Below are 72,089 nucleotides of genomic sequence, written 5' to 3'. Positions count from 1 at the left end.
CTTTGCAAAGCTGGCGGGAGGAAAGACATTCACGAAGATGGACTTGACCTCGGCATATATGACGCAGGAGCTGGAGAAATCATCGAAGGGTCTCACCTGCATCAAAACGCACAAAGTTCTCTTCATTTACAATAGATGCCCGTTTGTAATTCAATCAGCGGTGGCGATATTCCAGAGAAACATGGAAAGTTTACTGAAGTCGATCCCGTGCACCATGGTCTTCCAGGACGACATCTTGGTTACAGGTCGGGTCACAGTCGAGCATCTGCAGAACCTGGAGGAGGTTCTTAGTTGACTCAACCGCATGGGGCTCAGGTTAAAATGCTCGAAGTGTATTTTCCTGGTGCCTGAAGTGGAGTTCCTGGGGAGGAGGATCGTGGCAGATGGCATCACAACCACCAATTCAAAGACTGAGGCAATCAAGAACGCACCGCAGCCATAGAACATGATGGAGCTTCTCGGACTCATGAACTACTTCAGTAACTTCTTACCAGGTCTCAGCACACTGTTAGAACCACTGCACGCCTTACTACATAAGGGGCGAATGGGTATGGGGCAAAAGCCAAGAAAATGCCTTTGTAAAAGCTAGAAAATTGTTATGCTCAAACAAATTGCCTAATAAACCTAACCCTAACCCTAACCCTATATGATCCATGTAAGCATTTGGTACTAGCATGTGATGCGTCGTCATATGGCATCGGGTGTGTATTGCAACAAGCCAATGATTTTAGGAAATTGCAACTGGTTGCATATGCATTCAGGAGTCTGTCTAAGGCTGAGAGAGCCTACAGCATGATTGAAAAAGAAGCGTTAGCGTGTGTCTATGGGGTACAGAAAATGCATCAATACCTGTTCGGACTAAAATTTGAATTGGAAACTGACCATAAGCCACTGATATCCCTGTTTTCCGAGAGTAAGGGGATAAATAATAATTCATCGGCCCGCATCCAGAGATGGACACTCACGTTGTCCGCATACAACTACACCATCTGCCACAGGCGGATGTGCTTGCCTACATTATCTCACATTCAATCCATTTGGAGTACGCATCTGCAACCACAAGGAACATTTTACCAAAGAACGGGCCTGCATAATCGACATGGACCCGAGACCACGGTTTGGAGGGCCAAGACCATAAACTTAGTGGCGCCTCCCTGGGTGCATTACTTAATTGCGAGCATGTGTTACATCTGTGCACGCAGGACTCTAAGTTCGCATCGATACCGGACCACCACACGTGGGATCTGGCTATCGCTTTCATCATTACGATGCCTGGATGGGTACAGTGAAGGTCACGGATGAAGGTGTCTCTGGCCTTCTTGGGAACCACTACCCAATTTCCCCACAAAATGCAGTCTGCCTGTATAGACATTTCATCTTTGCGCTGCTGGAATGGCTTTATCTCTTCTTGCATTTCCACTGGGACACAATTTTTGACTAGGGACAGGAAGGGGTCCTGGCTCACCCAGGTTGTAATCTGTTGGGCTGTGATGGGTGATTGCTCACTCGCCTATCCCGAGTCCTGCTTAACTAGTGCACGAGATCCCACTCCCTCACTGCGATCCCACCTGCTGAACTGCTCATGAAAAGAGCACTTAAGACAATGCTCTCGTTAGTTCACCCTGATCTACATGAACAGGTAGAGAGCAGGTGGCTTCAACAAAGTCCATACCATGATAACGCAAATGTGTCACACGAGGTTAAAGTCAATGATCCTGTATTTGTATTGAATTATGGACAAGGTTCCAAGTGGCTTCCCGGCACTGTCGTGGCCAAAGAGGGAAGCAGGATGTTTCGGGTCAAACTTTCAAATGGACTCATTCACCGGAAACACTTGGACTAAATCAAACTCAGATTCACGGACTATCCTGAGCAACCCACTTTGGATCCTACCTTCTTTGACCCCTCAACATACACATCAGTGGCAACTGACACAGCGGTTGACCACGAAGCATAGCAGTCCAGCAGGACTCACCACACCAGGCAGCCCAGCAAGGCCAGCTGCACAGCAGCCCAGCGAGGGCCCAACAGACAATTCACCAAAGCAGCATTTGCCCCGTGACGATCAACCAGGGCAAGAAGGGCCTCAGATCGACTCACCTTGTAAATAGTTACACTGTTGTCTTTGCGGGGGAGTGTTATTATATATGTAAACTTGTATATACTCTGTACAACCACCAGAGGGATCCCATAATCCCTTGGGAACACAGGTATTAAAGAAGGCCTCACAGGTTGGAGAAGCACTCTGGAGACCTGCAATAAAAGACTGTCACACTTTACTTTGAGCTCACAGTATTCAGTCTGACTCTTTCTTCATACATAACAGGAAACTATGGCAAGTATGTCCTTCCTTAGATAAGGAGACCACAGTAATTATGGTGTGGTATCAGCAAGGCCTGAGATAATTGCAGTAAGACATCATTACTCTTATGCTCCAATCCTTTCGTAATAAAGTCTAATGTACTATTTGCTTTCCGAATTGCTTACTGTACCTGCATGTTAGTTTTCAGTGATTCATGTACAAGGACCCCTAGATCTTTCTGAATAACAACATTTCACAATCTTTCACCATTTAAAAATTATTCTGTTTTTTATTTTCCTACCTAAGTGGATAACTTCACATTTCTCCACATTATATTCCATCTGCTATGTTCTTGCCCACTCACTTAAACAGTGACTAACCTGCTGCTAGGGGGGCGGTACCTTCATTAAATGGGAGGAAAAGCAATGTCTGAGGAAGGAACAAAAAATCTGCAAAAGGACATAGACAGGCTAAGTAAGTGGGCAAAAATTTGGCAGATGGAGTATAATGTTGGAAAGTGTGAGGTCATGCACTTTGGCAGAAAAAAAACCAAAGAGCAAGTTATTATTTAAATGGAGAAAGATTGCAAAGTGCTGCAGTACAGCGGGACCTGGGGATACTTGTGCATGAAACACAAAAGGATAGTATGCAGGTACAGCAAGTGATCAGGGAGGCCAATGGAATCTTGGCCTTTATTGCAAAGGGGATAGTTTATAAAAGCAGGGAAGTCTTTCTACAGTTATATAGGGTATTGGTGAGGCCACACCTGGAATACTCCGTGTAGTTTTGTTTTCCATATTTAGGAAAAGTTATACTTGCTTTGAAGGCAGTTCAGAGAAGGTTCACAAGGTTGATTCCAGAGATGAGGGGGTTGACTTATGAGGAAAGGTTGAGCAGGTTGGGCCTCTAATCATTGGAATTCAGAAGAATGAGAGGTGATCTTATCAAAACGTATAAGATTATGAGGGAGCTTGACAAGGTGGATGCAGAGAGGATGTTTCCATTGATAGGGGAGAGTAGAACTAGTCATAATCTTAGAATAAGGGGCCGCCCATTTAAAACTAAGTTGAGGAGAAATTTCTTCTCTCAGAGGGTTGTAAATCTGTGGAATTCGCTGCCTCAGAGAGCTGTGGAAGCTGGGACATTGAAAAAATTTAAGACAGAAATAGATAGTTTCTGAAACATTAAGGGGATAAGGGGTTATGGGGAGCGGGCAGGGAAGTGGACCTGAGTCCATGATCGGATCAGCCATGATCATATTAAATGGCAGAGCAGTCTCGAGGGGCTGTATGGCCTACTCCTGTTTCTATTTCTTATGTCTTATAAATATTGTAATGAGGCTGGCAGCCTCTATTTTCACCTCTTATTTTGAATCGTCAAACTCAAGGCAGAAACTGTTGGATCCAGGAGATAAGTGGCTTTATACCTATCTCCTGGAAATAGGATCCCTGGCTAATCCACCCACTGCATGGGGAGATGATCAGTAGTGGATGGTGGGAGGTTGTGGTGAGGGTTGTGTGGGTGCCGGGTGTGATCCATGTGTTCGTGGCTGCACTCATCCATTTCCCCCCCTATACATAGACCATGTGGGTGTCACTGTTGGAGGATTCTGCAGTGGTGGAGCAAGTACATATTGTTATGGGTAAGGTACATACATTGTAGAATGGGTAGGTGGTGGCATTTAATGGTGGGCAGGGCCACATAGTGGCGTGGCCTCCTTGTCCTCCATTGGTGGTGGAAGTCTGGTCATCCATGGTTCCGCCGGGAAAGCTGGAGGGTACTGGTCTCTTGATCCCGGTGCTGGCCCTGGTGGCCAGGGGTTTTAGGGCCGATCTGGGGCAGGCAGCCAGTAGTGGTGACTGTGCTGCCCATTGACCGCTGTCCGTGCACCCTTCCTGGGGCATCACATTGGTCCCGGAAGCACAGGCTACATGATCAGGTAGCCCGCTGGACCTGGGTGTTTCCCACAGTGGGTTTCCTTTGGCACTGTCAGTATACATGTAGAACCCAGTATCATTTCTTATTCCATCATTAGCATACATGACACATTGGCTTCGATTGCAACTAGTCGATCCAACATTGTTATATCTCTTTACACGTTCACATTTGTCACTTACAACACTTTCTTGTGTGCTGTCAGTATCTCTGTACACGGTTACATTTAACACATTAGCATTACTGGCATCACTGTTCAACAGTACAAACTTGTCACTTACATCATTTTTTGAAGCATTCGTTACATTTCTCCCATTAGCATTGCTGGCATCACCATTTAACATTTGTATACTTGCATTCATTTATTACACTTTTATCTTAAATATCACTGGCATCGCTTTGCCTAGAGTGGAACTGTCCCTTTAACTGTTTTGGGTTGCTGGTCTCCTTTAAGAGGGCCTTGTAATCTTTATCCCAATCCGGTTCGCCACTCGGTGACACGTGTTGCTCCCCCAACGCTGACCCTCGTGTTCTGGTTGCGGCCATCTTGATTCCAGGTGCTTCGCATCGTGGCGCGGGCGCCATCTTCTCTCTCTCCATTAGGTAGGCTGCGGTGATCCTTTTCTCCCCAGGTTCTGCCACGGAAGCCGGGAATCTACCTTCTGTGCCGATCTTCTTCCCTCAGAGTCCTGCCACTGGAGCACTGAAGGTGAGGTCTGGCCGTTCAGGTTGGATCATCTCGCCATTGAGTTCTGCTGTCTGTTTTATCGCCACGCAGTCGAGTCGGATGGTAGGATTTTCAGGTGCTGCAATTGATCCAAGTTTGGGGCTATGTAGGATGTCGATCGCCGGGGCCTGGAGGCCTTCGTTGCTCCGACAGATTTAAACTTGCTTCATCCATCTTCTTCCCAGCAACTTGTGCATTGCGCCACCAAGGGACACCTGGACATCCACGCTGCCAACGACTGGGATGGTCCCTTATGTGATCGTGAGCAGCTTTGCCTGGATTGGGGATATTTTGGGTCATTTGGCGGGATTGTCCTAGAGTTTCTCAAAGGCCGTCTGATTCATCAACGACCGGTTCGCCCCTGTGTCGATCTCCATCAAGATTGGAAACCCATTGATTTCTACTTCCATTTTACACGGGGAACTCTTGATGGAGTCGGTATATATTCCGTACTCCTCTTCCAGGGGCTGAGTAGCTTCGTCTTCATCAGCCCCAGGTGATCGGCCAACTCTTCCGCGACTCGGTGAGTAAAACTTCTTCTACACATTCGCTGAAGGTGACCTTTGGTGTTGCAGCCTTTGCAGGTATAGTCTTTGTATTGGCACTGGTGGGCCCTGTGGTTTCCTCCACAGCGCCAGCACGGGGCTAGCCGGTTGGCCCCATGTGGCGGACTCAGGGTTGCGGGACTCGGGGCAGCAGTCTTGCCTCGGAAAGTCACCATTCGGTTCACTGTACTCATTGGGTTAGAGTCCTGGATGTCAGTCATCATCCGTTTGGAGTCGCAGACCGAAATCATGAAAGCCTGGCTCACTTTGATAGCCTTCTGCAGGGAGACTGTAGTGTCCACAGAGAGCAGTTTATGGAGGAGGCCCTCGTGGCCGATTCCACTAACAAAGATGTCCTTAGAGCTTCAGTGAGATGGTCGCCAAAATCACATGGTGCAGCCAATCTTCTCAGATCTGCAGTGTATTTCGCAATTTCTTGGCCTTCGGGCCGCCGGTGGGTTCTAGAACCTGTGTCTGGCTGTGAGAATGCTCTCTTTAGGTTTGAGTTGTTCTTGTATTAAAGTTACAAGCTCCGCATAGGTCTTGGTTGTCGTCTTCGCTGAGGCTAGCAGGTCCCTGACAAGGTCATGGCTGGTGGGCCCACAACTGCTGAGCAGGATAGCTCTGCGTTTGTTTGCCAGCGAGATCGGTGAGTCCCCAGCCAGGTCGCTCGTGATGAAAAAGTATTCAAGCCTTTCCACAAAGACATCCCAATCTTCGCCATCAGCGAATTGTTGGAAGTTGCTTAGGTTAGACATATGTGCGTGGAAATTTGTAACCTCGTCGCCAGTTGTAGTGTATGCAAGCACTCTAATAATGACTCCATGAGGGAAGGGTATAGTACTTGAACTGTAGTGACCTTAGTCCTTTATTGCAGCTCCTAGAGTGAGGATACCAGGAGGTGAGCTCCCTTTTATACTTGGTTACCTGCGATGTACAGGTTACCCTCAGATCTCCAGCAGCAGCACCCTATTGTAATGAGAGAGGATTAATTAGCAATCTCGTTGTGCGAGGCCCCTTGGGGAAGAGTGACCATAATATGGTGGAATTCGACATTAGGATGGAGAATGAAACAGTTAATTCATAGACCATGGTCCAGAACTTAAAGAAGGGTAACTTTGAAGGTATGAGGCGTGAATTGGCTAGGATAGATTGGCGAATGATACTTAAGGGGTTGACTGTGGATGGGCAATGGCAGACATTTGGAGACCGCATGGATGAACTCCAACAATTGTACATCCCTGTCTGGCGTAAAAATAAAAAAGGGAAGGTGGCTCAACCGTGACAATCAAGGGAAATCAGAGATAGTATTAAAGCCAAGGAAGTGGCATACAAATTGGCCAGAAATAGCAGTGAACCTGGGGACTGGGAGAAATTTAGAACTCAGCAGAGGAGGACAAAGGGTTTGATTAGGGCAGGGAAAATAGAGTACGAGAGGAAGCTTGCAGGGAACATTAAGACGGACTGCAAAAGTTTCTGTAGATATGTAAAGAGAAAAAGGTTAGTAAAGACAAACGTAGGTCCCCTGCAGTCAGAATCAGGGGAAGTCATAACGGGGAACAAAGAAATGGCAGACCAATTGAACAAGTACTTTGGTTCAGTATTCACTAAGGAGGACACAAACAACCTTCCGGATATAAAAGGGGTCAGAGGATCCAGTAAGAAGGAGGAACTGAGGGAAATCCTTATTAGTCAGGAAATTGTGTTGGGGAAATTGATGGGACTGAAGGCCGATAAATCCCCAGGGCCTGATGGTCTGCATCCCAGAGTACTTAAGGAGGTGGCCTTGGAAATAGCGGATGCATTGACAGTCATTTTCCAACATTCCATTGACTCTGGATCAGTTCCTATCGAATGGAGGGGAGCCAATGTAACCCCACTTTTTTAAAAAGGAGGGAGAGAGATAACAGGGAATTATAGAACGGTCAGCCTGACATCAGTAGTGGGTAAAATGTTAAGGATGTCATAGCAGCGCATTTGGAAAGAGGTGACATGATAGGTCCAAGTCAGCATGGATTTGTGAAAGGGAAATCATGCTTGACAAATTTTATGGAATTTTTTGAGGATGTTTCCAGTAGAGTGGACAAGGGAGTACCAGTTGATGTGGTATATTTGGACTTTCAGAAGGCTTTCGACAAGGTCCCACACAAGAGATTAATGTGCAAAGTTAAAGCACATGGGATTGGGGGTAGTGTACTGACATGGATTGAGAACTGGTTGTCAGACAGGAAGCAAAGAGTAGAAGTAAATGGGTACTTTTCAGAATGGCAGGCAGTGACTAGTGGGGTACCGCAAGGTTCTGTGCTGGGGCCCCAGCTGTTTACATTGTACATTAATGATTTAGACGAGGGGATTAAATGTAGTATCTCCAAATTTGCAGATGACACTAAGTTGGGTGGCAGTGTGAGCTGCGAGGAGGATGCTATGAGGCTGCAGAGTGATTTGGATAGGTTAGGTGAGTGGGCAAATGCATGGCAGATGAAGTATAAAGTGGACAAATGTGAGGTTATCCACTTTGGTGGTAAAAACAGAGAGACAGACTATTATCTGAATGGTGACAGATTAGGAAAAGGGGAGGTGCAACGAGACCTGGGTGTCATGGTACATCATTGAAGGTTGGCATGCAGGTACAGCAGGTGGTTAAGAAAGCAAATGGCATGTTGGCCTTCATAGCGAGGGGATTTGAGTACAGGGGCAGGGAGGTGTTGCTACAGTTGTACAGGGCCTTGGTGAGGCCACACCTGGAGTATTGTGTACAGTTTTGGTCTGCTAACTTGAGGAAGGACATTCTTGCTATTGAGGGAGTACAGCGAAGGTTCACCAGACTGATTCCCGGGATGGCAGGACTGACATATCAAGAAAGACTGGATCAACTGGGCTTGTATTGACTGGAGTTCAGAATAATGAGAAGGGATCTCATAGAAACGTTTAAAATTCTGACAGGTTGAGACAGGAAGAATGTTCCCAATATTGGGGAAGTCCAGAACCAGGGGTCACAGTCTAAGGATAAGGGGTAAGCCATTTAGGACCGAGATGAGGAGAAACTTCTTCACCCAGAGAGTGGTGAACCTGAAGAATTCTCTACCACAGGAAGTTGTTGAGGCCAATTCACTAAATATATTCAAAAAGGAGTTAGATGTAGTCCTTACTACGAGGGGGAATCAAGGGGTATGGCGAGAAAGCAGGAATGGGGTACTAAAGTTGCATGTTCAGCCATGAACTCATTGAATGGCGGTGTAGGGTTGAAGGGCCGAATGGCCTACTCCTGCACCTATTTTCTATGTTTCTATGTTTCTATGGTGTACAGGTATAGTGTATACAGAATGAAGGTACATTCAGTGGTCTAGTGTTACAGTACATACATGCATACATAACAATGCCGACCTCGCAATCACTCAACCCCATGATCCCGCCCCATCCCCCAATCCCCGAACATGCCAACCCTGGAATCCCTCCCCTCCTCCATGATCCCCGACCCATCCCCCGATCCCCAACCATGCCAAACTCTGACTCTCCCCCAGACTCCGACCATGCCGACCCTGCAATCCCTCCCTTCCTACGATCCCCGACTCTCCCTGATCCCTGGCCATGCTGACCCTCAACACCCTCCGATTCTCAACCATACTGAACCCACGATCCCGCCCTCGGACTGACCCGTTGCAACTGAGGCCTACGCGCCCGCAGCCAGCTAGCCTCTCAAGCTGACTGGCTGCAGGTGGGAATCCGAAGCCTTACATATAAATCAGGCCCCGCTGTTAAAGTCGGCAGGGCCTGTGGGAAACCCGGCATCCCGAGTTTCCCACCCACCTCAGAGGCCCCTCTCCACTAACCCCCCTCCCTTGAGAAATTCTGGCCTTTTTTCAGAGAATTAACTTCCTCCCAGGATTTGCAGAAAAGGCATAGAATGGAGAATGTCGATCTTAAAATCTAAATTAGTCAAAATTAATTTTAAAAAGCTATATTGGCATTTGGCCTGTGTTAATTAGCACACTGCTTGGACCAAAGAGCAAATTATTCCATCCATTCTATTCCAGATCTTTATAGTCAAAATGTTTATCGGTCACAGGCTGCACAGCAGGAACACAAGTGTATCAGTTACAGGAATGTTAACAATTTCTACTTGTACATTTGATTCTGTTTGACAATTAGTCCTCTGTAAAGGCAAAATCAATGAATCCAGTGGATATTGCTGACAATGAGAGACTTGTAGTGTTGTTTCTCCATCAGATAAAACACAAGTGCACTTCTGTCTATACATTTTATCCTTTGTCACTAAAAATGTCAACTTAGACCTGATCAGCAAAAGTCAGATCAAGGAATTGCTTTCAACAATGTTATTTGAAAACCAGATGTAACATTAAAGTAGTACTGCAGGATGTGGCTCTATAACAACTATACACTCAAGTATTCTTCATAAAATTCAGGCTCTCCTCATCTTTTATAACAAATTCTGACACTTAATTTTAGGTCTTGCAGCTTTTGTGGTTATCTTTTTTTCATGCCACCCCTCACAAATTACCAGTTTGTTGAATTTGTTTCATCGCATGCCATGGTGTGATTATGAACTCATGACCTTTGGGTTGCTCATCCAGTACCATAACCTTTAGGCAAGCATACATCTGTGGAATGCATTATCACAAGTGGCTATTGAGAAAGAGAATCCTGCTGATTCCCCGATCGGGCTCTCCTGCCAAGCAGATTTAAATTATGGACAGGAAATCAGGGGCTGGTGGCCACAATTTCCTGATTGGCACTCCATGCAAGTGCCACTCCTTGGCTGGAGCACCTGATTGGGAAATCAGCCATAATAAAATCTTTTAAAAGGCAATAGATTTTGAGGATGGAGAATATAAAAGGATACGGGGAAAGGACAGGAAATGGGATTAGAGTAGGCAGCAACAATTGAAGAGTTAGCATTGGCTCAAGAACAATGGGCAGAATAACCTTCTTTTGTGATATAAATCCTAAGATATAAAATATTCAGCAATGTTTTACAATGAATGTCAAGGATAAGACCACTTCTGTTGTAACAATTAATACCTGTACTATATGCTGTTAGATATAAGTAATTTCAGGAGTGCTGTGCATGGCTGTATATGATGTAAAATTACACCTGGCATAAAGTGTATGGATCTACATGAGTACTTTGCTGAGATTGTTAATGCCAACATATTTCCTGTTAAAATTTAGGTCATACCATTTCGCAAAGTTCTCAGTTAGCAAGCATAGTGCATTGAAAAATCTGATTTGAATTGCTTTAATCAGTGCGGATTAGTTAAAGAGACAAAAAGACGGCAATGGCATGTTGAAGTGAGAGAAAGAGTGAAGGGCTTTGAGTTACAACACCAGAATGGAGACAAGACATGAGCGACAAAACAATCAACAACATCAGAGGGATCAACAAAATTTCTACAAATGTGTTTATGTGAGGCTAGTGGTACACAATGTCTGTCATGTATTGCCCTGCATAGTCATAGTTGACATATTTACTGAGGCGTACGAAAGCATGGGCCTTATGCTAAACATCCATAAGACAAAGGTCCTCCAACAACCTGTCCTCGACGCACAGCACTGCCCCGCTATGGCACGGCCCTGGACAACATGGACCATTTCCTATACCTCGGGAGCCTTTTATCAACAAAAGCAAACATTGATGAAGAGATTCAACACCGCATCCAGTGCACCAGCGCAGCCTTCGGCTGCCTGAGGAAAAGAATGTTCGAAGACCAGGCCCTCAAATCTACCACCAAGCTCATGGTTTACAGGGCTGTAGTAATACCCGCCCACCTGTATGATTCAGAGACATGGACCATGTGCAGTAGACACGTCAAGTCACTGGAGAAATACCACCAATGATGCCTCCGCAAGATCCTACAAATCCCTTGGGAGGACAGATGCACCAACATCAGTGTCGTCGTCCAGGCCAACATCCCCAGCATTGAAGCACTGACCACACTTGATCATCTCCGCTGGGCAGGCCACATTGTCCACATGCCAGACACGAGACTCCCAAAACAAGCACTGTACTCAGAATTCCTTCATGGCAAATGAGCCAAAGGTGGACAGAGGAAATGTTACAAGGACACCCTCAAAGCTTCCCTGATAAAGTGCAAAATCCCCACTGACACCTGGGAGTCCCTGGCCAAAGGCCACCCTAAGTGGACGAAGTGCATCCAGGAGGGCGCTGAGCACCTCGAGTCTCATTGCCGACTGCATGCCGAAGACAAGTGCAGGCAGCGGAAACAACATGTAGCAAACCTGTCCCACCTTCCCTTACCCTCAACGGCTGTCTGTCACATCTGTGGCAGGGACTGCGGCTATCGTATTGATCTGTTCAGCCACCTAAGGACTCATTCTATGAGTGGAAGCAAGTCTTCCTCGATTCCGAGGGACTGCCTATGATGATGATGATGTATAGTCATCAATAGAACCACCTGCCATGAACTTATGCTCCCTTCATTGTTGGCACCGTCATCCTCAAGTATGAGGGATACACTACTGGTTAAGAAGAGCAGCAATTTTGACTATGGCAAAAACCATGGGGATTGCATCATATCCGCTGTACTTGTCCAAGAAGGAGCAAGAAAAATAGGAGAGCTAAGGTGGCAGACTGTCAACAATTAAAACACTTCAAGAAAAAAGTACTTGATTGGCTGTAAAGCTCTTTTGGGACATCCGGTGGTCGTGAAAGGTGTTATTTAAATGCAAGTCATTCTTTCTTTTCTCCTGCCATAATATATACAAAGTAGTTTTAAATGAAGACCAGCAGGTTAAATCTAGTGATAGAATGGCATTATAAGTGGTGGAGATAGTCAGCAGGGCCATGAATTTCTATGCCCCAGGGTTGTTCGAGCAACCAGGTACATGCAGGTACAGCAGGCGGTTAAGAAAGCAAATGGCATGTTGGCCTTCATAGCGAGGGGATTTGAGTACAAGGGCAGGGAGGTGTTGCTACAATTGTACAGGGCCTTGGTGAGGCCACACCTGGAGTATTGTGTACAGTTTTGGTCTCCTAACCTGAGGAAGGACATTCTTGCTATTGAGGGAGTGCAGCGAAGGTTCACCAGACTGATTCCCGGGATGGCGGGACTGACCTATCAAGAAAGACTGGATCAACTGGGCTTGTATTCACTGGAGTTCAGAAGAATGAGAGGGGACCTCATAGAAACGTTTAAAATTCTGACGGGGTTAGACAGGTTAGATGCAGGAAGAATGTTCCCAATGTTGGGGAAGTCCAGAACCAGGGGACACAGTCTAAGGATAAGGGGGAAGCCATTTAGGACCGAGATGAGGAGGAATTTCTTCACCCAGAGAGTGGTGAACCTGTGGAATTCTCTACCACAGAAAGTTGTTGAGGCCAATTCACTAAATATATTCAAAAAGGAGTTAGATGAAGTCCTTACTACTAGGGGGAATCAAGGGGTATGGTGAGAAAGCAGGAATGGGGTACTGAAGTTGCATGTTCAGCCATGAACTCATTGAATGGCGGTGCAGGCTAGAAGGGCCGAATGGCCTACTCCTGCACCTATTTTCTATGTTTCTATGTTTCTAAACATTGGTAATTATATGTAGAATCAGTCACTCTGCGGTGCACTGTGCACAAAGGTGATGGGCACCATATACTGCTGGGCCAACAATTTCAATTTTTGGTGCAACACCATCAACGGCAGAGGATGATGCATTTCTATAGGTCATCTGGCTTACCAATTGTGCACAGAGTTACCATTCAGCCCTTCTGTAAATAAAATACAATACAAGGTTTTTACTCTATTGATATGCATTGGGTATGCCAGCACAGAATTATCAAACTTAAATGTTCGCTTTCCTTGAAGCTCGCAGTATTTCTTCATTTTGAGGCAATCCTCAGTGCCACCATTATTTGAACAAGAAGCTGAAAGCTTGGCTGCGGCAAGACCATGGGTATAAAATTCTATGGGGTTCTCCCATCATAACTTTAGTGGAAGAGTCCTGAAAATTCTGGAAACATGACAAGAATGAACATGAGAATGCCAGTGGAAATTCATCCTCCATGACTACTATCTGCAGCCATGCTCCTGACATCATTGTACCACCCACACATAGAAGAGGAGCACAAATACGGCAAGGGAAATGTAAAGATGATGACTGAATTTACAGCGCCTACATGGTCTTGAGAATGACTGAACAAAAGAAGTACTCAACAGATCTGATAGCATCTGTGGAGAGAGCAGAGGAGATTATCCTAGCGAACTGAATAATCAGGGCTGTAGATAAGGCTATTTAAACTAAATAGTGCGGGGGGGAGGGTTTAAGTGAGCGGAAATTTAAAAAGTCAAAGAAAAAGGAAAAGGCAATAGTGCAGGGTAGCAATAGGGGTAATGAAAACCAGAGTGTGACAGGAAGGGGCAGAGCATATAAACATAAGAGTCCATCAAAAAGTGGGGTCAGAGTAGGGAAAAATGGTAAAAAGACAAAATTAAAAGCTCTTTATCTGAATGCACGCAGCATTTGTAACAAGAAAGATGAGTTGATGGCATAAATAGAAATTAATGGGTATGATCTGATAGCCATTACAGAGACATGGTTACAAGGTGACCAAGGCTGGGAACTGAATATTCAGGGATATTTGACATTTCGGAAGGATAGGCAGAAAGGAAAAGGAGGTGGGGTCGCTCTGTTAATAAAGGATGAGAACAGTGCAGTAGTGAAAAATGATATTGGCTCAGAAAATCAAGATGTAGAATCAGTTTGGGTGGAGATAAGAAATAATAAGGGAAATCAGTCACTGGTGGGAGTAGTCTATAGGCCCCCTAACAGTAGCTACACTGTAAGACAGAGTATAAATTGAAATAATGGAGGCTTGTAAGAAAGGTACTGCAATAATCATGGGTGATTTTAATCTTCATAATGATTGGATAAATCAAATTAGCCAAGGTAACTTTGAGGATGAGTTCATAGAGTGTGGTAAGGATGTTTTTTTAGGACAATACGTTATGGAACCAACCAGGGAGCTGGCTATCTTAGATTTGGTACTGATCAATTAATGATCTCATCATAAAGGATCCTCTAGGAAAGGGTGATCATAGCAAGGTAGAATTTCAAATTCAGTTTGAGGGTGAGAAAGTTAGGTCTTAACCTAATGTCCTGAATTCAGTTTGAGGGTGAGAAAGTTGGGTCTTAACCTAATGTCCTGAACCTAAATAAAAGCAATTACAAACGTATGAAGGCAGAGTTGGCTAAAGTGGACTGGGAAAATAGATTAAAGGGTACTACGGTAGATGAGCAGTGGCAAACCTTTAAAGAGATATTTCATAACATTCAGCAAAGATATATTCCAGTGAGAAAGAAAGACTCTAAGAGAAGGATGAACCATCCATGTCGAACTAAGAAAGTAAAGGATGGTATCAAATTGAAAACAAAGGTATACAATATTGCGAAGATTAGTGGTAAGTTAGAGGATTGGGAAATGTTTAGAAACCAGCAAAGGACAACTAAAAAAATAATAAAGAGAGAGCAGATAGATTATGAGAGTAAACTAGTACGAAATATAAAAACAGACAGTAAGAGCTTCCACAGGTATATAAAAAGGAAGAGAGTAGCTCAACGTTGGTGCCTCAGAGGATGAGACTGGAGAATTAATCATGGGAAACAGGGAAATGGCAGAGACTTTGAACAAATATTTCGTATCGTTCTTCACGACAGAAGACATTAAAAGCATCCCAATAATAGATAATCAAGGGACTATAGGGAAGGAGGAACTTAAAACAATCACTATCACTGGAGAAAACGTACGCAGTAAAATAATGGGACTAAAGGTGGATATGTCCCCTGGACCTGATGGCATGCATCCTAGTGTCTTAAAGGAAGTGGCTGCAGAGATAGTGGATGCATTGGTTGTAATCTACCAAAATTCTCTGGATTCTGGAGAGGTCCCAGCGGATTGGAAAACCACAAATTTAAAGCCCCTATTTAAGAAAGGAGTGAGACTGAAAGCAGGCAACTATTGACCAGTTAGCCTAACATCTGTCATTCAGAAAATGCTGGAGTCCATTATTAAGGAAGTAGTAGCAGGACATTTAGAAAATCATAATACACTCAGCAGAGTCAGCATGGTTTTATGAAGGCAAAATCATGTTTGACAAATATGCTAGAGTTCTTTGAGGATGTAACAAGCAGGGTGGATAAAGGGGAACCAGTAGATGAAGTGATTTGGATTTCCAGAAGGCATTTGATAAGGTGCCATGTAAAAGATTATTTGCACAAAATAAGAGCTCACAGGGTTGGGGTAAGAAATTAGCATGGATTGAGGATTGGCTAATTAACAGAAAACAGAGAGTCAGGATAAATGGGTAATTTTCAGGTTGGCAAACTGTAACTAGTGGGGTGCCACAGGGATCAGTGCTGGGGCCTCAAATATTTACAATCTATATTAATGACTTGGATGAAGGGACTAAGTGTAATGTAGCCAAATTTGCTAATGATACAAAGATAGGAGGGAAAGCAAGTTGTGAAGAGGACACAATGAATCTGCAAAGGGATATAGATAAGTTAAGTGAGTGGGCAAAAATTTGGCAGATGCAGTATAATGTGGGGAAATATGACGTTATCCAGCTTGCTGGAAAAAAAAAGTTAATTATTATTTAAATGGAGAGAGATTACAAAATGCTGCAGAACAGAGGGATCAAGGGGTCCTTGCATACAAAACACAAAAATATAGCATGAAGGTACGGCAAATAATTAGGAAGGAATCTTGGCCTTTATTGTAAGGGGGATGGAGTATAAAAGTGGGAAAGTCCTGCTACAAGCATACAGGACATTTGTGAGACCACATCTGGAGTAATGCGTATAATTTTGGTCTCCTTATTTAAGGAGGGATATAATGGCATTGGAGGCAGTTTAGAAACATAGAAACATAGAAAATAGGTGCAGGAATAGGCCATTCGGCCCTAATAGCCAGCACCATTCAATAAGATCATGGCTGATCATTCACCTCAGTACCCCTTTCCTGCTTTCTCTCCATACTGTAGAATTTACCAATATTTTGCAAAGATTCCTGGTACCTTTCCCCTGCAGAGGAGAAGAATCCCTTTCTGGACTTTTAAAATGGAAGAAAATATTTAAAGGGGGAGACGAAGCCTGCAGGGGATAAAAGGGGATGCATTCATGGAGACCCCCCCCCCCCGACCAGTGTTTGGACTCATAGGAAAGGGAATTTAATTTGGAACTATCTACCAGAAAGTTTGAAATCCTAAAGTGCACATGGAAGAAACTACGAACTTTAATCGAATTTGGGATTTTTAAAAGATGAATGTTGGGTCTGCAAAAAAAATGGGTGGGATCAATCTCTAAAGGGCCAGTTTGGACATTGGAACTAATCAAATTGTCTGGGAACTGTTTATCCACCCCACCCAGAGGACCCAAATGTCACATACATATTCCAACACCTTTTCAACAGACTTAGAAATATCTGGCTCAGGCCAGACTGGCACAATGGACGAGAGCTCACCAACTTCGAAAAGCCTATTTACGCCAGATTAAAACCACTTAATCAAGTTTCAGTTAGCTGGGCTGCAAAATCGAAACAAAGAGCTGAGCTAGATTTGATGGAAGATAAGGAAGCCTGTTTTAGTATAATTGAAGCCTGTTCTGGCAGTTAGGTGTGCTTCTCGAGACACTATTAAGTTAGCAGTCTCGTTGCATAAGTTCTACACCAGCCTCGAAAAGTGGGACCCCAAAATATCGGCGAAAGGAATCTCTAAAACTCAGAAGGACAGCACCACTACAGCAAACAGGCTTTCAAAACGACTATCGGAAAGTTTCGGACCATCGCGACCAATGAAACAGTTAACCAGAACCAACCCGACAAAACCGAAAAAAAAACGAAGATTTTTCCACTCTACAAGCTGGTCCGACGCCACCAAGGGGTACAGACTACAGAACGTGGACAACTGAGGTGAACCCCAGGGACAACTAAGACGAATCCCGGAGTTGGAACTGTCAAAAGGGGATTGGTGAGCATAGCCCCTGAACCCCCCAGAGCTATAATTTAGTTAGTTAGGGGAATTGGGAGGGGGGAGGCTGGGATAACTTGTGTAAATGTATCTGCATTCTCCTCTTTACCCCATTTAGAGTTTAAGCTGTATTCTTTTTAAATGTAATTTGACATTTTATTCAATGTGTTGTACCCCTCAATGTGTATTGGTATTAATATTGTGTGTGTGTTATTAAAGGTGTGTCTCTTTACTTCTTTTTAGACACAATAAAGCCATACCTGTTTCCTACCTTGAAACCGATTGTCTGTCCAAGCCTGTCACAGTTCCTTCATAATTCCAGTGTCCAGAACCAAGGGTGTGGGAGCGATTCAGAACCGCTCATTTAAGGTCAGAAGGGAAAGCTGACCCCCTGAAAACCACCCCTTACACATGGCGACCCAGATGCGACACTGGTAAAGGAACGTGATAAGAGAGAGACTGGTTTCAGGAAAAGAAGCAAAATCGTATGTGTTTAAGAGGGTAAATGTGGCTAAGGATTGGGTACTCGATCTATTGTATGCTGAGCGTCCAGAAGATGCTGCAGCTCAATGGACCGAGAGCAAGGACCATAAAAGGTCGATAGAGAAGGCCATTTGGCTAATTTGCCTTCAGCGACAGATCCGGCTTCTGGATGAGGAGAATGAGAAATTAAAGGAAGTATTGAGGCAGGCAGAAAAGAGGTCCAGCCCAAGGGCCACAGTCAGGGAAAGGCTGTGGACAGAGGTGGGACAGTTAAAGGAAAGTAGAGAGCTCACTAAAGAAAGGCACAAAACCCAACTGGACCTTTTACAGTGTCAGATTATTGAAGCCAAGAATAGCGAACTGGCGTTGCAGGAAGAGAATTCCTGCCTCGCCAAGCAGTACGGGGAGAGGGTGAGAGACATTCAGGTAGCCTATAAGGTAGCCAGTACCAGGGAATTTGAGGCAGGAGACCACGGCCCCTGCTAGCAGCAGATCCAAAGCTTGAACCCTGCTCTATCCCGGGCTAAAGGCATGGTGTGCCTGATAAACCCGGGTTTAGCCCAGGAATACCTGGTAGAGCAAGGAGAAACCCCTCAGTCACGGAATGGCCCGGAGTGCGGGGCAGACAAGGATTGCAAACTACCAACACCGGCAGCCCCGAGTTTTAACTCGGCTTGGCAGCAGGGGGATGTGGGCGAGCCAATACAAGAAGGGCCGGAACCAGGGCCAATGCACCCGGTCCGGCAGCAGAAGTTTGGCCCGCCTGGCGCCAATGGGCAGCAGGACCCCTAGAAAGCAACTTCATAGTCCCCCACGACACCCAAAAATTGAGGGCTATGATAGGCCACCTAAGTAAGCTCACCCAACAGGGGGATCCCTCGGTACACTTCCTAGAAGTGGAACACACAGGGGATATTAACGGATGTGATGATTCGGAGCAGGCTAAGCTGTTGCTCTTCTCGTTAGACACCAAGCTGTGCCATTCCCTCAGACAGCAGAAAGGGGCGAAACACGTACGCTACGGTTATGGAGGAGGTTCTAGAGGCCATGGGTATGAACGACGGGAGTCCTTTCTCCCGAGTGGAGAAAACAGTGCAGCTCTATGGGGCGACTCCACAGGCTTTCGCCGACAGGTTGTGGCCGGTCTACGAAAGGGCCTGTAGTGGGATTCTTGACCGGGCCCACCTGAACCCTAACGAGCTGGCTCACTGGCTCCGCAGCCTGGTGGCAAACAGCTTACTTGGAGTAAAGGCAAAAGCCGAGGTCTGGTTTGATCCAAGAGATCCCAGAACCACTGAGGAGACAGTGGTCAGACAGTTGACCCTGGCTTACCGGAACGGTAGAGGGACCGAGGAGCCCTCCTCTAAAGGGAGGGTCCATGAGGTTAAACCCAGCCAAGGCAAGAGAGGGTGGCATCAGGAAGGTGGGAACCCTCCCCAAAAAGGGGGTGAGTGTTTTGGGTGTGGGAAAAGTGGGCACTGGAGAAAGGACTTAGGAACCCCTGGAAAGAGACTAAGGGAAAGACCACTCCAGCCCCAGCCCGTAAGGCCAGGGCAGGAACACCCGACTCATATGAGACACTCGTAGCCGCCCTACAGACACTCATAAACGGACAGGGAGCAGTAGCTATCGCAACCGGTGCAGTAGCCGGTACGGTAAAACCCTCTGCTCCAATCCACCCAGAAAGCAAATGGCATGTTGGCCTTCATAGCGAGGGGATTTGAATACAGGGGCAGGGAGGTGTTGCTACAGTTGTACAGGGCCTTGGTGAGGCCACACCTGGAGTATTGTGTACAGTTTTGGTCTCCTAACTTGAGGAAGGACATTCTTGCTATTGAGGGAGTGCAGCGAAGGTTCACCAGACTGATTCCCGGGATGGCGGGACTGACCTATCAAGAAAGATTGGATCAATTGGGCTTGTATTCACTGGAGTTCAGAAGAATGAGAGGGGACCTCATAGAAACGTTTAAAATTCTGACGGGTTTAGACAGGTTAGATGCAGAAAGAATGTTCCCAATGTTGGGGAGGTCCAGAACCAGGGGTCACAGTCTGAGGATAAGGGGTAAGCCATTTAGGACCGAGATGAGGAGAAACTTCTTCACCCAGAGAGTGGTGAACCTGTGGAATTCTCTACCACAGAAAGTAGTTGAGGCCAATTCACTAAATATATTCAAAAGGGAGTTAGATGAAGTCCTTACTACTCGGGGGATCAAGGGTTATGGCGAGAAAGCAGGAAGGGGGTACTGAAGTTTCATGTTCAGCCATGAACTCATTGAATGGCGGTGCAGGCTAGAAGGGCTGAATGGCCTGCTCCTGCACCTATTTTCTATGTTTCTATGTTTCTATGCACAACTAGAGCCAGCGCAGCCTGTGTACCTGTGTTCCCTAGAGTACGATGCCTGAAAGAGACTGTGCGTTACAATGGAGGTGGAGAAAGTGAAAGGGGCCTACCTGCTAGATACTGGTGCTTCCAGCACCCTTGTATATGCAGATAACCCAGCTACCTCACCTCTATCGAACGGGGTCCCATACAGTCGAGTGGGGTTCACAGGTAATGAGCAAACTGGTTCGTTTTCCATCCCGCTCACCATTCAGTTAGGGACACTCAAAACCAAATGGAAGTGTGTACTGATGAAATGGGAGCAGAAGGGAAAAGGGATCCTGGGGGCTGATTTTATCATTGGCCACCAGATCCTAGTTGATCTCAGGAACCACTGTCTATGGGGAGCCTTGGGATAGACAGGGAAGGTGAGGTGGCGGTGATCCCAGAAAAAGAGGCCAAGAGAACGTTGTGTATCGTGAAGCCAAAGGAGGGTTACGACTTGGAATTACTGGTCAGGAACACCCCAGTGGAGTACCAAGCATATGTACGGGCACACCTTGCAGCATTCGCCACCCACAAACATGACTGTGGCAGGGTAACGGGGGTGGAAGTTAGTATAAAAGGGGACCCTATGACCCGACCACAAAAGCAATATAACTTCCCCAGGGAGGCAGAGGCAGACCTGACAATGGTGCTGGGATCACTGGTAGAGCAAGGGGTGTTAAGACCGATAGCTACCCATGTGAACTCTCCACTGTGGCCGATTAAGAAACCGGACAACTCATGGAGGGCCACCGTGGACTATCGAGTACTAAATAAGAATATCCCTGCCTGTGCACCCACTGTAGCAGCCGTAGCGGATCTCATAGGGAGTATTCCAGCATCTGCAACCACTTTCACTGTGCTGGACATTTCAAATGGGTTCTGGTCCATTCCTTTAAAACGGGAGGACCAGTACAAGTTCGCCTTTACCTTCAAGGGCCAACAATACACGTGGAACTGTCTTCCCCAAGGCTTCCACAACAGCCCCAGCATTTTTCACCAATGCATGGCGAACTGTTTAAAGGGCTTTAGCAGACCCCAGCAGTTGGTGCAGTATTTGGATGACCTGCTCCTGTTTATCAATCAGGGGGAGGAACATAGTCCACTGCTGGCCGAGCTGCTGGAGCTGCTAAAAGAAGAAGGGTTTAAAGTAAACCCCAAGAAGGCACAGGTTGGCCAGAAGGAAGTCAAATTCCTGGGGCTGACTGTGCGTGCTGGGGAAAGGGCCATAGACAAGGCTAGAAGGGAGGCAGTACAGGAGTTAACGGCCCCAACACAGTGACAGGGGTAAGATCCTTTCTAGGGCACACCTGGTACTGCAGAGACTTCATTGAGGATTATGCAGCCACCGCATCCCCTCTGCTCAGGCTCCTACACAAGGGTGTTGAGTGGGACTGGGATAAAGGTTGCGAGGCAGCATTTAATCAGCTCAAGAAGGACTTGCAGACCGTGCCAGCCTTAGGAGCGATAGATGTAGGAAAGGAGTTTTTCCTAGAGGTGGCAGCCAGCAGGGACAGTTTGAGCTCAGTGCTGCTTCAAGAGCGGCACGGCCAGCTGAGACCGGTGGTTTACTCCTCCAGAATCCTCACAGATGTGGAGAAGGGGTGCTCCAACTGTGAGAGACACCTCCTAGCCACACATTGGGCAGTGAAAAGATCCTTGATCTTCATGGGAGGTTCTCCTTGTAGTGTCTCTGCACCTTGTTACAAACTCACACGAGGCATGGATATATCAGAAACGGTCACTCTGTGACCTTCACTTTATTCCTAGGACTAAAGAGTGCTGATCCTGGGTGGGACCTCCCCTTTTACACCTGGAAGCCCAGGTGAGGAGCTCACTCCCTGTGGTCAGGGTGTGCATTACAAGGGTACAGGTGCAGTATGCATGAGTTACAGTTACATACTTATAGTCATTGCAAGATGGTGAAATATATGACATCACCTCCCCCTTAGGTCTTTTAGTTTCAGAGGTTAATCTATTGGGTGGTCGGCGCACTCTCGTGGAGCCCCGCAGATGTGGCTCTGGTGGCTGAGCCTCAGCACGCGTCTCTGTCACTTGAAATGATTCCGGCCTGTCCGGGCTGGCTGTAAGGACTGTGCATGCTGAGGCCTGTCTTTGTTGCTCGTGCGCTGGCATTGGTGTGGGTGCTATCTCATCATGCTCTTCTTCCGGTTCCTCCGTGTCTGCACTGAACCTTGTCTTTACTTGGTCCAAGTGTTTGCGGCATATCTGCCCATTGTTTAGTCTGACCACCATGATCCTGTTTCCTTTTTTGCCAATTACAGTGCCCTCAAGCCATTTGGGGCCCAAAGCATGGTTAAGAACAAATACCGGGTCATCTATTTCTATACACCTCCTCCTTGAGCCTCGATCATGGAGCTCGGTTTGGGATTGGCTCTTGCCCTCAACAATGTCTGCCAGGGCTGGGTGAATAAGGGACAGCCGTGTCTTGAGCATGCGTTTCATGAGGAGTTCCGCTGGCGGGACTCCCGTGAGCGAGTGCGGCCGTGACCTGTAGGCCAGCAGGAGGCGCGATAGGCGGTACTGAAGGGAGAGTCCTTGGATGCGTAGCATGCCCTGCTTTATGACTTGGACTGCCCGTTCCACTTGGCCATTGGAAGCCGGCTTGAACGGCGCTGTCCGGACGTGCTTGATCCCATTGCCCGACATAAACGCCTGGAATTCATGGCTGGTAAAACACGGGCCATTATCGCTGTCTAGGATGTCCGGCAAGCCGTGGGTCGCGAAAACCGTACGCAGAGCTCCACAGTGATGGATGTCGTGTACAAGTTCAATATGATGCACTCGATCCACTTCGAGTATGCATCGACAACGATCAGGAACATTTTCCCCATGAACAGGCCCACATAGTCCACGTGAATACGTGACCATGGCCTGGTGGGCCAGGGCCACGGCTGAGTGGGGCCTCCCTGGGGGCATTGCCCAGCTGGGTACACGTCGTGCACCTGTGAAGCAAGTGTTCCAGGTCTGAGTAAATCCCCGGCCACCATACATGTGATCGGGCAATGGCTTTCATTAACACGATGCCAGGGTGCTCGCTGTGGAGTTCCCTGATGAATGCTTCCCTTCCTTTCTGGGGCATGACTACCCGGCTGCCCCATATCAGGCAGTTGGCTTGGATGGAGAGTTCATCCATCTGTCTCTGAAACGGCCTGACTTCCTCGGGGCACGCCCTGTGTGCGGGCGCCCAGTCCACAGTCAGGACACATTTCTTTATCATGGATAGGAGGGCGTTCCTGTTGGTCCAGAGTTTGATCTGGCGGGCTGTGATGGGGAGCCCCCAGTGTCAAAAGCCTCAACGGCCATGACCATCTCGGTGCTCTGCTCCAACGCCCCCTCGGTGGTGGCCAGTGGGAGCCTGCTGAGCGTGTCAGTGCAATTTTCGGTGCCTGGCCGGTGCCGTATGGTGTAGTCATACACAGCCAGCATGAGGGCCCATCGCTGTATGTAAGCTGATGCATTAGCATTGACAGCCTTGCTGTCGGACAACAGGGATGTTAACGGCTTGTGGTCTGTCTCCAGCTCGAACCGTCTACCGAAAAGGTACTGGTGCATCTTTTTCACACCGTACACACACGCAAGTACCTCCTTCTCGACCATGCCGTATCCACGCTCTGCCTGGGAGAGCGACCTGGAGGCGTAAGCCAACAGTTGGAGTCGGCCGTCATCGTTACCCTGCTGCAACACACACCCAACCCCGTAGGATGATGCATCGCACGTTAAAACCAGTTTTTTAAAGGGGTCATACAAAGTCAACAGTTTGTTGGAACACGGGAGGTTCCTCGCTTTATTGAAAGCCCGTTCTTGACAATCCCCCCAAGACCATTCACAACCTTTATGAAGGAGCATGTGTAACGTCTCCAACAATGTGCTTAAGTTCGTCAGGAAGTTCCCAAAATAGTTCAAGAGTCCCAGGAATGATCGCAACTCCGACGTGTTGCCGGGCCTGGGCGCCCGGCGAATCGCCTCAGTTTTTGATTCAGTGGGCCGGATCCCATCTGCGGCAACCCTCCTGCCCAGGAACTCGACCTCTGGGGCCAAAAACACGCACTTGGCCTTTTTTAACCGCAGTCCTACCCGTTCCAATCGGCATAGCACCTCCTCCAGGTTGCGGAGGTGTTCCTCAGTGTCTCGACCCATTATAAGGATGTCGTCTTGGAACATGATCGTTCCAGGGATGGACTTGAGCAAGCTTTCCATGTTTCGCTGCCGAACGAATGCCAAACGGGCACCTATTGTAAACAAATAATCCTTTGTGTGTCATGATGGTGGTCAGAAACTTGGATTCTTCAGCCAGTTCCTGAGTCATGTAGGCCGAAGTGAGGTCCAGCTTCATGAACAGCTTACCACCTGCCAGCGTGGCAAAAAGGTCCTCCGCTCTCGGGAGCAGTATTGGTCTTGCAGCGACACTCGGTTGATGGTGGCTTTGTAGTCGTTACAAATCCTAACCGAGCCATCTGCTTTGAATACGGGAACCATGGGACTTGCCCAGTCGCTGAATTCAATGGGCGAAGTTATGCCCTCTCTGAGCAGCCTGTCCAGTTCACTTTCAATTTTGTCACGCATCACGTACGGCAGCGCTCTAGCTTTGTGGTGCAGTGGTCTGGCGTCCGGAGTGATGTGTATCACTACTTTGGTGCCCTTGAACGTTTCGACACCGGGTTGAAAGAGTGACTCGAATTTTTGTAATACCTGCGAGCATGAACTTCGCTCCACGGATGAAATGGCGTGCACATCCCCCCATTTCCAATTCATCTTGGCTAGCCAACTTCTCCCCAGGAGTGCAGGGCCATTTCCCGGAACAATCCAGTGTGGCAGCCGGTTCTGTGATCCATTATGCGTTACCACCAAGTTTGCACTGCCCAGCACTGGGATGATTTCTTTGGTGTACGTACGTAGCTGCGTCTCAATGCGTTCCAATTTGGGCCTGCTAGCTCTGTGTGGCCATAGTCTCTCAAATTGTTGGGTGCTCATGAGTGACTGGCTAGCTCTGCTTTCCAGCACCATGCCATTCAGTAAGACTTTCATCATCATGGGTGGCATTTTGATGTATGAGCTGTGGACGTCAGCCACATGAACTCTCTGAACTTCAGCATCCATGGTTGTTCCCCAGGCCTCACCCTGCATTTCAGATTCCTCGTCTCGTTCCTCTGTCTCGCAGACTAGCCTCGCTACTGCCTTTTTGCACATCTTGACATTACAAATCCTACAGGTGTAAAGTTGGAACCTGCAGATTTTTGCAGTGTGTCTGCTCCCACATCTCCAACATGAGCTGAGATTGCTGCTAACAAAAGGACTATTCCCAGGCATTCCTCTCTGATGGCCCTTTTGGCTGTTTCTAAGGACTCTGATGGGGGATGTTAATTGTCCCATCACGGGATGTATTGTTCCTCGTGATGCCGTGAATTGCCAATCCCCTTTCCATTATCCCTGTTGCCAGGAGCTTGTTGCTACCTGGGTGGTGTCGAATTGCCCTTGCCTGCCTGCCTGGATGGTGTCGAATTGCCCTTGCCTGCCTGTGGGGTTCTGTGTCATTTTTATAACATTGATTCCCTGGTTCAACGCAACTTTAAAACCAGGGCTGTGTGCGTAGATTAGCTTGGTCTCCTCTTCCCCTTCCATAAAGGTCTGAGCTATCAACGCCGTCCCTTCTAAAGTCAAATCCTTAGTCTTTATGAGCTTCCTGAAAATTCCCGCAATGATTAATGCCCTCGATGAAAAAGTCCCTTAACATCTTATCCCTGCAGGCATCTGAGAACTTACAGAGACTGGCCAAATGCCACAGTTCCGCTATGAAGTCCGTGATGTTTTGACCCTCCCGACGCCGGTGAGAGTAGAACCGGTGCCGAGCCATGTGTACGCTACTTGCCGCTTTGAGATGCTCACTGATCAGCTGGCTGAGCTCTTTGAAGGACTTGTCCGCTGGCTTTTGGGGTGCGAGCAGATCTTTCATTAGCGCATATGTCTGTGGACCACAGCTGGTCAGTAGGTGCGCCCTCCACTTGCCAGCCGCTGCCTCTTCCAGCCAGTCCTTTGGGACAAAGCTCTGCTGGAGTCTTTCCACAAAGTCGTCCCAGTCCTCACCCACACAGTAATGTTCCTCTGTGCTGCTGGTGGCCATCCTCGTGGTTCGGTGATTCCCGTTTCTCGTCGCCAGATGTGGTTTCTCTGCACCTTGTTACAAACTCACACGAGGCATGTATATATCAGACACGGTCACTCTGTGACCTTCACTTTATTACCAGGACCAAAGAGTGCTGATCCTGGGTGGGACCTCCCCTTTTATACCTGGAAGCCCAGGTGAGAAGCTCACCCCCCTGTGGTCAGGGTGTGCATTACAAGGGTACAGGTACAGTATGCATGAGTTACAGTTACATACTTATAGTCATTGCAAGATGGTGAAATAAATGACATCCATTTAATCAGCTCAAGAAGGACTTGCAGACCGCGCCAGCCTTAGGAGCGATAGATGTAGGAAAGGAGTTTTTTCTGGAGGGGGCAGTTTGAGCTCAGTGCTGCTTCAAGAGCAGCATGGCCAGCTGAGACCGATGGTTTACTCCTCCAGGATCCTCACAAATGTGGAGAAGGGGTACGCCAACTGTGAGAGATACCTTCTAACCACACATTGGGCAGTGAAACGATCCTTGATCTTCATGGGAGGTTCTCCTCTAACACTCCTAACCCACCACACACCGACTCAGATGCTCCTAGATGGGAGGATTAAGGACGGTACGGTGAGCAGTGCCTGCATTGCTCGCTGGACCCTGCTTCTCTCCCAGATAGACCTCAGAGTAGAAGGCCCCCGCGAGCCAAGGCTCGCAGCCAACCTAATCTACCCAGAGAAAGCCTGCAGGTGCTCCATAGAAGGGGTATGGGAGGTGAACATTGGCCGATGGGCTGGGCTACACCCTACAGGCCGAGACATCTATGTGGACGGGTCCAGCACGGTATCTGCTGGCGAGCGACTCACCGGGTGCAGAGTCTACGACCCAAGGGCAGGTATTGCCCTGGCAATGAAGCTCCCCAACATCATGAGCGCCGAGCATGCTGCACTGTCCGCCATAATGTACTGTCCACCCTGAGGAATTCCCTACCCCGTATACGATTTTCTCAGACAGTATGTTCACCTGCAATTCATGTACGGAGTACCTGGCAATCTGGTCCCATCGCGGATACACGTCCGCTGACGGGAGACCCCTGGCAATCAAGCCCCTGCTGGAGAAAATCATGACAGCGGTGGGGGAAGAGGGAAAGGTCTACATACATAAGGTGAAGGCCCATTCAAAAACCGAACCCCGTGCAGAGGGAAACCAACAGGCTGACAAACTGGCCAAAGAAGGTGCCCGCATGGGAAAGTTCTAGGACCCTATGACACCGGCCACATAGCAGCGGTCAAGAATAAGAACAGGGCAGCAGAGAGTACAGGGATAGCTTTGGCCCTGGACTTAAAAACAGTTCAGGCACAGGACCCGGTCCTGAAAGCTGTCCTGAACGCGCTAGCTAGAGGAGAGAGAGTAGAAGGTCCGTACGGCACAGCAGCCATTACCATTAAGGAAGGCATGCTGTTTAAAGAGGGACAATGGGTCGTGCCACAGCAGCACCAGAGGGAATTCCTAAAACTGGCCCATGAGGGTCCAGGAGCGGGACACCCCGGGCCTGAGACCACCTGGCAACGGGTGGAACAGGCAGGATGGTGGCCGGGACTCAGGGAGGACGTCCACGAGTTCTGTGCAAACTGCTTGGTGTGTGCTGTGAACAACCCTGATCCCCAGAAAAGGAAGGTGTCCCTAGGACACATCAGGAGAGTAGAGGGACCATGGCAGTCAATCCAAATTGACTACATCGAGCCCCTACCCACTGCCCAGGGAGGCTACAAATACTGCCTAGTCCTGGTGGACGTGTTCTCAAAATGGGTTGAAGCCTTCCCCTGCCAAACAGCCACCGCACTAGGGACAGCTAAGATTCTAGTGAGGGAAGTGTTCTCCCGGTGGGGACTCCCACAGTATGTGGAGTCGGACCAGGGGAGCCATTTCACCGGGCAGGTAATGCAGACAACCCATAAGGTGCTCGGCATTGAGGGGAAAAGGCACGTTGCCCTCAACCCAAGTCATCAGGTATTGTGGAGCGTTTAAACCGCACCATTAAAGAAAGGCTGCGGAAGGAAACGGGAGACTCACCCCAAAAGTGGGTGGAGGTCTTACTGTTGGTCCTAATGGGGATCCGAGCCAGCCAGTCAAAGAGCACGGGGTATCCCCCATATGAGTTCATGATTAGCCGGATCATGCAGACCCCTACCCATGTCCTAGCCCCGGTGCTCACAGAAGGTCAGCTCAGAGAGGTGAACCGGGACCGGTTTGTCAGGAACCTGTTTGAACACCTCAGACAGATTCACTGGCAGGCTGCTAGTAACATGGGCAGACAGCATCAGAGTAACCGATTGCTGCTAGAACCCAGCAAACACCATGAATGGGAGATAGGGGACCAGGTCATGGTGAGGAACTATGCTCGGGTAGAGGTTTTTGAAGCATTATATACGGGGCCATACAGCATTGTCGACAAGGCAAGCCCAATGGTCTAGGCCATAAAGCTGCCCCGCCGTACTAAGTGGTTCCACATCAAGCAGTGCAAGCTGTACAACCCAGGGTCAGCCAAGCACAGAGGGCAGCCGGGAGGGGTAAACCGTCCTCAGGACAGAGACCCTCCGTTGGCCTCCACAACGGTGGAGGACCCACAGGGAATGTGGCAGGCTCAGAAACCGTGCCTATAGGGGCAGTGACTTGCAGTACTGGAGGGGCTATCCCACCCATCGTTTGGGATTCAGACACACCCCCAATAACCCAAGCCCTGAGAAGGAACCTCCGTATACCACAGCCAAAGATACCGTGGTCACCGGCATCTGAGCCTCAGCGATTCCACCCTAGGAGAAGGGCAGCCCGACAGGGAAGGCCAAAGGTCAGAAGTACAGAGGCCGCTCAGAGTAGGGACCCCCAGCCAGCCACCTCCAGTGGTGAGGGTCTCACAGGAGCAGTAGTAACGAGCTGTCCCCGAGACAAGAGTCTCCACTCACTGGCTGCGGGGAAACCCTAGCACCCAGACGGCGATCAGGCCGCACGAGGCATGGGCCTGACAGGGATTAACCAGGCCACCCGGTAACAGGTGGCAGTTGTACATAGCTCCAATTTTTAGTTGAAGGCAGCTGACTGCACCATTTTACCTTTTAAGGTTTAGATTAGAATTGAGGGTAATGTTGCAGTAATGTTTAGGTGATTGTTTTAATCTATGTTTTTTCCTTCTGTAATGTGGTTGTACGTTGCCTACATGCTGGTGAATATAATGTAACTGAAATGAAATGTAACTGTGCTGAAATGCAATTGTTGTGATTGAAGCTGGGAGGGCGTAAATGTAAAAAGTTTGTACCTTTAAAGGGAAAAGTATGTATCTGTGGTGATGTTGCATAAGTGTAATGCATATTTTGGGTATTAGTTTAGTTAATTTACGGGGAAGATTATCTCTTGGGAGTCAGGAACTTTGCTCACCTGGAAGATGATACCATAAGTGATATGGTATCACAGGGGGGAATGTAGAATTTACCAATATTTCGCAAAGATTCCTGGTACCTTTCCCCTGCAGAAGAGAAGAACCCCTTTCTGGACTTTTAAAATGGAAGAAAAAAAATTCGGGACACAAATGAGTTTAAAGGGTGAGACAAACCCTGCAGGGGATTAAAGGGGATGCATTCATGGAGACCCCCTGCCCCCCCCACCAGTGTTTGGACTCATAGGAAAGGGAATTTAATTTGGAACCATCTACCAGAAAGTTTGAAATCCTAAAGTGCACATGGAAGAAGCTACGAACTTTAATCGAATTTGGGATTTTTAAAAGATGAATGTTGGGTCTGCAACAAAAAGGGGTGGGGTCAATCTCTAAAGGGCCAGTTTGAACATTGGAGCTAATCAAATTGTCTGGGAACTGTTTATCCACCCCACCCAGAGGACCCAAATATCACATATATATTCCAACACCTTTTCAACAGACTTAGAAATATCTGGCTCAGGCCAATGGACGAGAGCTCACCAACTTCGAAAAGTCTATTAACGCCAGATTAAAACCACTTAATCAAGTTTCAGTTAGCTGGGCTGCAAAATCGAAACAAAGAGCTGAGCTAGATTTGATGGAAGATAAGGAAACCTGCTTTAGTATAATTGAAGCCTGTTCTGGCAGTTAGGTGTGCTTCTCGAGACACTATTAAGTTAGTAATCTCGTTGCATAAGTTCTACACCACCCTCGAACAGTGGGACCCCGAAACATCAGCGAAAGGAATCTCTAAAACCCAGAAGGACAGCACCACAACAGCAAACAGGCTTTCAAAAACGACTATCGGAAGGTTTCGGACCATCGCGACCAATGAAACAGTCAACCAGAACCAACCCGACAAAATCAAAGAAAAACCGAAGATTTTTCCACTCGACAAGCTGGTCCGACGCCACCAAGGGGTACAGACTGCAGAATGTGGACAACTGAGGCGAACCCCAGGGACAACTAAGACGAATCCCGGAGTTGGAACTTGTCAAAAGGGGATTGGTGAGCACAGCCCCTGAACCCCCCAGAGCTATAACTTAGTTAGTTTGTGGAATTGGGAGAGGGGAGGCTGGGATAACTTGTGTAAATGTATCTGCATTCTCCTCTTTACCCCATTTAGAGTTTAAACTGTATTCTTTTCCCCACAGGCTGTAATTTGACATTTTATTCAATGTGTTGTACCCTTCAATGTGTATTGGTATTAATATTGTGTATGTGTTATTAAAGGTATGCCTTTTTACTTCTTTTTAGACACAATAAAGCCATACCTGCTTCCTACCTTGAAACCGATTGTCTGTTCAAGTCTGTCACAGTCCTTTCATAATTCCAGTGCTCGAACCAAGGGTGTGGGAGCGATTTGGAACCACTCATATAAGATCAGAAGGGAAAACTGACCCCCTGAAAACCACCCCTTACAATACCCCTTGATCCCTTTAGCCGTAAGGGCCATATCTAACTCGCTCTTGAACATATCCAATGAACTGGCATCTCTCTGCGGTAGGGAATTCCACAGGTTAACAACTCTCTGAGTGAAGAAGTTTCTCCTCATCTCAGTCCTAAATGGCTTACCCCTCATCCTTAGACTATTTCCCCTGGTTCTGGACTTCCCCAACATCGGGAACATTCTTCCTGCACCTAACCCGTCCAGCCCCGTCAGAATGTTATATGTTTCTATGAGATCCCCTCTCATCCTTCTAAACTCCAGTGAATACAGGCCCAGTCAATCCAGTCTCTCCTCATATGTCAGCTCTGCCATCCCGGGAATCAGTCTGGTGAACCTTCGCTGCACTCCCTCAATAGCAAGAACGTTTTCCTCAGACTTGGAGACCAAAACTGAACACAATATTTCAGGTGAGGCCTCACTAAGGCCCTGTACAACTGCAGTAAGACCTCGCTGCTCCTACACTCAAATCCCCTCGCTATGAAGGCCAACATACCATTTGTCGTCTTCACCGCCTGCTGTACCTGCATGCTAACTTTCAATGACTGATGTACCATGACACCCAGGTCCCGTTGCACCTCCCCTTTTCCTAATCTAATTTAGATAATATTCTGCCTTTGTGTTTTTGCCCCCAAAGTGGATAACCTCACATTTATCCACATTATATTACATCTGTCATACATTTGCCCACTCACCTAACCTGTCCAAGTCACCCTGCTGCCTCTTAGCATCCTCCTCACAGCTCATACCGCCACCCAGTTTAGTGTCATCTGAAAACTTGGAGATATTACACTCAATTCCTTTATCCAAATCATTAATGTATATTGTAAATAGCTGGGGTCCGAGCACTGAGCACTGCTGCACCCCACTAGTCACTGCCATTCTGAAAAGGACCTGTTTAACCTGACTCTCTGCTTCCTGTCTGCCAACCAGCTCTCTATCCACGTCAGTACATTACCCCTAATACCACGTGCTTTAATTTTGCACACCAATCTCTTGTGTGGGACATTGTCAAAAGCCTTTTGAAAGTCCAAATACACCACATCCGCTGGTTCTCCCTTGTCCACTCTACTAGTTACATCCTCAAAAAATTCCACAAGATTTGTCAAGCATGATTTCCCTTTCATAATTCCATGTTAACTTGGACTGATCCTGTCACTGCTTTCCAAATGCGCTGTTATTTCATCTTTAATAATTGATTCCAACATTTTCCCCACCACTGATGTCAGGCTAACCAGTCTATAATTACCCGTTTTCTCTCTCCCTCCTTTTTTAAAAAGTGGTGTTACATTAGCTACCCTCCAGTCCATAGGAACTGATCCAGAGTCGATAGACTGTTGGAAAATGATCACCAATGCATCCACTATTTCTAGGGCCATGTCCTTAAGTACTCTGGGATGCAGACTATCAGTCCCCGGGGATTTATCGGCCTTCAATCCCATCAATTTCCCGAACACAATTTCCCGCCTAATAACGATATCCTTCAGTTCCTCCTTCTCACTAGACCCTCGGTCCCCTAGTACTTCCGGCAGGTTATTTGTGTCTTCCTTCGTGAAGACAGAACCAAAGTATTTATTCAACTGGTCTGCCATTTCTTTGTTCCCCATTATAAATTCACCTGAAGCTGACTGCCAGGGAACTACATACGTCTTCACTAATGTTTTTCTCTTCACATATCTATCGAAGCTTTTGCAGTAAGTTTTTATGTTCCCAGCAAGCGTCCTCTCATACTTTATTTTCCCCTTCCTAATTAAACCCTTTGTCCTCCTCTGCTGAATTCTAAATTTCTCCCAGTCCTCAAGTTTGGTGCATTTTCTGGCCAATTTATATGCCTCTTCCTTGGATTATCCTTAATTTCACTTGTTAGCCACGGTTGAGCCACCTTCCCCGTTTTATTTTTACTCCAGATAGGGATGTACAATTGTTGAAGTTCATCCCTGTTATCTTTAAATGTTTGCTATTGCCTACCCACCATCAACCCTTTCAGTATCACTCGCCGGTCTATTCTAGCCAATTCACGTCCCACACCATCGAAGTTACCTTTCCTTAAGTTCAGGACCCTAGTCTCTGAATTAACTGTGTCACTCTCCATCTTAATAAAGAATTCTACTATATTATGGTCACTCTTCCCCAAGGGGCCTCGCACAACAAGATTGCTAATTCGTCCTTTACATCACCCAATCTAGGATGGCCTGCTCTCCAGTTGGTTCCTTGACATATTGGTCGAGAAAACCATCCCTAATACACTCCACAAAATCCTCCTCCATCGTATTGCTCCCAGTTTTGTTAGCCCAATCTATATGTAGATTAAAGTCGCCCATGATAACTGCTGTAACTTTATTCCACGCATCCCTAATTTCTTGTTTGATGCTGTCCCCAACCTCACTACTACTGTTTGGTGGTCGGTACACGACTCCCACTCGTGTTTTCTGCCCTTTGGTATTCCGCAGCTGTACCCATACAGATTCTACCTCATCCAAGCTAATATCCTTCCTTACTATTGCGTTAATTTCCTCTTTAACTAGCAATGCTACCCCACCTCCTTTTCCTTTCTGTTTATCCTTCCTGAATGATGAATACCCCTGGATGTTGAGTTCCCAGCCTTGGTCACCCTGGAGCTATGTCTCCGTGATGCCAATTATATCATATCCATCAACTGCTATCTGTGCAGTTAATTCATCCACCTTATTCCGAATACTCCTCGCATTAAGGCACAGAGCCTTCAGGCTTGTCTTTTTAACACACTTTACCCTTTTAGAATTTTGCTGCAATATGGCCCTTTTTGATTTTTTCCTTGGGTTTCTCTGCCCTCCACTGTTACTTTTCTTCGTTCGATCTTTTGCTTCTGCCCCTATTTTACTTCCCTCTGTCTCCCTGCAGAAGTTCCCACCCCCCTGCCATTTTAATTTAACCCCTCCCCAACAGCACTAGCAAACACTCCCCCGATGACATTGGTTCCGGTCCTGCCCAGGTGCAGACTGTCTGGATTGTACCTGTCCGACCTCCTCCAGAACAGGTTCCAATGTCCCAGGAATTTGAATCCCTCCCTGCTGCACCACTCCTCAAGCCACGTATTCATTTGAGCTATCCTGCGATTCCTACTCTGACTAGCATGTGGCACTGGTAGCAATCCTGAGATTACTACCTTTGTGCTCCTAATTTTTAATTTAACTCCTAGCTCCCTAAATTCAGCTTGTAAATTCAGCTCCCATTTTTTTACCTATCGTTGGTACCTATATGCACCACGATAACTGGCTGTTCATCCTCCCCCCTTTAAAATGTCCTGCACCCGCTCCGAGACATCCTTGACCCTTGCACCAGGGAGGCAACATACCATCCTGGAGTCTCAATTGTATCCGCAGAAACGTCTATCTATTCCCCTTACAATAGAATCCCCTACCACTATAGCTCTCCCACTCTTTTTCCTGTTCTCTTGTGCATCAGAGCTACCCACGGTGCCATGGACTTGGCTGCTGCTGTTCTCCCCTGATGTGGTTTCCCTCTCAACAGTACCCAAAGTGGTGTATCTTTTTTGCAGGGGGATGACACAAGGGACCCCTGCACTACCTTCCTTCCACTGCTCTTCCTGTTGGTCACCCATCCTCTATCTGGCTGTGTACCCTTTACCTGCGGTGTGGCCAACTCACTAAACGTGCTACTCACGACATCCTCAGCATCACAGATGCTCCAGAGTAAATCCACCAGCAGCTCTAGTGCCGCAATGCGGTCTGTCAGATGCTGCAGGGGGATTCACTTCCCGCATATGTAGTCGTCAGGGGCACTGGAAGCGTTCCTGACTTCCCACATAGCACAGGAGGAGCACAACACGTGTCCGAGCTCTCCTGCCATGACTTAACGCTTAGATTAACTTAATTTGGCAACAACAGTGATAAAGGTTACCTACTGATAGGGAAAAGAAAAAGAAAAACTACTCACCAATCACCATCCAATCACTTACCCCCTTGGCTGTGACATCACCTTTTGATTTCTTTCTACTTCTTCATTTAGCTTCTGCCCTGCAGCTGTACCAGCTAGCCTCGCCGATGACTGATGGGCCTTTATAGGCCTCCCGAACTCCCCGGACTCGCGCTGCTCCGAACTCCCGCCTCTCCGACAACTGATGGGCCTTTATATGCCTCCCGAACTCCCCACACTTGCGCTGCTCCGAACTCCCACCTCTCCGATGACTGACGGGCCTTTATAGGCCTCCTGAACTCACCGGATTCGCGCTGCTCCGAACTCCTACCTCTCCGACCACTGATGGGCCTTTATAGGCCTCCTGAACTCCCCGGACTCGCGCTGCTCCGAACTCCCGCCTCGCTGACAACTGATGGGCCTTTATAGGCCTCCCGAACTCCCTGCACTCGCGCTGCTCCGAACTCCCACCTCTCCGACCACTGATGGGCCTTTATAGGCCTCCCGAACTCCCCGCACTCGCGCTGCTCCGAACTCCCACCTCTCCGACCACTGATGGGCCTTTATAGGCCTCCTGAACTCCCCGGACTCGCGCTGCTCCGAATTCCCTTATTGTTGAAAAACCTGTCTATCTCCACTGCAATATATTAAATGACCCAGCCTCCACAGCTTTCTGAGGTAGAGAATTCCACAATTCACGACCCTCTGAGATAAGAAATTCCTCCTCATCTCCATTTTAATTGGGCGACCCCTTATTATGAAACTAGAGAAGGTTCACTAGGTTGATTCCTCAGATGAACGGGTTGTCTTATGAAGAAAGGTTGAGTAGGTTGGGCCTATACTCATTAGAGTTTAGAAGAATGAGAGGTGATCTTATTGAACTATATAAGATTATGAGGGGGCTTGACAGGGTAGATGCAGAGAGGATTTTCTCCCTCGTGGGGCAATCTAGAATAAGGGGGCATAGTTTCATAATAATGGGTCGCCCATTTAAAATGGAGATGAGGAGGAATTTCTTCTCTCAGAGGGTCGTGAATTGTGGAATTCTCTACCTCAGAAAGCTGTGGAGGCTGGGTCATTTTATATATTGAAGTGGAGATAGACAGGTTTTTCAACAATAAGGGAATCAAGGGTTATGGGGAGCGGGCAGGGAAGTGGAGTTGAGGCCAAATCTTATTGAATGGCGGAGCAGGCTCGAGGGGCCAAATGGCCTACTCCTGCTCCTATTTCTTATGTTCTTATGTTGATGTTTTGTGTGTATTCTGCTTTGATAAAGGGTCCACACTTCTGTTCGATTTCCAGCATCGGCAGTTTTTTGCTTTTTATTTATCTCACGAATAGTGGGCAGTTAAAATTGACAAGGGGATTAGGAAGCCAGCTTCAACCCAATGGTTTCAGCCTTTAACTTGGGTGCATTAGTCAGCCTGCCAGAAATCCCCTCGGGAGAGGCAAGTGAACTAATTAAAGCAGTTCAGAGCTCATTAAAAGGCTATTAGCAGCCTTTTTTACTTGATGTGTCAGATTTTGCGGGCTGTCCATGGGATTACGGGGCTTGGTGAACCTCGCCAGTGAAAGCAAGGCGAGAACTGAGCAGCCACTGTGGGAGTTAAACAAATTACAGTTAAAAAAAAATCACATAAATTCTCACACCTCATACCTGCTTCCTTGCCTCAGGAAAAAGCTCCTGCTGACACCATTTGTGCTGAGCATTTACCTTCAGGAGTTTGCAAGTGATTTCTACAACTTTGGAAGTCACTCACTACATTAGAGGATTGTGCTTCAGATCTCCACTTTTCCTGACATCTATCAGATCAGCATGGGTGCCACTAATGCTGTTTCACCTTGGACCTCAGATTCAGACCAAGATAAGGCCCAGCAGCAGCAACACTGGCCACACCAGCAGGAGAAGCAGCAGCCCTCATCTCACCGACCTACCACTCCACAGGCGAGAGGGGATAAGCACAGGGGAGCACCTTGCAGAAGGTGATACCCCCAACACAGGGTATACAGACAGAGGATCAGCTTCCTAACTGAACACCAAGTGCCTCGCGAGGCTCCGGCTATTATGTCAGGTCATGGCCAACATTTGTAGCTTGCTGGAAGAACTGCTGCTAAGTGGACCTGGTAGACATGCGTTACCAGTGGCTGTCAAATCACCACCACCTTCAATTTCTTCACCTCAGGCTACTTCCAAGGATCTGCAGGAGGCATTTGCAGGATCTTGCAGTTAGCCGGCCACAAGTGCATCACTCAGGTGACCAATGCCATGTTTGATAAGGCAGGCACTTAGGTACATTTTGCCATTGATAAAGCCAGTCAGAATGAGCGGGCAGTCAAATTTGTGGCTCTGGCTGGCTTCCCACAGGTCCAGGGCATCATCGACTGCACCAATGCACCCATCAAGGCACCCCCAGATCAACCAGGAGTGTTCGTGAACCGAAAGGGCATCCACTCATCATCATCATCATAGGGAGTCCCTCGAAATCGAGGAAGACATGCTTCCAGTCTAAAAGTGAGTTCTTAATTGACTGAACAGTCCAATATGGGAATTACAGTCCCTGTCACAGGTGGGACAGACAGTCATTGAAGGAAAGGGTGGGTGGGGAGTCTGGTTTGCCGCACGCTCCTTCCGCTGCCTGCACTTGTTTTCTGCATGCTCTCGGGGACGAGACTCGAGGAGCTCAGCGCCCTCCCGGATGCACTTCCTCCACTTAGGGCAGGCTTTGGCCAGGGACTCCCAGGTGTCAATGGGGATGTTGCATTTTATCAAGGATACTTTGAGGGTGTCCTTGAAATGTTTCCTCTGCCCACCTGGGGCTCGCTTGCCATGTAGGAGTTCTGAGTAGAGCGCTTGCTTTGGGAGTCTTGTGTCAGGCATGTAAACAATGTGACATGCCCAACGGAGCTGGTCGAGTGTGGTCAGTGCTTCGATGCTGGGGATGTTGGCCTGATCGAGGACACCAACTGTTCGGTCTTGAATAAAGTGTCAGACTAGATACTGCAAGCTCAAAGTAAGGTGTGACCGTAGTCCTTCATTGCAGATCTCAGAGTGCCTCTCCAGCCTGTGAGGCCTCCACATATACAGGTGCTCCCAAGGGAGTAGGGGATCCCTTGGGACTCCAAGGGATAATCCCTGGAGTCCCAAGGGTTTAAAGGCCCAAGGTGGTTAAACATGGTAATTACAGGTTTATCTACATAACAACACTCCCCCCCCAAAGTCAATAGTGTAACTATTTACAATGTGAGTCGATCTGGGGCATTCCTTTCCCTGGTTGATCGTCTCGGTGCAAATACTGGTGTTGGTGAGTCGTTTGTTGGGCCTTCGCTGGGCTGCTGCACAGTTGGCCTTGCTGGACTGCTGGGGGTGGTGAGTCTTGCTGGACTGCTGGAGGTGACGGGTTCTGCTTCGTGGTCAACCGTTGGGTCGGTTGCCACTTGTGTGTGTGTTGAAGGGTTGAAAAAGGTAGAGTCTATTGTGGGTTGTTCTGGATAGTCCGTAAATCTGAGTTTGGTTTGGTCCAAGTGTTTTCTGCAGGTGAGTCCATTTGCAAGTTTGACCACAAACACCCTACTCCCCTCTTTGACCAAAACAGTACCAGCAATCCACTTGGGACCTTGTCCATAGTTCAACAAATATACAGGATCATTGACTTCAATTTCTCATGACACATTAGCGCGATCATGATATGTATTCTATTGAAGCCGCCTGCTCTCTACCTGTTCGTGTAGATCAGGGTGAACTAACGAGAGCCTTGTCTTAAGTGCCCTTTTCATGAGCAGTTCAGCGGGAGGGACCCCGGTGAGGGAGTGGGGTCTTGTGCGGTAACTAACTCGGGATAAGCGAGTCTGCAGTGAGCCTTCAGTTACCCTTTTCAAGCTCTGCTTGATTGTTTGAACTGCTCGTTCTGCCTGACCGCTGGACGCTGGTTTAAACGGAGCTGGTGTGACATGTTTGACCCCATTGCGGGTCATGAATTCCTTGAATTCGGCACGGGTAAAGCACGGCCCATTGTCACTTACAAGGACATCAGGCAGACTGTGCGTGGCAAACATGGCCCGTAGGCTTTCAATGGTGGCATTGGATGTGCTTGCCGATATTATCACACATTCAATTCACTTGGAGTACGTATCTACAACCACTAAAAACATTTTTCCCAAGAATGGGCTTGCATAGTCGACATGAATCCTAGACCACGGTTTGGAGGGCCAAGACCATAAACTTAGTGGCTCCTCCCTGGATGCAGTGCTTAACGGGGAACATGTATTACATTTGTGCACACAGGACTCTAAGTCTGCATCGATACCGGGTCACCACAGATGGGATCTCGCTATCGCTTTCATCATTACAATGCCTGGGTGGGTGTTGTGGAGATCACTGATGAAAGTGTTCCTGCCCTTTTTTGGCACAACTACCCGATTACCCCATAGGAGGCAGTCTGCCAGTATAGACATTTCATCCTTGCGCCACTGGTACGGCTTTATTTCTTCCTGCATCTCTAATGGGACACGAGACCAACTCCCGTGGAGCACACAGTGTTATACTAAGGACAGTAAGGGGCCCTGGCTCATCCAGGTTCTAATCTGTCGAGCAGTAAAAGGTGATTGCTCACTCTCGAATGTTTCCATTACCATAACTAAATCTGCAAACTGTGCCATCTCCACCCCGGTGGTGGGCAATGGTAGCCTACTGAGAGCATCGGCAGTTTTCTGTGCCTGGCCTGTGGTGGATGGCATAGTTGTATGTGGACAACGTGAGCGCCCATCTCTGGATGCAGGCCGATGCTTTAGTATTTATCCCCTTATTTTCAGAAAAGATCGATGTAAGCGTCTTATGGTGGGTTTCCAATTCAAATTTGAGTCCCAACAGATATTGTTGCATTTTCTTTACACCGTAAACACACGCTAATGCTTCTTTTTCGATCATACTGTAGGCCCTCTTGGCCTTAGACAGACTTCTGGATGCATAAGCAACCGGTTGCAATTTCCCAAGTTTGTGGCAATACATACCCGAACCCGTATGACGACACATCACATGCTAGTACCAAACGTTTACATGGATCGTACAACACAAGCAATTTGTTTGAACATAACAGCTTCCTAGCTTTCTCAAAGGCATTTACTTGGCTTTACCCCATACCCATTCATCTCCTTTATGCAGTAAAGAGTGCAGGGGTTCTACCAATATGCTAAGACCCGGTAAGAAGTTATCAAAATAGATCAGGAGTCCTAGAAACGTCCATCACGTTCTGTGATCTTGGTGCGTTTTTGATTGCCTCCGTCTTGGAATCGGTGGGCCTGATGCTGTCCGCCCCGATTCTTCTCCCCAGGAACTTCACTTCAGGCGCCAGGAAAACGCACTTCAAGTGTTTTAACCTGAGCCCCACATGAATAAGCCGACTAAGAAACTCTGCCAGGTTTTGAGGATGTTCGACGGTGTCCCCACGCTGTTCGGCAGGAGCTGGCTGGGAAAGATACACTGGAACTGGAACGACATCCGAGCGCTTTCGTCCGTCGACGAGACCTCATGTGCCCAGGTCCTAAACAAGTTCCACACGCTGTTCGAACTGGGCATCGGGAAGTTCCGAAGGAGTGCAGATCCATTTGATTCTGGGGGCGCGACCCATTCATCACAAGGTGAGAGTGGTACCTTACATGATGAGAGAGAGGGTGGAGATTGAGCTGGACAGGCTGCAACGAGACGGCATCATTTCACAGATCGAGTTCAATGAGTGAGCCAGTCCGATTGTTCCAGTCCTCAAGGGAAGGTGTCCTGACCTGTAACCAAGATGTGCGCGGGACCGACTTCAGCAAGCTTTCCATGTTCCCCTGGAATATCGCCGCAGCTGATCAAATCTCAAACGGACATCTGTTTTAAACAAAAAGACCTTTGTGCTTGTTGATGCAGTTGAGGCCTTTCGAGGATTCCTCCAGCTCTTGCGTCATGTATGCCAAGGTCAAGTCCACCTTCGTGAACGTTTTCACTCCAATTTTCAATGTTGCAAATAGGTCGTCTGCCTTCGGTAGTGGGTATTGATCCTGCAGTGAGAAATGATTGATAGTTACTTTGTAATCACCACAGATTCTGATGGTGCCATCTCCCTTGAGGACTGGAACAATCGGACTGGCCAACTCAATGAACTCGATCGACGAAATGATGCCCTCTCGTTGCAGCCTGTCCAGCTCAATCTCCACCCTCTCTCTCATCATGTAAGATACCACTCTGACCTTGTGATGAATGGGTCGCGCCCCCGGAATCAAATGGATCTGCACTTTTGCTCCTTCGGAACTTCCCGATGCCCAGTTCGAACAACATGTGGAACTTGTTTAGGACCTGGGCACATGAGGTCTCGTCGACGGACGAAAGCGCTCGGATGTCGTTCCAGTTCCAGTGTATCTTTCCCAGCCAGCTCCTGCCGAACAGCGTGGGGCCATCGCCTGGTACCATTCAGAGTGGTAAATCGTACAAAACTCCATTGTAGGAGACCTCTACGGTAGCACTGCCAATTACGGGAATCAGTTCCTTTGTGTACGTTCTAAGTTTGGTACGAATGGGAGTCAGGATTGGCCTTGAAGCCTTGTTGCACCACAACTTATCGAAAGTCTTTTTACTCATTTTGGACTGGTTTGCACCCGTGTCCAGCTCCATGGACCCCAGGAGTCCATTTAATGTAACCTTCAGCATTATCACAGGACACTTTGTGGTAAATGTGTGCACCCCATATACCTCTGCCTCCTCGGTCTGAGGCTCTGGTTCGTCATGATCCACCATGGATTTGTCCTCCTCTGCAACATGGTGGTTTGCAGCATTAGCAGGGTTTGCAACTCGCCTGCACATACGTTGAAGGTATCCCATTATTCCACAGCCCTTGCAAACGTATCCTTTGAAGCAGCATGAATGGAATCAATGACCCCCCCGCAGTGCCAACAAGGTGTTAATTGCCTTGTATTCACCACCCTTGATGGTGGACTCTGAGTCATCTGCAGACCTGCAGCTACAGGCGAATAAGTCCTGCCATGTGCATTTTGATTTGAAAACAATGTTACTTTGTTCACAGTACTTGCAGCAGCACTAATGTGCTGGGAAATGTGTTTGGTGTTGTCACTGGTGGAGATAAATGCCTGGGCTATCGCTATGGTTTTACTCAAGGTTGGGGTCTCTGCAGTCAAAAGTTTGCGAAGTATTACTTCATGGCCAATGCCAAGTACAAAGATATCACTGAGTATATGCTCCAAGTGTCCTTCAAATTCGCAATGTCCTGCAAGATGCCTTAGCTCGGCGACGTTGCTCGCCACTTCCTGGCCTTCAGACCTCTCGTACGTGTAGAACCGATATCTCGCCATCAGAATGCTTTCCTTTGGGTTTAGATGCTCCCGGACCAGTGTGCACAACTCATCGTACGACTGTGGGTTTTGCTGGAGCGAGCAGGTTTTACATGAGCCATACGTTGGTGCCCCGCAAATGGTGAGGAGGATCACCCTTCGTTTGGCAGCATTCCCTTCTCCTCCCAGCTCATTGGCCACGAAGTATTGATCAAGTCACTCCACGAAGGTTCCCCATCATCTCCGTCCGAAAATTTCTCCAGAATATCCACAGTTCTTTGCATTGTTGCGTGGGGTTCATCATCTGTATCTCATCGCCAGTTGTTATATCTTGAATAAAGAGTCAGACTAGATACTGCAAGCTCAAAGTAAGTGTGACCTTAGTCCTTTATTACAGATCCCAGAGTGCCTCTCCAACCTGTGAGGCCTCCTTATATACAGGTGCTCCCAAGGGATTGTGGGATCCCTTGGGACTCCAGGGGATAAGCCCTCTGGTGGTTAAACATAGTAATTACAGGTTTACATACATAACACTAACTTTGGTGCGTCTGTCCTCCCAGGGGATTTACAGGATCTTGCGGAGACAATGCTGGTGGTATTTCGCCAGCGATTTGAGGTGTCTACTGTATAAGGTCCACGTTTCTGAGCCATACAGGAGGACGGGTATCACTACAGCCCTGTAGGCCATAAGCTTGGTGCCAGATTTGAGAGCCTGATCTTTGAACACTCTCTTCCTCAGGCAGCCGAAGGCTGTGCTGGTGCATTGGAGGCGGTATTGAACCTCGTCGTCGATGATTGCTCTCCATCAATGTTCAGTTCGTCTGCAACCACAAAAATATATCATGCATATGTGTGCCAGATTCCCAGGGAACTGACATGATTCATTCATTCTGCACTAGTCCACCCTCATTCAGCTCTTTGCACCTGTGACCAAACTCACCAGCTGGCCGCTTGGAGACAAAGGATATCCACTGATACCCTTGAGGTGGCTAAACAATGAGGCCGAAGAGCACTACGATCAAAGCCAGATGTGGACAAGATGTGTAATAAACAATCGGGATACTGAAGATGCACTTCAGATGCCTGGACAGATCTTGAGGAGCTCTTCAATATGCACCAGCCAGGGTCTCTAGAATAATCGTGGTATGCGCGCTCTGCACAACATAGTGCTGCAACGAGGATTGGAGCTGCTGGAGGAGCAAGGCACAAAGCGCAGAGACTCTTCAGAGAAGGAGGAGGTGGAGGAGCAGAAGGAACATGAGAATGAGGAGGGACCTGAAGTGAACATTGCTGCTTGGGAGGCCGGAATGTCCTCATAATGCCACAATTTTGTTAAGTTGCACCAGTGCACCCATATAGTACCCAGAGGCTGAAGCAACTTACCCCACTACCATAACACAGTCCTAAAATTACAAAATCAGTCCTGTCACACACACACCCATTGCTCAAGGTTAAATAATGTCTTACCATTCACTCCAACTAACAAGACCATTTGGCAGGCAGCAGGCAAAAATGGACAAGACGGCAAAGTGGTGCAAAGAAATAATTTTATGTGGCTCATAACTTCAACACAAACTTAACCATCTAACATTTTAGAACACACCCATGTGGATACCATTGGGCATCTACAATGGTGTCTTATTTCTTTTTCTACAACTCCTATGCCGTGCAACCCCTGTATCTTCAGCAGAGGCAGGCTGCTCATTTCTCTGCTCTGACTGTTTAGACAGTTTTGGCGGACATCCTCTGGGTTTTTCAGCCTGCGAGACCCCGCCAAAGAATGCTCCTCCTGCAACTGTGCAGGCCAGATTCGGCCATCGCGATACGACACAGCATGTGGGGCTCTGACTTGTGGGATGGGAGGTGGGGGGCAACGAGATAGAAGTGGGAGCGTGTTGCGCAGAGTCCCCACTTCCATGTTCTCTCATCACTAACTCTGTCAAGGTCCATCTGCACTTCCATGCTAGCAAAGAGCTGAAGAGCACCTTGCTGCACATCAGTTGGGTGATTAACAACCAACTCTAGGGGCTCAATTTTCCCCAGTGATTTGCAGCATTTTTTTGGCGCAGGCCGCTTTTTTTGGCATAAGTTATAAAACCCAATTTCTCCGATCAATTTGCACCAGCGTAACTTTGTTAGTTACGACTTTTTTTAGCTACGTTTTTTTTCAGCCAAAGTGGGCGTAACCTACCACCCGTGTCAATTCTGGCCAGTTGGGCAAGTTTGGCCAGCTGAGAGTTACTCCAGCTCTTCTTCGGCCAGCGTATGTGGCCTCTGTTGAAAAACCTTCTGGTGAGTTAAGGAAATCAGCGCAGCTATGTGCAGCAGATGCCCAAACAGCAGCAGCAGGCAAGGTAAGAGAATTGGGGGAGAGAGTGAGGGAAGCTTTCAGATAAATTTCGGTGCGGGGGACCGGGAGGGAGGAGGCCATTCGGTCTGGGATAGGTGCGGGGGAGTGGACCGGGAGGCCATTCGGCCAGGGATAGGAGCGGGACCTGGAGGGATGAGACCACTCGGCCAAGGCTAGGTGCGGGATTAGGAGAGAGGAGGCCACTTGGCGAGGGTTAGGTGCGGGACCGGGAGGGATGAGGCCACTTGGCGAGGGTTAGGTGCGGGACCGGGAGAGAGGAGGCCACTTGGCCAGGGCTAAGTGTGGGACCGGGAGGGATGAGGCCACTTGGCCAGGGCTAAGTGTGGAACCGGGAGAGATGAGGCCACTTGGCCAGGGCTAAGTGCGGGACCGGGAGGGATGAGGCCACTTGGCCAGGGCTAGGTGTGGGGAACGGACCAGGAGGCCCTTCGGCCAGCAATAGGAGTGAGGATCGGCACCGGCATCGGGAGGGCAGGAGTCGGGGGTAATTTTCTCGAGGTAAGTTGCTGCAATGTATTTTAATGTGCTTGTGCAGGTTGCGAGCTGGTTGTATGTTTCACTTTCCAGCCTCAGCCCGTATTGTGACCCTGGTTAGCGTGGCAACCTGATCTTTTTGGCGCAGATCAAGGCACCACCCCCAAAACTAAAGGACAGGCTAAGCTGCGCCAAATTGAAGAAATCAAACGGGGAAACTTGGAACATTTTTTTTTGGCCTACTTGGGCCCCCAAAAAATGGATGTAACTCTTCAAGTATGCCAAAAAAAAGCTTTGGGGAAACTTGAGCCCTAGGTTTATAGCCATTCTAGATATGACTGCAATCAGAGTCTGAAAGCTGTTCACAGCAAACATGCACTTGTTCAACTGGCACATTTGATACATCATGCAGGTGGCCACCCTTTCCATGAACGAACACATCATAGCCATGGCCTGCGACATCTTGCAAGTCATGCTGGAGATGGCTTCCTCCATTCTCCCTGCAACTGAGTACATTTCGGCTGGAAAATCTGCCAGAACCTCACACATTTTTTGTTGCTCCTCAAGAATCATCTGTTTTGTTGTCAGCCCCCAATGTTCAGCATCTTCGTCCAGCTGAGCATTGCTTCAAGCATCCTACGCCCTCCGACAAGGACTTTCTACTGCTGTCCCTATCTCCGCCATCTGTTCTTGGTCACTTGTGATCTGTGAGACACCAGATGACAACACAACTTTCTCTCTTATTGGTCTCACCAATGTATGCATTTCTGCGCTGGTGCTTGGTATGCATGGGTCATATGACAAATCCGTGACCTCCTCTGAGGAGTCATCTTCCTCCTCTGGCTGGATAGTGGTGAGGATACTTAATAGGCTTGTGGGAGAGTAAAGATATGAATTCGAACTGTTATGATAAGAATGTTTTTTAAGTTACTATTATGCACATGATCATATTTCACTGTCTGCTGACATCAAATCAACATGAGTGACTGTTGTATGCCATGTGGCTATATGATATTTAATTCTGTCACCGGGTGGATGGGAGGTCCCCCTCTCTCCATCTCCCACTGCCAACTGCTTCGCAATGTGGCTCAGATCCAGGGCCTCCTCCTCTGCTGAAGTCAATGGTGTGGTGATTGGAGGGCCACCACCGGTTCGCTGCTTCTCCCGAGTGTTCTGCAATCTCTTCTCCTGCAAGGAGGGAAACAAGAGACCTTTGAATGAGAGTTATGGAATGACTGTAAGGGATATAAAGGCAACTGTTGAGAGTGACTATGAGGGAGAGGCGTAATACTGCATTAAGGTGAGGGTGAGTGTCAGTGGTGGATGGTCAGATGGGGATGTGAGTAAGTGCATAGGCACTGAGGGATGGGTGCACCTGCAAGATAGTGTGAGGAGTGATGTGTAGGAATAGGTTTGCGAAACCTGTGGCTGCCCAAAGTCCACCAATGGGAATGAATCTGATTGCACCGTGCTGGCGTTGTGGGGGCAATCATCGGCCTCATCAGTGCCAGTTTAAACAGTACATTTGTAAAGGCTGTTCGAGACTGGGGCATCTCCAGCGCATGTGTCCGCAACTGAGCAAGCGTGCTGCGACACACCACATGGAGGATGATGACCAGTACAGCGCGGATCCAGAAATGCAATCTGAGATACCAGAGGAGGAAGTGTATGGACTGCATTCATTCCTAACAAAGAGCCAACTGATAATGATTAATGTGAAACTTAACGGTGTGCCGGTACTGATGGAATTGGACATGGGTGTGAGTCAATCAATAATGAGCCAGAGGAAATTCGACAAGCTGTGGGATACTAAATCTGTGAGGCCTAAGCTGAGTCCAGTCAATGCCAAGTTGCGTACGGACACTAAAGAACTTATAACGGTGATTGTCAGTGCAATAGTCAAGGTGTCGTATGATGGTGCGGTTCATGATTCATCGTTATGGATTATGGAGGGAGTGCAGCGAAGGTTCACCAGACTGATTCCCAGGATGGTGGGACTGATATATCAAGAAAGACTGGATCAACTGGGCTTGTATTCACTGGAGTTCAGAAGAATGAGAGGGGATCTCATGGAAATGTTTAAAATACTGACGGATTTAGACAGGTTAGATGCAGGAAGAATGTTCCCAATGTTGGGGAAGTCCAGAACCAGTGGTCACAGTCTAAAGATAAGGGGTAAGCCATTTAGGACTGAGATGAGGAGAAACGTCTTCACCCAGAGATTGGTGAACCTGTGGAATTCTCTACCACAGAAAGTTGTTGAGGCCAATTCACTAAATATATTCAAAAAGGAGTTAGATGTAGTCCTTACTAGTCGGGGGATCAAGGGGTATGTCGAGAAAGCAGGAATGGGGTACTGAAGTTGCATGTTCAACCATGAACTCATTGAATGGCGGTGCAGGCTCGAAGGGCCGAATGGCCTACTCCTGCACCTATTTTCTATGCTTTTTCTATGTTCCAAGCAATGGTCCAACGCTGTTCGGCAGGAATTGGCTAGAAAAAAATCAAATGGAATTGGAACGATATCAAAGCATTGTCGTCGGAGGATGATACTCCATGTGCTCAAGTGCTGAGCAAGTTCCCTCACTGTTTGAACCAGGCATTGGCATTTTCACGGGAGCCAAGGTGCAGATCCACGTGGACTCGGATGCAAGACCTGTCCATCATAAAGCTCGGGCGGTTCCGTACATGATGAGAGAGAAGGTCAAAATCGAACTGGACCAACTCCAGCGTGAAGGGGTCATATCACCAGTCGAATTTAATGAATGGGCCAGCCCCATTGTTCCTGTGTTGAAGAGTGATGGCACTGTCAGGATTTGTGGACACTGCAAGGTTACGATCAACCGAGTTTTGAAACAGGATCAATACCCATTACCGAAGGCTGCTGACCTGTTTGCAACGCTAGCCAGGGGGAAGTCATTCACTAAACTGGATCTGACATCGGCCTACATGACATAGGAGCTGGTCGAGACGGCGAAGAAAGTTACGTGCATCAATACTCATAAAGGACTGTTTATCTACAACAGGTGTCCTTTCGGAATTCGCTCGGCTGCAGCCATATTTCAGAGGAACATGGAGAGTCTACTGAAGTCCGTCCCTAGAACTATCGTGTTCCAAGATGACATCCTGGTCACAGGTCGTGGCACCGAACATCTGAACAACCTGGAAGAGGTTCTACATTGTCTGGACAAAGTGGGACTCAGACTGAAATGTTCGAAGTATGTCTTCATGGCACCGGAAGTCGAATTCCTGGGGAGGAAAATTGCTGCTGACGGCATCAGGCCTACTGACTCGAAAACCAAGTGCATCAAAAATACACCCAAAGCTCAGAATGTGACGGAGCTCCATTCATTCCTAGGTCGACTCAACTACTTTGGTAATTTCCTGCCGAGATTGAGCACTTGATTAGAGCCACTGCACATGCTGCTAAGAAAAGGTGACAACTGCGTTTGGGGTGCGTCTCAAGATGGAGCTTTTGAAAAAGCTACTAATCTGCTTCGCTCTACCAAGCTGCTGCTACATTATGATCCGCGTAAGCGTCTAGTATTGGTCTGTGATGCTTCGTCATATGCAGTTGGTTGTGTGCTCCAACAAGCTAATGAGTCGGGTAAACTACAATTTCTCAAAGTTTGTCAAAGGCAGAAAGAGCCTTCAGCATGGTAGAAAAAGAAGCATTAGCCTGTGTGTATAGGGTTAAAAAGATGCATCTGTACCTGTTTGGTCTTCAGTTTGAACTGGAAACAGATCACAAGCCACTCATTTCATTGTTTTCAGAAAGGTATAAATAACAATGCATCATCCCACATCCAGAGGTGGGCGCTGACATTATCTGCCTATGATTATGTCATTCGCCATAGACCTGGAACTGAGAATTGTGCCGATGCACTGAGCCGTCTGCCTTTGCCCACACCGGAGGTGGAGACACCACAACCTGCAGACCTACTGTTGGTTATGGATGCCTTTGAAAGTGAAGGAATCCCTGTCACGGCTCAACAAGTTAAGACCAGGACCCAATATTATCAGTTGTGAAACGTTGTGTCCTTAGTGGTGATTGGTCTGCCATACTCAGGCAAATAGGTGATGAGACCAAACCTTACAAACGTTGCAAAGATGAACTATCCATTCAGTCAGATTGAAAACTGTGGGGTAATTGTGTTGTTATGCCGAAGAAAGGCAGAGAGAAATTTGTACATGACCTACATAGCACCCATCCCAGTATTGTCATGATGAAAGTCATTGCCAGTTCTCATGGAATTGAATCTGATCTGGAATCATGTGTGCATCAGTGCAACACTTGCACGCAGCTAAATAAAGCACCAGCGGAACTGCCGCTGAGTCTGTGGTCGTGACCATCTAAACCATGGTCCAGGATCCACATCGACTTTGCAAGTCCCTTCCTGGGAAAGATGTTTTAAGTTGTGGTGAATGCATATTCCAAGTGGATAGATTGTATAATCATGTCATCCAGTACATCCACAGCTACCATTGAGAGCCTTCGTGTCATGTTTGCCACTCATGGTCTGCCCAACATCGTTGTAAGCGACAACGGACCTTGCTTCACTAGTCTGGAGTTTCAAGAGTTCATGAAACTCAATGGTATCAAACATGTGAGATCATCACCATTCAAACCCGCATCTAATGGTCAAACAGAGCGTGGTGTCCAAATCATCAAGCAGCGTATGAAACGTGTAACTCAAGGTTCACTGCAGACTTGCTTGTCATGCATATTGCTTAGTTACAGGACAAGACCCCACACACTTACCGGGGTCCCCCCTGCTGAACTATTGATGAAGAGAGGTGTCAAGACCAAGCTCACTCTTGTCCACCCTGACTTGAACGATCATGTTGAATACAGACATCAAAGTCAGCAGTGGTATCATGTTTGCACTGCTGTGTCATGCGACATTTCTGTTAACGATACTGTGTATGTACTAAATTATGGTCACGGTCCCAAATGGATCGCCGGTACTGTTATGGCCAAGGAGGGTAACAGAATGTTTATCATCATGCTTAAGAATGGGCAAACATGCAGGAAACATGTCGATCAGATAAAGCTGCGGCACACGGATGAACCGGAACAGTCTGAGGAAGACACAATCAGTGAACAACCAACCTACCCTCAGTCATCAGAGGACTCCGCTGTCATCAATGAATCTGGACTTTCAATCACTGACATGGTCATTGCCACTCCCATCAGATTGGCTACCCAGTACCCAGTCATAACTGACTCAGAACGCTCGCCCAAGGCTGGAGTTGAACTGAGTCGATCAACTCGGGAGCGGAATCTCAATTTGTAAAAAGACTGTTGCTAATATTTTAAAGGGGGATATTGTTCATGTATGTATGCTTAGGGTTACTCGCCACCAGGTGGCGTCACTGTCGGAGGTCATTGGGCTGTACGCACGTGTGTGCGGGCCAGGTATAAAAGGCAAGCCATCATGTAATGTAATCACTTTGGGCCCTAATAAAGCAGAGCCAGGTTTGTACCTGGGTTAGTTTACAGTATTCAATCTATCAAGTTATTACATACATAACAGTCCCGCAATCCCTACTGGCAAGGGCTGCACCCTCATGATGGCCAAGTTGTGCAGCATGCAGCAGACAATCACGAAATGGGACACTGCTCAGCCGAGTCCTGCTTCTCTCTGGTAATTGGGAAGCCAATGCAGTCCCTTCTCCTGGTGTCACGAGCCTCTGTGACCTCCTGGATGCAGTGGTGGATGGCGAACTGTGAGATAGAACTATCTCCTGCTGCAGACTGGAAGGATGTGCTGGTGAAAAAATTGAGGGTGACGGTGATCTTGACCGCCACTGGGAGAGCTGTGGACGGCCTGGTCTGAGGCTGCAGGTCTGGTTGCAGAAGGTGGCAGAGTTCTGCGACCATTCCCCTGGTGAAGCGGAGCCTTCTAGTATACTTGTCCTCACTTAATTGAAGGTAGGAGAAGGGCTGTCGGAAGACCCAAGATGGGTAAGGCCTCTTGTTGACAGCTCTGATGGCCCTACTCCTCCTTCTGTACACAAGTTCCCGTCTTTCTCACTGTCTTCTGTATGCCCAACACGCAAATGGAGAACATTGCACAGTTCGAAGCGCAGTATTAAAATAGTAGTTTGTTGGCATTAACAACAGCAACAATTTGAATTTATTTAGCGCCTTTACTGTATTAAAACATCCCAAAACACTTCACACTTCACAGTCATCAAACTGAATTTGACACCGAGCCATTGAGATATTAGGGCACATGATCAAAAATTTGATGAAAGAGGTAGATTTTAAGGAGTGTCTTAAAGGAGGTAGTGAGATTTAGGGAGGGAATTCCACAGTTTAGGGCCTTGGCAGTTGAAGGAATGGCCACCAATGGTGGAGTAATTAAAATCAGGGATGCTCAAGATTTCAGAATTGGAGGAGTGCAAATATCTCAAAGAGTTGTAGGGCTGTAGGAGGTTACAGAGATAGGGAGGGGCAAGGCCATGGAGGGATTTGAGAACAAGGATGAGAATTTAAAAATCGAGGCATTGCTTAACGGCACGTCGTGCGAATTGGGATATCGGCAACAGAGTTTTGAATGACCTGAAGGTTACGGAGGGTAGAATGTCGGAGGCTGGCCAGGAGTGCATTGGAATCGTCAAGTCGAGAGGTAACAAAGGCATTGATGTGCGTTTCAGCAGGAAATGAACTGAGGCAGGGATAGAGTCAAGCGATGTTACAAAGGTGGAAATAGGTGGTCTTAGTGATGGCGTAGATATGTGTCGGAAGCTCATCTCGGGGCCAAATATGATACAGCCTCAGAATTAATGAATTAAATTAATAACAAGCAGAGGATCAACACTGTAATGTCAACCAGCCATTTTGTACCAGAGGACATTCTGTAGCATGTGATGAAACCAAGACAAAATGTGTGCTCCAGCTTTTGTGAATTTACTCAGTTGTAATGTACAAATACAGTGTGTATTAATATTGGCCCGGATCTTGCGGTGAGCGGTAAACTTATACTTGTCCATTGACTTTCTATGGGGTTTGCACTGAACTTGCTGTGATTCGAAATCCATTTCGGCACAGCGCCCTCTACAGGGGATCTGGGATCTGCGTGAACTGTGTTAACCAATCAGATTGAATAATTCTTACTGAGGCATGCAGAGTCTGAACCAGGAAGTGTAAATTAGAATATTCAATTCAATACTAAATCATGTACAGAAAACGAAATAAAGAGAGGGAAAGAAAAGGGGGATTAAGAGGAGATAAAAAAAAGACTAAAAGAAAAAGTAAAAAAGAACTGTTATTTAATGTTTTTTTTAAATCTCCAACAATAATTAAAATCTGAAGGAACCACAGATTGCAACATTAACTGTGAGCTTCGTGAACAGAGTAGGAGGTTGAGAATGCAGTGAGAGTGGGAATTCGGTGTAGAGGGAGAAGGAGGTGCTCTTTTATTCCTTTAACACATGTAGTGGTAAGCTTGAGGCATTATTTAAAATTTGTTCAGTGTTTTAGCATTTAGTGCAAGTTAGTGTATAAAAAAAAAACCTTAAAATAGACTAAAAGGTACTAGTTCTGAACTAATCACAGCGGTATGGGCACCATTTTTCAAATCGCAGGTTGCTTCATTGAAAAGGCTGCTTCAGCTGCGGGGAAATTTGGATTGACTCTGCAGTTCTTCTCAGGTGAAGTGACCATCTCAACAGACATCTTTTCAGACTCTGGACGATTGGGTTTTACTGTAGGTGTCTTTTAATGTGGAAATTATTGCTTCTGATCAATCGCTATTATACTTTCATTGGAATGGGACCAGCCATTTCTCAGCCTGCATCGATTAATACGCAGATGCTAGAGTGCAAATGGCACAATGTCTAATGCACAGCATTATATGCCCAATCTAAGATGTGCCGGAATGAGGAGGAAGTCCAGACCATACACACCCCATACACACCCCGTATAGAAACATAGAAATTAGGTGCAGGAGCAGGCCATTCGGCCCTTCGAGCCTGCACCGCCATTCAATAAGATCATGGCTGATCATTCAACCTCAGTACCCATTTCCTGCTTTCTCTCCATACCCCTTGATCCCTTTGGCCATAAGGGCCATATCTAACTCCCTTTTGAATATATCTAACGAACTGGCCTCAACAACTTTCTGCGGTAGACAATTCCACAGGTTAACGACTCTCTGATTGAAGAAGTTTCTCTTCATTTCAGTCCTAAATGACTTACCCCTTATTCTTAGACTATGACCTCTGGTTCTGGAACTCCCCAGCAATGGGAACATTCTTCCTGCCTCTAACCTGTCCAATCCCGTCAGAATTTTATATGTTTCTATGAGATCCCTTCTCATTCTTCTAAACTCCAGTGGATACAAGCCCAGTTGATCCAGTCTCTCCTCATATGTCAGTCCTGCCATCCCGGGAATTAATCTGGTGAACCTTCGCTGCACTCCCTCAATAGCAAGAACGTCCTTCCTCAGATTAGGGGACCAAAACTGAACACAATTGTAAAGTCCTGTCCCCTCAGTACAGATTCACACGAGGCATGTAGTGAAGTCAAGGTCACTCTGGACCTACACCTTTATTTCACAGCTTTGGAATGCTGCACTTGCCTGAGACCTGTCCTTATATACCTGTCTCTTGCAAGTGCACCCCTGGTGGTAAGGTATGCTGGTGGTTACAAGTCATATCTTATTACCGTCATGTATAGCATGTTAGGATACAGTTATATATAATAATGTAAGATACATGACAACAATATTCCAGGTGTGGCCTCACCAAGGCTCTGTACAACTGAAGTAAGACCTCTCTACTCCTATATTCAAATCCTCTAGCTATGAAGGCCAACATGCCATTTGCTTCTTCACTGCCTGCTGTATCTGCATGCCAAACTTCAATGATTGATGTACCATGACACCCAGGTCTCGTTGCACCTCCCCTTTTGCTAATTTGTCACCATTCAGATAATATTCTGCCTTCCTGTTTTTCCACCAAAGTGGATAACCTCACATTTATCCACATTATACTGCATCTGCCATGCATTTGCCCACTCACCTAATCTGTCCAAGTCACCCTGCAGCCTCTTAACATCCTCCTCAGAGCTCACACTGCCACCCAGCTGAGTGTCATCTGCAAACTTGGAGATATTACATTCAATTCCTTCATCTAAATCATTGATGTATATTGTAAATTGCTGGGGTCCCAGCACTGAATCCTGCGGCACCCCATTGGTCACTGCCTGCCATTCTGAAAAGGACCCGTTTATTCCGACTCTCTGATTCCTGTCTGCCAATCCGTTTTCTATCAATACCTTACCCCCAATACCATGTGCTTTAATTTTGCACAATAATCTCTTGTGTGGGACCTTGTCAAAAGCTTTTTGAAAGTCCAAATACACCACATCCACTGGTTCTCCCTTGTCCACTCTTCTAGTTACATCCTCAAAAGATTCTAGAAGATTTGTCAAGCATGATTTTCCCTTTCATAAATCCATGCTGACTTGGACCGATCCTGTCACTGCTTTCAAATGTGCTGATATTTCATCTTTAATAATTGATTGCAACATTTTCCCCACCACCATTGTCAGGCTAATCGGTCTATAATTCCCCGTTTTCTCTCTCCCTCCTTTTTTAAAAAGCAGTGTTACATTAGCTACCCGCCAGTCCATAGGAACTGATCCAGAGTCGATAGACTGTTGGAAAATGATCATCAATGCATCCACTATTTATAGGGCCACTTCCTTAAGCACTCTTGGATGCAACCTATCAGGCCCTGGGGATTTACCGGCCTTTAATCCCATCAATTTCCCGAACACAATTTCCCACCTAATAAGGATATCCTTCAGTTCCTCCTTTACACTAGACCCTCGAACCCCTAGTATTTCCGGAAGGTTATTTGTGTCTTCCTTAGTGAAGACAGATCCAAAGTATTTGTTCAATTGGTCTGCCATTTCTTTGGTCCCCATTATAAATTCACCTAATTCTGTCTGAAAAGGACCTATGTTTGTCTTCACTAATCTTTTTCTCTTCACATATCTATCGAAGCTTTTGCAGTCAGTTTTTATGTTCCTTGCAATCTTCCTCTCATATTTCCTCTCACTTAGAGTGAGAAGCGGTCTTACCTCGACATGTCTGAGCATACCTGCCTTCGGAGACTGCGCTTCCACTAGGTGGTGAAATATGCAAGCTCATCGGACCATCAATGTCGGTCGAGGTCAAGGTGACCGCGGCACTGTCATTCTACGCGTCTGGTTCCTTTCAGGCCTCCGCGGTCGACATTTCCCCTCTGTCACACCATGCCACACATTGCTGTATTAGACAGGTCACGGAGGCCCTGTACACGCGAAGGATGGAATTTATCAGCTTCCCCATGACTACGGAGACTCAGACTGACAGGGCTGGAGCATTCTACCGGATTGCTAAGTTCCCCAGGGTGCGGGGAACAATACAGTGCACTCACATTGCCAAGCAGACACCTTTTCAGGACCCAGCGCTTATTCATAACAGAAAAGTATTTCACTCTCTGAAGATCCAACTAGTTGTCAACCACAACCAGATAATAATGGCAGTGAATGCCAAATGTCCGGGCAGCTTCGATGAGGCTCACATTGTGCGTGAGAGCGCTGTCCCTGACATGTTTCAGAGACAGCCACAAGGACAATGCTGGATGCTTGGTGACAACCAATATGGCCTAGCCACCTGGCTGATGAACGCCTGCGTGGCACCCACACCGAGCTGAGAAGCGATACAACTGGAGCTGAAGAGACACGAGCAATGTGGTCCAGAAAACAATTACTGTGCTAAAGCAGCGCTTTAGATGCCTGGAGCACTCAGCAGCGGAGCTACAACCCTGAGCAAGAAGTTAAATACGTGGTTGCGTGCTCCATGCTGCACAACCTGGCTATCAGAAGGGGACAGGAATTGCCAGAAGGGACTGATGGTCCATCTCAGGAGAGAGAGGAAGAGGAGGACGAGGGGCTGGAAGCTGACGTAGGGCCAGACAATCTGACTGACTATGCAACCATGTCTACGCCCCCCTCCAGACCATAGCAAAGAGCCCGTGGTGGCTCCATAGCTGCAAGATTCTAATGTCAGGAGCTCATAAATGAGCAATTTACATGAAAGAACATTGCTGTAATTGACAAAGCTGACACACTGCTGTGTGTCTGCAGCTCAGATATCAATGGTGGACAACACCTTGGTGCGAGTTAAAGTTGATTTAAGTTAAGTTTTATTTAACCCTTTCATGTTAAGCAATCACCAGTCTATAACGGTCCAGCTATCTGAGACAATGCGCAACAAGGTTATGTTGAATAAAAAAACACTTAAGACGACCATTGGTCTGAAATCATAAGTATCATGGGCAAAAACACCTTACTCCCACCCCACTTTTTTGATCATTGACATCAATCAAATGGTCAACATATCCAGCAACATAGAACACAAATGAAAACCAACAGGGTGGCCCCCTCATCACATACATTACAACAAACTGCATACATCTAGATAAGAACATAAGAACATAAGAATTAGGAAAAGGAGTAGGCCATCTAGCCCCTCGAGCCTGATCCGCCATTCAACAAGATCATGGCTGATCTGGCCGTGGACTCAGCTCCACTTACCCGTCCGCTCCCCATAACCCTTAATTCCCTTATTGGTTAAAAATCTATCTATCTGTGACTTGAATACATTCAATGAGCTAGCCTCAACTGCTTCCTTGGGCAGAGAAGTCCACAGATTCACAATCCTCTGGGAGAAGAAATTCCTTCTCAACTCGGTTTTAAATTGGCTCCCCCGTATTTTGAGGCTGTGCCCCTAGTTCTAGTCTTCCCGACCAGTGGAAACAACCTCTCTGCCTCTATCTTGTCTATCCCTTTCATTATTTTAAATGTTTCTATAAGATCACCCCTCATCCTTCTGAACTCCAACGAGTAAAGACCCAGTCTACTCAATCTATCATCATAAGGTAACTCCCTCATCTCCGGAATCAACCTAGTGAATCGTCTCTGTACCCCCTCCAAAGCTAGTATATCGTTCCTTAAGTAAGGTGACCAAAACTGCATGCAGTACTCCAGGTGTGGCCTCACTAATATTCTGTACAGTTGCAGTAGGACCTCCCTGCTTTTGTACTCCATCCCTCTCGCAATGAAGGCCAACATTCCATTTGCCTTCCTGATTACCTGCTGCACCTGCAAACTAACTTTTTGGGATTCATGCACAAGGACCCCCATGCACCGCAGCATGTTGTAATTTCTCCCCATTCAAATAATATTCCCTTTTACTGTTTTTTTCCCCAAGGTGGATGACCTCACATTTTCCGACATTGTATTCCATCTGCCAAACCTTAGCCCATTCGCTTAACCTCTCTAAATCTCTTTGCAGCTTCTCTGTGTCCTCTACACAACCTGCTTTCCCACTAATCTTTGTGTCATCTGCAAATTTTGTTACACTACACTCTGTCCCCTCTTCCAGGGCATCTATGTATATTGTAAACAGTTGTGGTCCCAGCACCGATCCCTGTGGCACACCACTAACCACCGATTTCCAACCCGAAAAGGACCCATTTATCCCGACTCTCTGCTTTCTGTTAGCCAGCCAATTCTCGATCCATGCTAATACATTTCCTCTGACTCTGCATACCTTTATCTTCTGCAGTAACTTTTTGTGTGGCACCTTATCGAATGCCTTTTGGAAATCTAAATACACCACATCCATCAGTACACATCTATCCACCATGCTCGTTATATCCTCAAAGCATTCCAGTAAATTAGTTAAACATGATTTCCCCTTCATGAATCCATGTTGCGTCTGCTAGATTGCACTATTCCTATCTAGATGTCCCACTATTTCTTCCTTAATGATAGCTTCAAGCATTTTCCCCACTACAGATGTTAAACTAACCGGCCTATAGTTACCTGCCTTTTGTCTGCCCCCTTTTTTAAACAGAGGCATTACATTAGCTGCTTTCCAATCCGCTGGTACCTCCCCAGAGTCCAGAGAATTTTGGTAGATTATAACGAATGCATCTGCTATAACTTCCGCCATCTCTTTTAATACCCTGGGATGCATTTCATCAGGACCAGGGGACTTATCTATCTTGAGTCCCATTAGCCTGTCCAGCACTACCCGCCAAGTGATCATGATTATCTCAAGGTCCTCCCTTCCCACATTCCCGTGACCAGCAATTTTTGGCATGGTTTTTGTGTCTTCCACTGTGAAGACCGAAGCAAAATAATTGTTTAAGGTCTCAGCCATTTCCACATTTCCCATTATTAAATCCCCCTTCTCATCTTCTAAGGAACCAACATTTACTCTAATCACTCTTTTCCGTTTTATATATCGGTCAAAGCTTTTACTATCTGTTTTTATGTTTTGCGCAAGTTTACTTTCGTAATCTATCTTTCCTTTCTTTATTGCTTTCTTAGTCATTCTTTGCTGTCGTTTAAAATTTTCCCAATCTTCGAGTTTCCGACTAACCTTGGCCACCTTATACGCATTGATTTTTAATTTGATACTCCTTTATTTCCTTGATTATCCATGGCTGGTTATCCCTTCTCTTACCGCCCTTCTTTTTCACTGGAATATATTTTTGTTGAGCACTATGAAAGAGCTCCTTAAAAGTCCTCCACTGTTCCTCAATTGTGCCACCGTTTAGTCTGTGTTTCCAGTCTACTTTAGCCAACTCTGCCCTCATCCCACTGTAGTCGCCTTTGTTTAAGCATGGTACACTCATTTGAGACACTACTTCCTCACCCTCAATCTTTATTACAAATTCAACCATACTGTGATCACTCATTCCGAGAGGATCTTTTACTAGGAGATCGTTTATTATTCCTGTCTCATTACACAGGACCAGATCTAAGATAGCTTGCTCCCTTGTAGGTTCTGTAACATACTGTTCTATGAAACAATCCCTATGCATTCTATGAATTCCTGCTCAAGGCTACCCCGTGCGATTTGATTTGACTAATAGATATGTAGGTTAAAATCCCCCATGATTATTGCCGTTCCTTTTTCACATGCCTCCATTATTCCCTTGATTATTGTCCGCCCCACCGTGAAGTTATTATTTGGGGGCCTATAAACTACCCCCCCCAGTGACTTTTTCCCCTTACTATCTCTAATCTCCACCCACAATGATTCAACATTTTGTTCATTAGAGCCAATATCGTCTCTCACAACTGCCCTGATATCATCCTTTATTAACAGAGCTACCCCACCTCCTTTCCCTTCTTGTCTATCTTTCCGAATTGTCAGATATCCCTGTATGTTTAATTCCCAGTCTTGGCCACCCTGCAACCACGTTTCTGTAATGGCCACCAAATCATACCCATTTGTAATGATTTGTGCCATCAACTCATTTACTTTATTTTGAATGCTGCGTGCGTTTAGGTAGAGTGTTTTAATACAGTTTTTAAATCATGATTTTTAGCTTTGACCTCTCCTGTAGCCCCTTTATATTTATACATATTGTCCCTTCCGATCACCTTGTGGTTTACACTTACCCCAGTGCTACTCTGCTCTGTTTCCTCCTGCCTTTTGCATTCTTTCTTGGGATTCTGTTCATCTGAGCTCTCACCCACTCTAACTTGCTCAGAGCCCTCTCCTGGGTTCCGAATACTCCTTGCATTGAGGCTCCGAGCTTTCATGCTTGTCTTTTTATTGCACTTTGACCCTTTAGAACTTTGCTGTACAGTGGCCCTTTTTGTTTTTTGCCTTGGGTTTCTCTGCCCTCCACTGTCTTTTGCTTCTGTCTCCATTTTGTTTCCCTCTGTCTCCCTGCATTGGTTCCCATCCCCCTGCCATATTAGTTTAATTCCTCCCCAACAGCACTAGCAAACACTCCCCCTAGGACATTGGTTCCGGTCCTGCCCAGGTGCAGATCGTCCGGTTTGTACTGGTCCCACCTCCCCCAGAACTGGTTCCAATGCCCCAGGAATTTGAATCCCTCCCTGCTGCACCACTGCTCAAGCCACGTATTCATCTGAGCTATCCTGCGATTCCTACTCTGACTAGCACGTGGCACTGGTAGCAATCCCGAGATTACTACTTTTGAGGGCCTACTTTTTAATTTAGCTCTGAGCTCCTTAAATTCTTCTCGTAGGACCTCATCCCTTTTGTTACCTATATCGTTGGTACCAATGTGCACCACGACAACTGGCTGTTCACCCTCCCTTTTCAGAATGTCCTGCACCTGCTCCAAGACATCCTTGACCCTTGCACCAGGGAGGCAACATACCATCGTGGAGTCTCGGTTGCGGCCGCAGAAATGCCTATCTATTCCCCTTAAAATTGAATCCCCTATCACTATCGCTCTCCCACTCTTTTTCCTGCCCTCCTGTGCAGCAGAGCCAGCCATGGTGCCATGAACTTGGCTGCTGCTGCCCTCCCCTGATGAGTCATCCCCCTCAGCAGTACTCAAAGCGGCGTATCTGTTTTGCAGGGGATGACCGCAGGGGATCCCTGCACTACCTTCCTTGCACTGCTCTTCCTGCTGGTCTTCCATTCCCTATCTGGCTGTGGACCCTTCACCTGCGCTAAGACCAACTCGCTACACGTGCTACTCACGTCATTCTCAGCATCGTGGATGCTCCAGAGTGAATCCACCCTTAGTTCCAATTCCACAACGCGGACCGTCAGGAGCTGGAGGCAGATACACGTCCCGCACATGTAGTCGTCAGTGTCCCTGAGTTCCCACATGGTACAGGAGGAGCATATCACGTGACCGAGCTCTCCTGCCATGACCCTTAGATATACTTAAATTGGCAACAACAATGCTAAAGTTTACTCACTGTTATAGAAGAGAAAAAAGAAAAACTATTCACCAATCACCAGCCAATCACTTACCCCCTTGGCTGTGATGTCACCTTTGTTTCTTTCTACTTCTTTTTTGCCTTCTCCCTATAGTTGCACAAGCTGGCCTTTATAGGCCTCTCGCCGACCCCGGACTCACGCCTCTCCACGCACCTCCGACGCTGCTCCCAACTGCTGCCGCGTTGAGCCTTTTATAGCCCTCTCGCCGACTCCAGACTCATGCCTCTCCACGCACCTCCGACAATGCTCCCGACTGCTGCCGCGTTGGGCCTTTTATAGGCCTCTCGCCGACCCCGGACTCACGCCTCTCCACGCACCTCCGACGATGGAGATATAACACAGCCATCACCTACGGACAAGCACCTCACTTTCCTTCCCCCCTCCCCTTCTTCTCCCCACCTCTACCCCTTCCTCTCCTCACTCCATGCCGCCTGGCCGAAGAACTCCTCAGGCGGTGCCTCATTGCAGGGGGGATGAAGGCAGAGGCAGTGGTTGCATGGGTACGGGAGCGGGGGTTTGCCGATGTGGGAACATTCTCGGATCCAGAAACAGGATCTTGGTCCTGCCTCTCATGTGTCGTTGGCACTGGTGGTGCGGAACCTAGGGGTGGAGTGCCTCGCTCCGGGACCACTGGGAGGCCTGTGCCAGCAGTGTTCCTGGTTATTGCCTCTAGGGCCTCCGCTATCCGTGGAACGTACTCAGTCATGGTGCCGGAGATGGTGGCCAGCTGTCGGGATATGCCCCTCAATGCATCGAGGATCTAGTCACCAATGTCTACAGTTCTCCTGGACAAGTTAACCATCTCTCCGCTCTCAACTGGCGCTCGTCGACCAGACCTGCTGCGTCCACGAAACCTCCGCGAGGTCGGCGCCGTCCTGGGGACAAATGGGATGCCCTGTGGCGAGGTGCTTGTGCTTGGTACCTCCAGAGTGGAGGCGGGATTGGCCGGAGGAGCACTATATAGCCTTGGGGTGGAATGGCTTCTGGAGCCTAGCGATGCAGGTTCCTTGAAGTTGGCACTCTCATCCATGGAGAACAGACCCAGTGGATTGACGGGCGAGAATCAGAGCTCCTCAGCACCAGATGTAGGATTGTCCGGCGAGTCCAGCCCCGCGCCCCCACCTTCTGACCTCGCTGGTCTTGCCTGGGGCCGCGCTGCTGGCTGAGCTCCAAAACACAAATGAGGTTATTAGAGGAGAAGGGGGTGCTAGGGTCACAAGGTGATTCCAGCGCTATACACAGCATATGCACGACAAACGCACCACCGTTATCATAATCATCACAGACATCACATTTCATGTGCATCAACACATTGTGCATTGCAATGATTTTCATTAGGCCAGCATTATTTATAGGACAATTTTAGAACCCATCTATCATATATTATTCTTCAGATGTGAGTTTCTTGGTGGCTGAACAGTCCAACATGAGAGCCACAGACCCTGTCACAGGTGGGACAGACATATGTCGGGGGAAGGGTGAGGTGGGACTGATTTACCACACGCTCCTTCCGCTGCCTGCGCCTGACCTCTTCACGCTAGCGGCATTGAGATTCGAAGAGCTCAATGCCCTCCCGGATGCACTTTTTCTACCTAGGGCGGTCTTTGGCCAGGGAAACACAGGTGCCAGTGGTGATGTCACACTTCACCAGGGATGCTTTAAGGGTGTCCTTGTAATGTTTTCGCTGCCCACCTTTGGCTCGTTGGCCGTGAAGGAGCTCTGCATAGAGCAATTGCTTAGGGAGTCTTGTGTCTGGCATGTGAACTATGTGGCCTGCCCAACAAAGCTGATCAAATGTGGTCAGTGCTTCAATGCTGGGGATGTTAGCCTGGGCGAAGACACTGATATTGGTGCACCTGTCCTCCCAAGGGATTTGCAGGATCTTGCGGAGACATCGTTGGTGATATATCTCCAGTGGGTGTATCATCAATTGACCTTACATCACGTAATGATGTATACTTTACTCATGTAGCATCACTTCAGGGTCTGCAGCTGCTTGCGTGGCTATCCAGGGGTGCTTCCCCATGAGTGTGAGCACTCGCTCCTCGATATCGATGATGTCGCTGATGATTGGTGGCCCCCCACCCATTCACCCCTGCACGGACCTCATCGCGATAGCTTCTTCTGTAAAAGGTAACAGGACGACATGGCATGAGATAATTGCATGATATCATTGCTAGGTACTGTCACAGAGACTGATACAACACATAACCGACAGATGTAATCGTTATTATTATGACAATTATCATTCTTTACCTAAAAACGTACATCATGAAGGCAAGCTTTGAGTACAACATTCCCGGTAAAACTGAAAGACCTCACATCTGATTATCGTCACTCATGATTCTTACAAATCAAATTATATAAATATATAAGTACATGTAAATAAATGTAATTCTTACTCTTGCGGATTCAACAAGATCGTTTCATCGCTTGCGTCATTGGTTTCTCTCACGCACCTCGTTGGTCGCCGACGAGACCACCTCTACTATCTCACCCCATATCTTTTGGCACATCTTTGGGGTGGGCTTCCCACGCCCTCCCTGGGTCAAATCACTCCAATGTAACTCGATCTCCTGCAGGATGGAGGCATTTTCCTCGTCCGAGAATCTCCTCGCTGTTTTGCTCCTCTCCCACCTCACTGCTCTCGCCAGCATCAGTCTCCACAATGTGCTGTGTCGCCTCCTCCTCTCCAAATACGCACCAAATTCGGGCAAATATCTGGCTGGTAACAGCTAATATTTTTCCCCCAATTGCTCTAAAGCTCTAAACTCTCCCTCCTTTCTCTCAAAGCAGCCACACCACACCCACACACGGCTTCACTTCCTCTCAGCTCCCTCTCTCTCTGTCTCCTCTTATGTGCATGTCATGATGACCCTTGACCTCCTGAATCGTGGGAATTGAGCATTGCCATGCCGTTGCTAATGATGACAACACTTTACGGCAGAAGGTCAGAGAGATTTACCGCTAACATCCATTTCATATCGCTCGCGGTAACACCCAATTTCAAAAATGGAGACTAGGGGCTTTGAGAATGGGCGACAAGCCGACGATCTGAAATCCCATTTTTACCATCCACGCTGGAAATAATGCCCATTTTTGGGTGATCTGCATAAAAGTATAAAATCTAGCCCCCAGGAACCTGTAACTATTACTTTATTAAATTAATAATTTATATTAGTTAAATTAATTAGTTTCAAAAAACTAAAAATAAACCAAGTGAATTAATTAAATATATAAAACAAGATTAGATAGAGATGGTAGCGCAGGGGGCTTGCCACATCTGCAGCAGATGGGAGTTTGTGGAGAGCAGAATGATCCAGACAACCATGCCTGCAGTAAATGTCTGCAACTCAAGAAACTTGATGAGCTGGAGTCTGAGGTGTGGACTTTGCGATGCATCAGGGAGGGAGAAAGTTACCTGGACATTTTGACCCAGGAGGCCCTTAGGTTAGCTCATGATTTAGATTTGGTTATTGGTCAGGGACAGGAAGATGTGACTGCGACTCAGGCAGGTAAGGAGACTGCAGATGAAGTGTTGGAGGAGCCTCAGCTTTTGCCATTAACCAACAAGTATGACATACTTGCTACTAGTATGAATGAGAACAAAGACTGCAGGCAGGATGGGCAAATTGACCACGGCACCAGGGTACACGAGGCCATTCAAGTGGGGGGTGTGAAAAGGAATGTGGTAATTGTAGGGGCTAGAATAGTCAGGGTATAGATACTGTTCTCTGCAGCTGTGACCGCGAGTCCCAAAGGCTGTGTTGCCTACCTGATGCCAAGGTTAAGGATATCTCCTCGTGGCTTTAGAAGAACTTGAGGTAAGAGGGGGAGGATCCCATTGTTGTGGTCCACATAGGAACCAACAGCATAGGTAGAACTAGGAATGAGGTTCTGCTGAGGTATTTTGAGGAGCTAGGGTGCCAATTAAAAAGCAGAACCCCAAAGGTAATAATCTCTGGATTGTTACCTGAGCCACACATAAATTGGCATCGGGACAAACAGATTACAAGTTTAAATGCAGCGCTGAAAAAGTGGGGTGGGAGGCAGGAATTTCAATTCATAGGGCACTGGCACCAGTACAGGGAAAAGAGGGAGCAGTTCCATTGGGACACATTCCATTTAAACCGGGCTGGGACCAGTGTCCAGGTGAAGAAAATAACTAGGGCAGTAGACAGGGCTTTAAACTAATTAAGGGGGAAGGGAGGGTTCAGGTAAGGGTAAATCTATAAATCTTAAGAGAAAAGTCAAGGTTGATGAGCAGAGTAGCAATTTGGGTAAAATTAAGCAGATTGTGTCAGAAAGGGACACAAAATTTCACATTAGCGACTAAGACCACAGCAGGGAAAATAGAACAAATATGTTAAAATAAATGGCGCTATATCTGAATGCACGGAGTAATCGTAACAAGAAAGATTAATTAATGGCACAAATAGAGATACATGGGTTTGATCTCGTAGTCATTTCTGTGTCATGTTTGCATGGTGACCAAAGAAAGAAAGAGAGACTTGGATTCATATAGTTCCTTTCATGACCAGCAGATGTTTCAAAGTGCTTTGCAGACAATGAAGTGGTGGTGGATGGAGAAAGCACAGGAGTTACAGCAGCTAGCCGACAGCCATGATGTGCAAGGATTCTACATCACAGTCAAGGCCACCTATGGTCCAAACACCCAAGGCCCCACCACACTGCTGGCCAAGAACGGGGAAACACTCATCAAAGACACCGAAGCAGTCAGGGCCCGTTGGAAGGAGCACTTCAAAGATTTCTTCAATCGAGACTCTGCCTTTGACTCAAGTGTTCTCGACTCCATCCTGCAGCATGCCACCATCTCAGTAAAACCCCAACAGTGCACGAAGCAGAAAAAGCCATAAGACATCTTAAGAACAACAATGCTACGGGAGCGGATGGAATGCCTGCTGAGGCACTGAATTATGGTGGAGAGGCGCTGCTAGCATGAATACATGACCTCATCTCTCTCATCTGGAGGGAGGAGAGCATGCTGGGAGATCTCAGCGATGCATTGATTATGACCTTCTTTCAAAAAGGGGACAAGTCCGACTGCAGCAACTACAGAGGAATCTCCCTGTTATCAGCCACTGGGAAAGTCATTGCTCGAATCTTGCTCAATCGTCTTCTCTCTGTGGCTGAGGAGCTCCTCCCGGAGTCACAGTGCGGATTTCGTCCCCTACAGGGCACAACGGACATGATTTTTGCAGTGCGACAGCTGCAGGAAAAATGCAGGGAACAGCACCAGCCCTTATACATGGCCTTCTTCGACCTTACAAAGGCTTTTGACACTGTCAACCGCAAGGGTCTATGGAGCATCCTCCTCCATTTCGGATGACCCCAAACGTTCGTCACTGTAAAGTCCTGTCCCCTCAGTACAGATTCACACGAGGCATGTAGTGAAGTCAAGGTCACTCTGGACCTGCACCTTTATTTCACAGCTCTAGAATGCTGCACTTGCCTGAGACCTGTCCTTATATACCTGTCTCCTGCAAGTGCACCCCTGGTGGTAAGGTATGCTGGTGGTTACAGGTCATATCTTATTACAGTCATGTATAGCATGTTAGGATACAGTTATATATAATAATGTCAGATACATGACAGTCACCATCTTACGCTTGCTCCACGACGACATGCAGGCCGTGATCCTTACCAACGGATCCACTACAGACCCAATCCATGTCCGGACCGGGGTCAAACAGGTTGCGTCATCGCCCCAACCCTCTTCTCAATCTTCCTTCCTGCCATGCTCCACCTCACAGTCAACAAGCTGGAGTGGAACTAACGTACAAAACCAGTGGGAACCTGTTCAACCCCCTTCGCCATCTCAAGGCCAGGTCCAAGACCACTCCAACCTCTGTCATTGAGCTACAGTATGCAAACGACACCTGCATCTGCGCATATACAGAGGCTGAACTCCAGGACATAGTCGACATATTTACTGAGGCATACGAAAGCCTTGGCCTTACGCTAAACATCCATAAGACAAAGGTCTTCCACCAGCCTGTCCTCGCTGCATAGCACTGTCCCCCAGTCATCAAGTTCCATGGCTCGGCCCTGGACAACATGGGCCAAGTTCCAGACCTCGGGAGCCTATTATTAGCAAGGGCAGACATTGACGACACGATTCAACACCGCCTCCAGTGCACCAATGCAGCCTTCGGCTGCCTGAGGAAAAGACCAGGCCCTCAAAACTGCCACCAAGCTCATGGTCTACAGGGCTGGAGTAACACCCGCACTCCTGTATGGCTCAGAGATCTGGACCATGTACTGTAGACACCTCAAGTCAGAAATACCATCAACGATGCCTCCGCAAGATCCTTCAAATCCCCTGGGAGGACAGACGCATCAACATTAGTGTCCTCGACCAGGCCAACATCCGCAGCATTGAACACACTTGATCAGCTCCGCTGGGCAGGCCACATCATTCGCATGCCAGACACGAGACTCCCAAAGCAAACGCTCTACTCGGAACTCCTTCACGGCAAATGAGCCAAAGGTGGGCAGAGGAAATGTTACAGGGACACCCTCAAAGCCTCACTGAAAAAGTGCAACATCCCCACTGACACCTAGGAGTCCCTGGCCAAAGACCACCCTAAGTGGAGGAAGTGCATCCGGGAGGGCGCTGAGCACCTCGAGTCTCATCACTGAGAGCATGCAGAAATCAAGCGCAAGCAGTGGAAAAAGCGTGCGGCAAACCTGTCCCACCCACCCTTTTCCTCAATGATTATCTGTCCCACCTCTGACAGGGACTGTGGCTCTCGTATTGGACTGTTTAGCCACCTAAGGACTCATTTTAAGAGTGGAAGCAAGTCTTCCTCGATTCCGAGGAACTGCCTATGATGATGATGACAGATAATGAAGCACTTTTGAAGTGTAGTCACTGTTGTAATGTAGGAAACACGGCAGCCAATTTGCGCACAAGCAAGCTCCCGCAAACGACAATGTGATAATGACCAGATAATCTGTTTTTTTGTTATGTTGATTGAGGGATAACTCTTCTGCTCTTCTTTGAAATAATGCTATGGGATGTTTTACATCCACTTGAGAGAGCAGATGGGGCCTCAGTTTAACATCTCATCTGAAAGGCAGCACCTCTGACACTGCGCTGAAGTTTTAGCCAAGATTTATTTGTGTTCAAGTCCCTGGAGTGGGACTTGAACCCGCAACCTTCTGACTCAGAGGCAAGAGTGCTACCCACTGAGCCACAGCTGACCCTACCCAAGGTTGGGAAATAAATTTTCCAGGGTAGTTGGCTTTTAGAAAATATAGGCAAAATGGAAAAAGGTGGTGGAGTAGCCCGGATGAGATAAAGGCAATAGTGAGAAAGGATCTTAGCCCAGAAAATCACAATGTAGAATCAGAGTGGCTGGAGCCAAGAAATAACAAAGGGCTGGAAACACTGGTGGGAGCGGTTTATAGGCCAGTAATCATAGTGTTGGACAGAGTATAAATCAGGAAATTAGAGGAGCACATAGCAACAGTAATGCAATAATCGTGAGGGACTTTAATTTTCATATAGACTAGGCAAATCAAATTGGAAAACTAGCTTGGAAGACGAGTTCAAGGAATGCATTTAGGACAATTCTCTAGAAAAATATGCCAAGGAACCAACTAGGGAACAGGTCATTTTAGATCTCTATTTTGAATTGCGGCAGAGTTAATTAGTAATTTTACAATAAAGGAACCTCTGGGGAAGAGTGATCATAATATCATATTCATATTAAATTTGAGAGTGATGTGTTTAAGTCCGAAACTAAGATCTTAAATTTAAACATAGCTAATTACAAAAGTATCAGGAGTGAGTTGGCTGAGGTAGATTGGGAAATTAGATTAAAAGATATCTTGGTAGATAAGCAATGGCAAACATTTAAAAAAATAATTTGTAATTCTCAACGAATATACATTCTCTTGAGGAATAAAAATTCCACTGGAAAAGTGCTACAACCATGGCTAGCTAGAGAAGTTAAGAATAATACTAATTAAATGAAGAGGTTTACAATGTTGCCAAAAAGAGTATTAAGCCTGAGGATTGGGAAGGCTTTAAAAATCAGCAAAGGATGACCAAGAAATTGATAAAGAAGGAGAAAATACAATATGAGAGTAAAGTAGCAATAAATATAAAAATAGATTGTAAGAGCTTTTGCAAGAATGCATGGATAGCAAAAATAAACATGGGTCCCTTAGAGTCAAGAGAAATGATAATAGGGAATAAGGAAATGGCAGAGACGTTAAATAAATATTTTATGTCTGCCTTCACAGTAGAAGAGACAAAGAATATATGGGAAATAGTTTATCAAGAGGAATAAAGGGTCTAATAAGAGTGAGGAACTTAAAGTAATTAATATCAGTAAAGAAAAAGAACTGGAGAAATTAATTGGACTAAAAGCTGACAAATCCCCTGGATCTGATGGCTTACATTCAAGGGTATTAAAAGAGGTGGCTGCAGAGATAGCGGTGCATTGGTTTTGATCTTCCAGAATTCTCTAGATTCTAGAATGGTCCTTTTGAATTGGAAGGTAGCAAATGTAACCCCACTGTTCAAGAAAGGAGGGAGAGAGAGAAAATAGGGAACCAAAGGCCAGTTAGCCTAACATCAGTAATAGGGAAAATGCTCAAATCTATTATTAAGACATGGTAACAGGGCTCTTGGATAACCACAGTATGATTAGGCAGAGCCAATGCAAGTTTATGAAAAGGAAATCATGTTTTTTGAGGTTTTAATTAGCAGGGTAGATATGGGGGAACCAGTGGTAGTAGTATATTTAGATTTTCCGAAGGCATTCGCTAAGGTGTCACACAAAAGATTGTTATATAGAATTAAGGCTCAAGGATTGGGGGTAATATATTAGCATAGATTGAGGATTGGTTAAATCACAGAGTAGGAAGAAATAGGTCAATTGGGGGATGGCAGGGTGTAACTAGTAGAGTGCCACAAGGATCAGTGCTTGGGCCTCAGCTATTTACAATTTATATCAATGACTTAGATGAGGGGGCTGAGTGTAATGCATCCAAGTTTGCTGACAATACAAAGCGAGGTGGGAAAGTAAGCTGTGAGGAGGATGTAAAGAGGTTGCAAATGGATATAGACCAGTTAACTGATTGGGCAAACAGGTGGCAATTGGAATATAACGTGGGGAAGTGTGAAATTATCCCCTTTGCTAGGAAGAATGGAAAAGCATAACATTTTTTCAAAGGTGAGAGACTAGTAAATGTTGTTATTCAAATGTACTTGGGCATCCTTGTACACAAATCACAGAAAGCTAACATAGGATTACATAGGATATACAACATATAACAGGCCATTAAACCCAACCAGTCCATGGCGGCGTTTATGCTCCACTTGAATGTCCTCCTGGTTTGCCTCATCCAACTCTATCAGCATAACCCTCTGTTCCCTTCTTCATATGCTTATCTAGCTTCTCTTTAAATGCATCTATGCTATTTGCTTCAACCATTTCGTGTGGTAACAAGTTCCACATTCTAACCACTCCCTGGGTAAAGCAGTTTCGTCTGAATTCCCTATTTAATTTCTTGGTGTCTATCTTATATTGATGGCCTCTAGTTTTGTTCTTCCCCAAAAGTGGAAACATTGAGGCCAAGTTTCCACAGGAGTTGCTCCTATTTTTTTGGAGCAACTAGTTTTTTTTGGAGTATCTGAAAATCGCAATTCTCCGCATTTAGTTTGCTTCAGTTTCAGTGAGTTAGTTCAGTCACTTTTTAGTTCAGCTTTTTTTCTAAAAGGGAGTGTTACAAGCCACTTACGCCTGTTTTGGCCATTTAAGCAAGTTTAGACATCGAAAAGTTACTCCAAACTAACTTAGGCCAGCATATGTATCCACTTTTGAATGCTCAGAAAAACCTTGCGGAGACTTAAGAAATGAGCACAGGTAGCAGGTAGCCAGAGATGGCAGGGGTGGGGGGGGAAGGGAAGTTAGAGGATTTTCCAAAGCACTAAACACCTTCCCAACAAGTATAAGTACATTTAAAGCACTAAGCACTGAACAAAGCAGTACATTCAAAACACCAAGACTTACAAAACACTAAACAAAGCACAAAAAGTGATAAGCAATTAATTAATAAATAAAAAATAGAAGGAACCCTGCACCTAAAGCACCAAGACCAAAGTAATAACCAATCAATCAATCAATAACAAATAAAAAATAGAAGCCCTACCTTTATGTGAAGGGAAGGCAGCAGGCCACTGATGAGGGAGAGGGGAGGGAGGGAGAGGGGAAGAGGGAGGAGGGAGGAGGGGGGAGAGAGGAGGAGGAAGAGGAGGGGGAGAGAGGAGGTGGGGGGGCAACGTTAAACAGACGAGCCTGCCTAGGTCCCATCCTACTAACGTCTTGACCGTTACAGTATTCATTATAACTCACCACTTTCAGAAGAGTAGCAAGAGGAGAAAATCAGAAGGATATATGCTAGCCATCACTTCCTTATTGAAAGGGCTATTTTCCCCAAAACTATTAAGACATGAACTGCAAGAATATCCAAGTCTTTATTCATCTTTCCTGTTTGATGACTTATCGCACTAGATTAATTGAAAACGATAATAAACACAGCACCGAGGGGCCAAGTTACCTCGCAGGTCGCGGCGGGGAGTCCATTCAGCCAGGGCTAGGGGTGGCGTGCTTCGGGCCCCTCCCACACAGCCTGCAGCACACGCACACAGAATCTGGGGATGAGGTGCTACTGCACATGAACGCATGTGCAGAGGTCCCGGCACTGTTTTCAGCGCCAGGACCTGGCTCCGCCTCCCCACTGGTTCTGCTGCACTCCGCCGAATCTGAAGGAGGCCTGATGAGCATGAAGAATACC

Source organism: Pristiophorus japonicus, chromosome 10 (genome assembly GCF_044704955.1).
Source record: "Pristiophorus japonicus isolate sPriJap1 chromosome 10, sPriJap1.hap1, whole genome shotgun sequence".
NCBI classification, from domain to species: Eukaryota; Metazoa; Chordata; class Chondrichthyes; family Pristiophoridae; genus Pristiophorus; species Pristiophorus japonicus.
The sequence above is the reverse complement of the archived record's forward strand: the minus strand, read 5'-3'. Positions refer to the sequence as shown.